Source organism: Hibiscus syriacus, unplaced genomic scaffold (assembly GCF_006381635.1).
Source record: "Hibiscus syriacus cultivar Baekdansim isolate YM2019G1 unplaced genomic scaffold, ASM638163v2 tig00002840_pilon, whole genome shotgun sequence".
Taxonomy (NCBI): domain Eukaryota; kingdom Viridiplantae; phylum Streptophyta; class Magnoliopsida; order Malvales; family Malvaceae; genus Hibiscus; species Hibiscus syriacus.
The window spans coordinates 4,275,542-4,347,630 of NW_024061947.1; the positions used below are offsets into that span (position 1 = coordinate 4,275,542).

The 72,089-nt window shown below is 33.0% G+C and overlaps 1 protein-coding gene and 1 pseudogene across 1 annotated transcript; one reads left to right on the forward strand and one right to left on the reverse strand.

Annotated features, from left to right (window-relative positions):
- Positions 1–20,424: 20,424 nt before the first annotated feature.
- LOC120151742 lies at positions 20,425–20,825 on the reverse strand (annotated as a pseudogene).
- A 25,518-nt stretch (positions 20,826–46,343) lies between these two features.
- Positions 46,344–48,958, forward strand: LOC120155294 (protein trichome birefringence-like). The gene is made up of 5 exons (XM_039166857.1): positions 46,344–47,426; positions 47,612–47,804; positions 47,922–48,115; positions 48,207–48,365; positions 48,526–48,958. The coding sequence occupies exons 1-5, from the start codon at positions 46,468–46,470 to the stop codon at positions 48,890–48,892; spliced, it is 1,872 nt and encodes a 623-aa protein (XP_039022788.1). The 5' UTR covers positions 46,344–46,467; the 3' UTR covers positions 48,893–48,958.
- Positions 48,959–72,089: the final 23,131 nt, after the last annotated feature.

Consider the following 72,089-nt stretch of genomic DNA (forward strand, 5'->3'; position numbering starts at 1 on the left):
ACCTAGTTTGCCATAGGATGCTAATCAACAAATCCATGATGCTTTAAAAATGAAAGCAATATCCAATAACACTGAATCAAGGGAACAATCTATCATTAAAGGCCATTCATTCATGGAAAAATATTCCAACAACAACAATACTGGTATGTTTCTTCCAAAACCAAAAATAGAGCTCTAGTTCTTTGATGGTAGTAATCCTAGGAGTTGGATCAGAAAATGTGAGAAGTATTTTTCTATTTTTGCTATTCCTGAATTTCAGAAGTTAGAAATAGCTGCTATGTACTTCACTGGTAAGGGTGAAGTATGGTTTGATGGGTATATTATGAAAAAGAGTCGATTTACTTGGCATGAATTTGTCTCTGACATGTGTCATCGATTTGCTGATAAGGGATATATTGATGTCATTGATGAGTTTAACAAATTAACTCAATTATCTTCTGTGGAGGATTATGAAGCTCAATTTGAGGAACTTCAACGCTTCCTTCTTCAAATTAATCTTGAATTGGGATAAAGTAAAAGTTTTGGAGCCAAAAACTGTAGCTGAAGCTGCTAGAAAACAAAGCTTTATGAACTATATTTGGAAGTGGAAAACAAAAAATTTAAAAGTATTTCCAGACCAATGGTGCTTGGATCTACTACCAGTTACAGAACATCTAATTCCTCAATGACTTCACCCTTGAAAACTAATCCAGGATTGACTCAAACCAGACAACAGTTACTGGAGTATAGGAGGGAAAATAATTTGTGTTATAAATGTGGTGATAAATTTACTCCTGGTCATCACTACAAATTGAAGCAATTTAATTCCATGGAGGAAGTTGATAAGAAAGAGGAACCAGAAGAATTACAGGCAGCACAAAATTCTTGTGATAGAATGACAATAGAGGAAAAGGATCCTGAAATTTTTGTGAATGCTATAACTGGCAGTTCAAGAGGAAGCACCTTGAGAATCCAAGGATTCATCAAAGGGAAACCACTCAATATTCTGATTGACAGTGGCAGTACTCATAGTTTTGTCACTAACAAGTGGGCTAAATAAGGACTGGAATTAGAGGAAACTAATCCATTAGGCATTACAATTGCTAATGGTGATAAACTTTATAGCACAACAAAGAGTAAACAATTGAGTTGGGAGATGCAAGACTTCACTTTTGTCCATGATTTCAGGTGTTACACCTTGGAGGTAGTGATATGGTCATAGGAATTGACTGGATGAAGAAATACAGTCTAGTTTTGATGGATTTCAACAGCATGACTCTTAGTTTTAAAATGGGTGATCAAGACATTGTATTGAAAGGAAGGTTAAACAATGTTGCAATAAAGAAAATTTCAGGCAACAAAATGCAAAAGTTGATTACCAGAAATCCTGATTTGGTAGGGGAAATGTATATGTTAAATGCAGAAGTTGGTGACAATGCAATTCCTCCTACAATACAAGACGTAATAGCTGACTATAAGGATGTGTTTGAAGTACCTACTGGAATGCCTCCAATAAGAAAGCATGATCATTCTATTACCCTTAAATCAAGTACTAAAATAGTCAATGTCAGACCCTATAAGATTCCTTATCATCAGAAAATATAGGTTGAAAAGCAAGTGGTTGAGATGTTAACTGCCTCAAATATTCAAACTAGCAAAAGCCCTTTTCCTTTACTTTGCATGTTAGTTAAAAAGAAAGATGGAAGCTGGAGAATGTGCATTGATTATAGATAGTTAAATGCATTAACTGTTAAAAACAAGTTTCCTATTCCTGTGGTGCATGATCTCTTGGATGAATTAGCTAGAGCTAAAAAAATTTCTAAACTGGATTTCAGATTTGGATATTGGCAAATCCATATTAAACTTGAAGACATTCCTAAAACAACCTTCAGGACACATCATGGCCATTTTGAATTCAAGGTAATGCCATTTGGTTTAACTAATACACCAGCTACTTTTCAAGCTCTTATGAATTATTTATTCGGAGCATACCTCAGAAAATTTGTTCTAGTTTTCTTTGATGATATTTTAATCTACAGTCCTGATTTGCATAGTCATGTGCAACAATTAAGAATTGTTTTGGAGATTTTAAGGAAAAACCAGCTTTTTTCTAAGAGAAATAAATGTTTTTTGGCCAATCTTAAGTAGAGTATCTTGGTCAAACTATTTCTCAACATGGAGTAGCTACAGATTCCTCAAAAATTCAAGCTATTCAAGAGTGGTCTATTTTAAAGAATCTGAAATCTTTCGAGGGTTTTTGGGCCTCACTGGTTATTATAGAAAGTTTATTCAGGGGTATGGTGAAATTAGTAAACCCCTCACAACAATTTTGAAGAAGGATCAATTTGTTCGGACTGAGGAGGCTAAGAAGGCATTTATCAACCTGAAAAACACTATGTGTACTGCTCCAGTGCTAGCTCTACCAGATTTCACAAAACAGTTTTGTTTGAAAACTGATGCTAGTTCCAAAGGTATAGGGGCAGTCCTATCTTAGGAGGGTAGACCAATTGCTTACCTCAGTAAAGCTTTGGGAACAAAACATCTTGACTTATCTATTTATGAGAAAGAGTATTTAGCTATTTTAATGGCTATTTCTAAATAGAGGCATTATTTTGAAGATAATCCTTTTATAATTAAAACAGATCATGAATCCTTGAAGCATTTGCTAGAACAGAAGCTCACTACTACAATTCAGAAGAAGGTTCTAACAAAATTGTTGGGATTGGATTACTCCATTTAGTTTCGCAAATGAAAACATAATAGAGCTGTTGATGCCTTATCAAGACAGCTTGAAGAAAATTCTGAATTCAAACAGTTATCTGCTACAGTAGTTATTCTTGCTTGGGTAAATGAGGTAGAAAACAGTTATAAAAATGATTCTTTGGCAAATGATTTAATTCCTAAGTTGCTACTTGATAATAATAGCATGACTGATTGATCTTACACTAAAGGTGTTCTACGATACAAAGGAAGAGTGTATATTGGTGACACAGGAGGATTAAGGAATCAAGTACTTTCTACACTTCATGATTTCCCACAAGGTGGCCACTCTGGAATACAAGCTACTTATCATCGACTAAAATTGTATTTTTATTGGAAAGGAATAAAGGCATTGGTTAAGTAGTATATTCAACAGTGTGATGTTTGTCAAAGAATTAAACAGGAACATGTCCTGCAACCTGGGCTACTACAGCCTTTACCTATTCCACAACAAGCTCGGGAGTTTATTACCATGGTTATTGAAGGGTGCCTCATTCTAATAGATACAATTCTATTTTGGTGATAATTGACAAGTTCACTAAATATGGGCATTTTTTTACCTCTGGTTCATCCTTTTACAGCCTCTGATATTTCTAAAGTCTATTTAGTTCAGGTTTACAAACTTCATGGTCAACCTAAGGTTGCTCTTTCTGATCGAGACAAGATTTTTACCAGTATTTTTTTGAAGGAGTTATTGAAATTATTAGGGACTAACACCCTATTTACAATTTCCTATCATCCTTAAATGGATGGTCATACTGAGAGGCTTAACCAATGTCTGGAACAATACCTACGAGGACTTTGTTTTTTAAAGCCTAATTCATGGTCTAAGTGGTTATCTCATGTTGAATGGTGGTATAACACAAGTTTTCATACAACATTGGGTACTACTCCCTTTACTGCCTTATATGGTTATAAACTACAAATAATGACTTGGACAACTGACTCACAGGTGGATGATGTGCAACAATTTATAAAAGACAAAGACAATATCAACGGTCTACTACTTGATCAACTTACTAAAGCACAACATCGAATGAAATATTATGTAGATCAGAAATGCAGTGATAGGGAGTTTATAGAAGGGGATTAGGTTTACCTTAAGCTTCAGCCTTATAAGCATACCTCTTTGGCTTTACGAAGAAACTTGAAGTTATCTACTCATTATTATGGTCCCTACAAAATCAAAAAGTGAATCAGATCAGTGGCATACGAACTGGATTTACTAGATCATTCTCGACTCCATCTTGTATTTCATTTTAGTCTTTTGAAACGAAAAATCGGGGATAACAGTGTTGCTACCAGAGACACACCTGAACTCATTTCTGATGGCCAACTTTGCATTTATCCTGCGATTTTTTTGAATAAACGAGTTATTAAAAGAAACAACAAGGCAATTACTAAACTATTAATCCAATGGTTGAATCTGGGAGTCGAAAATGCAACCTAGGAAGATTTTACAGTACTGCGCTCTCAATTTCCTTATTTCGATCCTTGTGGAAAAGCATCGACTACAGCTTGAGGTATTGTCTTGATCCACGAAGCGAAATTAGAAGCTGATGAGGAGAAAAGGGAAAAACGGTGAAATTAAGGATTTCAAATGAAAAGGGAATTGCAATTGGCAAAGTAGATGATGGGCAGAAGGATTGGGTGAAGAACATACCTGATGGGCAGATGGACCAGGCGTAGGAAATAGTTAATGGAGCAAAGGACCAAATGGATTATGGGCCAGGGAATGAGACAAGCCCAATAGTCTAAAATCACTCAACATAAAATAAAATGGTTAAGGATTCTAAGTTGTTAGAAGAAGAGTACAACTGGCAATTTGTTATGGAGCTATTCTCAATTATATTCAGTTGTAACTAGCAGAGAAAATTATCAATGAAAATTTTATGAATTCCTTTTTCTTCAATCTATTCTCTCTGTTTTCTTAAACCTTTCTTATTTCTTGAACTATCCAATTACAACACGGGCTGATTCGAATAAGTCAGGACGAAGCCTTGGAACCGGGAGGGCAACCAAAAAAAATAAATCTACATATTAAATTAAAATTAATAAATAAAGATATCACCATACCATTATCAATCTTATCAAACTCTTGGATTTCAATCTTGTTAGTCTCATCTTTTATTGATGGATTTCGAATATAATCTTGGATACACACAAGGATTTGTACCATGTTGGAGTTAAAGAACACCTAAATTGATCAAGTATAAATCCTCTAATACTAAATGCAGATTATAAAACTACGGTAGAGAACGGTATAGCTAACACATCTTTGACCATCTTTGAAAGAGTTGGAAATCAAGGATTATTGACTTTTTACCATAATAAAATATCAAATACATCATCATGATTTTCAATAACATCTCCTAAATATTTATCCAATTAAGATGTTTGCTTTTCATTTCAATAATACATCTTTTATGCAAATTCTTAATGCGTCTTTTCACTTTTTTGTTGTGGATCACTTAAAGAAGTAGAATTTCTCTCATTTGATTGGCCACAATCAATAGAAACTCGAGGTTTTTACTCATTTTACAATTCAAACAAAGTATTATTTAACTTTTACATCATTTTAGAAGATATTTCAGAATTATACATTTCATTAAGTGCAAATTCTAGATAATTCAATTTTTTGTCTAGAATCTAAAACACAAACAACAAATATAAGCATATTCATATTATTAATGTCACCCCGATATTATATTTATCTTTCATTTTCATGGCCATAGCACTAAAATCAATATCAACTCTTGATTAAACATCTCCTAATATGAATCCATTTCAGTGTACTCATCAAAAAAATTATTAGATGTAACATAAAAAGTTCATGAAACTCGCACATAAACTTCATAGAAGTATCTCAAAAAATCTCCCAAGTTTCTAAGACTATTCCAATCTTTTGTAGTTAGCCAATTGTCTCTTAACCCAAGTTTAATACTAAATTTTTTATCTTGTTCCTTAAATCTTTTAAAAGCTCTTTCAAAATTCTGAGTGGCGTCTAACATTAAGTATGTTGAGTTTCACCTAATACAAACATTAAGACACAACATTTATTTGTTGTGTATCTTTTTCACCTCAACACACTCAATAAATCTTTTCAATCTAGTTGGAGATTATCTCACACATCTTAGAGCCCCTAACACGTGCAACAAATTTATTCATTTCTTTTAAATCTTCAACAATAATTAAATACATAATATGTGTCATGCATCTCATATGAAGATATTTATAATTTGCAATACAACTCCTTTTAAGGAGTAATTGTTTTCATAAATAATCAATAACAACATCGTTGGAACTTGTATTAATAACAGTGACATTGAATAATTTATCAATCTCTCAATTCAACTAGAAATTCTCAATCATCATTTCAATAATATCCCCTTATGACTAGAAATTGAATAAAAATTTATAATTTTTTATTCAATTCATTGTCAATGAAGTAGACAATAAGACACATATAATTGATTCTTTACAAAGAAGTCCATGTATCATTAGTCAAACAAACTCTAGAACAAGAACTTTTCAAATATTATTTTAGCTTAATCATAAACATCCCTAGTTATAGTAAATCTAGAAGAAATCCAAAACATAGGACATGTAAGAGACATAAATTTTCTAAAACTTTCACTCTCAAGAAACTTGAAAGACAATTCACCAATTACAATCATTTGGACTAAAACATTTCTAATTACTTCTTGATCAAATTTCCATGTTGTAATATGTCTTAATTCCCCTTCAAGACCTTATTAGGTAAACTAATTGGCCTTGATTATTGTTAACAATATTAGTAGGTTTTTTCTTACATTGTTTCATGTGATACTTCAATGATCCAGTTATATTTTTTTTCCATCACAACATAATTGTTTTCACTTTGCATCTACACTTACTTTGACACCTTGTTGCTAACAAATTTAATAAAATGAGATCATACTTCTGATCTTGGAGTGATGGATTTTAGTTTAGCAGCAGTCCTTTTGTTTTGTTGATTTGACTTGAAGCTTTAGCATTATTATTTGAATTTTCAAAACTTGTCAAAGACAGTGAAACATTGCCCTCAATAGATGCTTTTGTACTGGACATCTAATAAAAAAGCTTATATATTTTTATATAATTTTAAATACTAACTTAAAGTAAAGTGTGTACCATGATGATTAGTTAAAACAAAAAACGAACACTAAATAAAGTGTGTATAAATATTAGAAGTAACATAGGTCCTAATTTCAATGACATACGAATATGTAAGTACAATGGTGAAGTAAGGCATTTGTACCTTAACAAATTGATTGTGGATTTAGGAAGGAAGCAAACAACTTACACAAGTGAATGGCTCAAAAGAGATGGTTAAGGTGGTAAACGTATAGGTGAAATAGGTAGGCTATTTAAATAATAAATGATGGAAGCGGAAGATGGTTAATTTGGCTATGGTTATGGCGATGAAACAAAGGGATGGAAGTGAGGATAGTATCTTGAAGAAGTCTCAAAGAAGAACCAATGATATAGAGAGCAAAGACCCAGACTTTATATTGCTTCTTCAAGGGGTGGTGTTAAGTACTTTGACCCACTAGTTATATGAACTAGGAACCAGAAGTATCAAGGTGAAAAAAGGGTTGACACCAAAAGTATAAAATACTTGATAAGTCGATAAAAGTCACCAGGACTTAAGGAAGAGAATAATCTCACTTATATTAATCAAAAAGTCTGATTACAAATGAAATATAATGGCCTATTTATAGTTTTTGAAGGGACTTGGCCGAATAGGTACATGTTGGTTCGGCCAGCCCTTGTACCTTCCTAAAATGACATGATTTTTAATGAAAAAACAAGACTTTAATGAAAATACATACTCTTGGCCGAATGGTTATGTGTTGGTTCGGCCCTAAGGATGATTTGAATGCATTTGGAAGTTATTTGGGAGCCAAAATGAAGAGGAAAGAGTCTTTGGCCGAATAGGAAGCATCCCTCAGTGTTTTGGCACCAATTTGATGTCATATGAGTGTACATGCTTGAATGATGCACATGGCAGCCTATTTGAATGCACATGGGTGATCTAGGGAGCCTTGTGGTGTAGCCTTGTGCATGGGATGATGGCTGGTCATGTGCACCATCTTGGGCGTGCATGTGTCTCCTCCTAGCTAGCTTGAATGTGGAGCTAGCTTAGCAAGCATGGGGCTGCTTGTGAACAAGCTTCCTAGCCGAGTCCTTGTGAGCTCAATAACAGCATGTTCAGCTACATTCAGCTACCATTGATATCATTTTTGACAACTCAGCTCCAAATAGTCCAACTAGCTGAGTTTAGCTAGCCATGAGCTCCTCCAGCTGAATTGAGCTTTCCTTAGTGTTCCATGAGCTTCCATGTTCCTTGTGAGCTGTTTGTGAGCTGCATTTGATGTCCAAAAAATCCAACAAGCTACCCCAACGTGTGCCATGATCCAATGTACCTACATGTGCAAGGAAACAAGGTAAGTCCATGGCATTGAGCTGATATGAGCTAAATACCTTGCTGTCATGCATGAATATGGCAATGTGAGCTATGATTGAAGGTCATGAGCTAAATATATCATCTTATAATATGTATTAACTAATGCATAAAGCCTAAGTGCTAAAATGAATGCATAGGAGCTAATAAAATGAATGATAATTATGCTGCCTTGATGTATATGTGATAATCATGCTTAAATGAATGCAAGACTAATTTATACTAACATTGTGTATATATGTTGTATGCATGAATATCATTTAACATGGTATTCATAATAAATGATAAATGAAAACATGTAATAATAATATCCTAAGAAATGATATGTAATCATAGCATATATTTGAATGATATGAAGGACATGATCAACTAGGCATAGGATGAAATTATTATGATAATTTATACTAACATGTGAATGCATGCTTATGATAGAATAGAATGTATGAATGATATAATATAAGATAGGGTTAGGAAGAACTCCCTTAGAAACAGCAATGAAAAACATCCATGGTGTGATCAAGTCATGGAGAAAGTTGGAGCTAGTTTGGATTGTATCAAATGGATTCAAGTTGAGGTTTTTAATTGTATACTCCATTGATTTTACTTTTGATCCTCAATTAGTATTTAGATAAAAACATTCAAAATTCCTAACTATACATGCAATGCGAGTCTTTATGGACACTTGCAAAATGAAGTTATGTCATGATTTTTTCTCTCCACATATATCTAAATCTATGTACATATTGATAAAGAAACAATCTCAAATTTATGTGTGTATTTATTGAATAAAATATCAAATTAAATCTAGATATATTAGAATGATTAAAATATTTGATTAATAATAAGATTATATCTATTGATTTGATTCTGAAATTAAAATGTGACAACGTGCACTTGCCTTTACCAAAAAGATAGCTACAGAAAATCATCAAACTTGCCCCCCAACACAGACATAGATAGTGAAAGATGAATCACTTTCTCTGTCCACAAATACACTAAGAATTTGGCATTCAATACAATAAAACTGTTCTTCAATGGCATTTTTAGTGCAAACGCCACTAAATTTAAACATATAGCAACATTTACATTCCAAAAGCCACAAAATTGTAACTTTAGTGGCGTTTTTATTCAAACACCGCGACAGAGTTGTAGTTTAGCAGCGTTTGTATAAAAACGTCGCCATAGGGTCATCTATAGTGGCATTTTTTTCAAAACAATGCCGCAAGAGAGTTGTACTTTAGCGGCGTTTTTATACAAAAGCCGCAATAGGTTCATCCATAGTGGTATTTCTCAATAACCGTCGTGACAGAGTATTACTTTAGCGACGTTTATATAAAACAGTCGTAATAGGTTTTGACTATAGTTGTGGTTTTTCAACAAACGCCGCAAAAGTTATTACTTAGCGGTGTTTGTATAAAAATGTCGTAATAGGGTTCATCTATAGTGATGTTTTTTCAACAAACGCCGCAAAAACGCGTATTTTAGTGGCGTTTTTAAAGAAACATCGCAACGAACTCATGCTATAGTGGCGTTTTGTAGATAACCGTCGTAAAAACACGTACTTTAGTGGTTTTTTTGGAGAAACACTGCAATAGGATTAATATATGACAAAGTCTTCCCCGATCCCTAAATTCATTTCAACATCTTTATAACTTCTTCCTCATTTTGGTATACAACATCTTCTCCAACTCGGCGCCTGGTCACCAACGTCGCTCCTCCGCTCACCATCATCGCTCCTCCGATCACCATCGTCTCTCCTCAAGGCTCAATATTCAAGTACTCTTTTAGTGTTGTGTTTCCTTAATCTAACCCCATTTTCCCCCTCATTCATTCAGTATTGTAGAAAATCAACTGAGTTTCCTTTGTAATCCTTGAATGCGAGTTTTCTAACGTTGTCTTTGTATCCGTCGCTAAATTGATGCTGTAATTTTTTATTTGGATTGGGTTTCTATCTATATTTCTGAAAGTTTGAGCATTTTTTTCCTTCCATAATCCCTATATTATCGTCGAGAATAGAGTTCCCCATGAAATACCTTCGATACCTATTTTCTTAAAGAAATAGTTTACCTACATTTGAAATTTCTTGCCTCAAATTGGGTATCCATTCAGTTTGCTTCTACTTCCTCCCAAATCGATTTAGCAATTGAACATTTCCTTAAGATGTGTTTAATGGTTTCGACTTCACTCTGACAAATGCTACAATTTGGGTTCTGTGTCATCTGTTTTTTCTCTCTTATTTCATTTGTGTTTAATCTGTTGAGGAAGCTTAACCACACAAACATTATAATTCTTTCCGTGGTTTTAATTCGCTAAATCTATTCAATCTTCTCCTTTTGCTGATCCACCGAAACATTATTTATGATATCTCTGAAAGCTGACTTGATAGTGAAAGCTTCATCCTTAGAGAATCCCCACTTAATATCATCATCTTATTCCCGTTGTCTTGCCAAACTTAATGAAATGCTAACTGATTGAATATGATGAGGGTTAGTTGAAATGTGTTTAATTTGTAGCTGGGTTAAGTTTGTTTTTAAAAAGCAGATATGAGCTAATTGATTGAATATGATGAGGGTTAGTTGAAATGAATAGCATTTGACAAGCAGATTATTTGCATTCATGATGTAGTGTATTTGAGGATGTTTAGGCAGGTTGTGTGCATGATTCTCATTATACATATTTTGATGGTACTTGATAGTTTTGAAGCTGACCAGTCATTTGGTTGCTTGTGACGTTTTCCTGAAATTTGATTGTACTACTATTTTACTTATGAATTTTTCCTGAAATCTCGAAAGATTACGAGCCAATGCCTGATCACGGATGGAGAATATAGCTATTTTGTATTTTAACTAATGATTTAAGAGGGCTAATCCTCTTTCATGAATTGAAAATTTTAGGAATTGAAGTTGAATTAGTTGTCATTGCCCTCAAAACTGTGGTACTGCACTACTGCTGTTATGTTATCATTTTTTTGTTCCTTGTTTAAATATTGTTTTCCTTTCAATTTTAAGTTGCAATTTTGGCATGTGAAGAGTTATGCTGCTCTCTTTTTAGTTGATTTTGATCATGAAAGATGTATCATTTATGCCATATTGTTGTAGCTTTAGGTTAGTGACTATGTTGGAATTGCCTTGTTAGTCGATGCCACAACTTCTTCATGTAGTTTTAGTTCACACGGTTGGAACTTAGAAAGTGTTACCGAAATATAATATTTTCTCTTTCATTCAAAGCCTTCTTGCTTATGAAGTTCTATATAATCCAATCATCTCGCAACATTCTAATGCAATTATTGTTTTTTTTCCTTGATATGGTGTCCCAGTTGTCTTTACCTTACCTGTTTATTCCTTGAAATTGTGTCCTTGTTGTCTTTCTCTGTTTCTTCCTGAGGTGCTCTAGTGCTGTCAACTTCACATCCTGTATATCACATTTATATTATCTCTATTATATTGCTGCTCAATAGTCTTTAACCCATTTATTCAAGAACTGTTATAATGGTGCTAACTTCCTTAATATGCCTTTTCATTTTTAGTAGATTGTTTCTCGGTTCATTCTTCATATACTCTGTGTTCATGTGAAAGTGTTATTATGCTCTTTGCTCCTTAGGAAGTCACGTGTACTAGTTCTCATGTAATAGATTGAGGACACTCGAACTAGTTTACAAAAAGATAGAGTAAGAGAAATTACCGTCGGAATGTCCACGTGGCGTATTTGCTCTGAAGACGAATCAAATTATCGTTGGGAGACTTTCTGTCCGTTCTTGCCGTCGAAACTCGATGATGACCCAAAAGGAACTCCCATTGCTCCATATCCTTCCATGGCCGATCTCCTACTTCAAGGTAATAATCTCTGAATCTTTCTGCCGCTGAATTTTTATTTTATACTCTCAATTTTCATAGATCGTACACATGCAGGACGTTCGAAGATTATTGAGAACGATGGTAGAGGAGCGGATAAATACCCGATGTTCAGAACTGAATTGGGGAAATCTATGGCGTTGAAAGAATCTTCAATTGCAAAAGCATTATCTATCCTCGATGAAGACAACGCTGCCTCTATTGTTACTCCAAGTAAATGCTTCTATCTTTTATTTTTATTTTTTGTTTAATGTTTGTTCAGTTCCCAAGCCACCTCCAATCAAGTTTCATACTGTAGGTGGAAGGTCGTTATCTGTTTCAAGTGAAGCACTGGAGCGCGCAAGGAGTCTTCTTGGTGAACCGGACCTAGGGGATTTATTTGGTGAAATGGATGAAGAGCTTCTCCATATATAGTTAACACAGAGGAAAAACTTAACGATGCTTCATCAAACAAAGAAAACTGTTTTTTTACTTCCTTTCCCCATTAAGAAGCAATGAAGACTAAATTCTAGTGAACAATATTTTTTTAACTGAAAGTGGAAGAACCTAGAGTAAATTCTAGAGAACAATGTTAAACTACATTACATTTAATTTTAATGTTTATAAATTTTAATTTATTTTGTTGTTAAGTATTTTTCTGCATAATTTGTGTCTTATTTAAAATGTATTTTTGTTGTTAATTAGATAAAGCTACATGATATTAAATTTAGGTGATGTAGAGCATAAATGAAATATGCAAAATCAATTAATCTTAGCTAAAGAAAGGTAATTAGCGGCATTTGTATCTAAAAACGTCGCTATAGATCTGACCTTTTGCGGCATTTGTTCCAAAAACGCCGCTATAGATCTGACGTTTTGCTTCGTTTGTTCCAAAAATGCCTCTATAGATATGACCTTTTGCGGTGTTTGTTCCAAAAACGCCGCTATAGATCTCGACCTTTTGCGGCGTTTGTTCCGAAACACCGCTATAGATATCGACCTTTTTCTGCATTTGTTCTAAAAACGCCACTATAGATATCGACCTTTTGCGTCGTTTGTTCCAAAAACGCCGCTATAGATCTTGACCTATTGCGGCATTTTTTGTTCTCAAACGCCGCTAACTTTAGCGGCATTGGTATGGCCAGCGCTTCTTACGGAGTTTTTCCTATCGCCGCAAGTGATTTTAGCGACGCTTAAAAACGCCACTATATGACTAAAAAACGCCGCTAAGACTTTGTTTTACTGTAGTGTTTTTTAAAAACTTAAACTGAAAACCCAAAGTCAAAACTCAAAGTATATAAAACATGATAATGTGGGTACATTAATATATGCAAAAAATAAAAAAATAAAACTTTTTTTTTGTTTTGAACTACCTTAATAGATCTGTAGTAGTTTTCATCTCTGTTATGACGCTTTGAATGATTGAAGTAGTTCCCCTCGCTTCACCTACAAATTACTACGTCTGAAAAATTTTGGAGGAAATAAATACGTAAAAATTAAATGTAACAAAGGTTTGATAAGTTACCAACACTTCATCTTGGTGGCTCGAAAAGGCACAAGTTTAAAAAATCCAACACCGTAGGATTGAGAAGTGAAAACTGAGAAGAAATCGTAAAATTTTAGACTTTAGAAAAGTAACGGTCGTTTAGGGTTCCTTCTATTAGACAAGTTTTCTGTCTAACTAATTTTAATATTTTATTTATATTTTAGGGGTTTAAGTTAATTGGGTCTTTCTCTTGGTTTAAACAAATTGGGTTCTAAGGCCAATTAGGTTAAAAATATATAGATAATATATATAATATTTAATATCTAATAATTTCAGTTAATTCGTTTAATTAGCCAATTTTAAACCGAATTAATCGATAACTGAAATTTGAAAAAAAACATTAACAATTACCTGGTGGAACCTAAAATTAACATATCAATTAACCAAACAATTTAGTTCGAATGTTTAATCAGTTTTAATCGAAAATTGAACACCCCCGCTAAGAATCTCTAGATCATCCCAAGAACCCTATGATACGTCAAATAAGAAGATTTAATCAAAAAGTATGATTTTTTGTAATCAAGCAAAGTTACTTCGTAATTAATTAAAGGTAATATTTGCTCTCCAAGTATATTTAGCTTTTATGGTTTTCCCTCTACTTTTTATGGACTTTTGTAGTCTATAAGTAGACACTTTTTCTTTGCATTCTTCATCAATTTATAAATTAGTTCCAAAGTCTATTGAGAGAATTTTTTTCTTTAAAATTTTAATTGTGTTCTTACTTCGAAGTACGAAGATCCAATTGTGTTGCTATGTATTGAGGTGTTCTTCTTTACCATCTTAATTTTCAAGAACTAATTATTCTTAAAAGGTTGGACGTCTATCTTTATTAATTCTAAGCCCATGTCTAAGTTACTAAGGTGAAATATTCTTAAGGATGAAGGTTAATCCACCCAATCGTACGTTCTTAATATGAAGTATCATCATATTCAATCCTTTAATTTCTTCTTTCAATTTGTTCTTGATTATTCTATTTGCAAATTTCCATATTCGAGTCGGTGAAAGTTAAGATTTACAGCTTCAACACAGCATCAAAGTCAATCATTTACTTCTTTTTCTTTCTCTTGTTTCTTTCTTTTAAATTCGTGTCTTTTCTTTTATAGAGTCATTTGGGGAAATTTTTGAATTCTAACTTGTGTTTTTATTCAGATCATCATATATATTCAAGCAAGAGTTTAACTAATCTAATCTTTCGAATTTTCAACGAGTTTTCAACGACCCCTAAAAGAACAAGGAATAACATTAATCTTTTAACCAATGAGAACGATTAGTTCCTGTTCTATATATTATTATTAAATTAGTTAAAATGTATATATTATGAATACATTAATTAAATTTTAATATAATATATAAATTTTTAAAATCCATATAATTTTTTTAAAAATTCTAAATCTAATTATAATCCAATCAAGAGAGAAGGAGAAAATGAGATTATATAGGAACGAGATTATATAGGAACATGACAAACACATGATTTTATATAAGGAAAATCCCATGAGGGTGAAAATAAATTTTTAATAAAAAATACATAAAAAATCTAAAATAAAATGTAATTATAAAATTTAAAGCCCACTCCCCCTTGATCCATCCCTGAGAGACAAGGAAGGGGAGTACTCGTAATAGGTCTGGAACCTATAACTAAAGAGAATATAATAAAATAAAGATGAGTGACTGACCAATCATTAAATGTAATTACTAAAAATTCATATAAAATTCTAAATTTGCTACAAATCAATAGATAAATAATTTTATTATTATTTAATAATAATTTTATTATTATTTAATAATAATTTCGTTTATTGTTTAGATTTTAATTGATTTCACTGTCATTGTCATTAATATGATTGGATTCTAATATCCAAACATTTATTAGTTACAATGTACAAATGTCATATTATTTTTTGATCTCATCTTCTTTCCAAACCAACATCAAAACATCAATTTTTTTATTAATCTTAAAAAAATTCAACGTAATATATGTTTAAAGATAATTTTCAAAAATTTGATATTGAGTGCTCACACTCCTGGTATTCTTGGCATTCAAACTCAGGACCTTAAAGAATAACAACAATTTATTTACCACCAAAATCATTTGGTTCGTGCCATCAAAACATCACTCAATATAAATATCACGGGAACAATAATATGAAAAATATTAATCAAACGATGTTTGATTTCTTTTCTAAAAAATATTAAAATTCACAATATAATGTATCAACAAATATTTTAAAAAAAATATTTTATGAAATTCACTGGGGTTTACCAATTATTTCAACATGCTTAAGACACTATTTGTAAATATGAATGAATGAGTTAATTAAGTTATAAATGCATTTTCCCTAAAACCATTAAATGAAAAGAAAAAACCATTTATTATTTAAAAAGAAGTCACATGCATATTATACTATTGACGGATAAATTATGGGTTGCGAAAGTTGTAGGCGATTCACTTTTTCAAGTTTGAAACGAAGAGTTGCATTCGACAATTGTATGATCCAAAGAAGATAAAGAATAGTAGACCGGTTAAGCATATAAGAGGAAGAGAGGTCGGGGAGAGAGAGGAAATTATGAATATTATATAATTATTTATATATTGACCTTCAGTGTTGGTGATAAACTTAGGGGTGATAATTATTTACAAGTTGACAGATTAAATATATTTAATTATCTGATAACATATTTGATTATTACAATTCATGTCAATTTCTCAAATGTGGTATGTCAATTACTCAAAGAACATAAAATTCTAAAAGCTTTTGAAGAATTGAGAAAACTTGAATATTGAAAGATGAAAAAATGACGAAAAAGTAAGTAATTTCCGAGAAAATCGAAGAAATAGAACAAAAATAAAAACGCATAACAATCATTTTCTGTTGAAATCACATGCCCCTATAGGTAAGTTAGGCTTCATTATTAGATAGCCTTTAAGAAGTTGATATTTCCTTAGAATAAGATATCATATAAAAATATAGACATGAATAACCATTTATTGTGAATTTATTAGCTTTATTTTCTAATTTTATTAATTTGATGGGCTTATGAATTTAAATTCAATCACATATTTTATACAACTGAATTCATCGTCTAAAATACATACATAAGACGAAATAACAAGTATTGTAAAATATATGTGTGTGTTTTCTTATAGGTTAATGACACGCGTCGTTATGATGTCAAAATAAAATATCTTTAATCTCAATAAAAGAAAAAGAATAGAATAGTGAGAGTAAGAGTCCATCCACAGGGACTAGGAGTATGATAATCTTCTTGCTTGTGACCTTGCTTGGGACCTGACTTGTGAAGACAATTTAAGGGGGATTTTGGAGAATCGAAACGTAGTGAAAAGAAAAATAAAAATATTGAAAGATGAATTGAAAGAAATTGAAAAGAAAACAAGAAAGAAAAGTGGAAAGTTCAATTGATTGAAACAGATTAAAATGAAAAAAGTAAATTAAGAGAGTGAAATTTAATTGTAAAACTAGCATTGGCTAAAGCTTTTGTATCGATTTTAAAACAGTCCTTGAAAAGGATTTTACCTCAGGGCTCACGACAGTTACAGTCTATAGGGACCAACTCCTATAACTTGTTTTTCTCTCCAATGAATAAAAAATCTATTTTTAGATCTCAACTATTTGTGAGTAAATAGTGTCTATCGCATATAATTCATCACTTTTAAAATCTATAAAAACCTGACTCAGATTCTATCGTCTCAACTGAGAATCTAACTCGATTTCAGTTCCCTATAGCAACTCGCCGCTAAGTTGTTCTCAGGAAGTCGAATGTGCCACATACCTATCCTTCCTCCTAACTATTAATCGAAACTGAAGTTTAATTCCAACATGCACTTTTTGAAACTAAATCGCTTTGATTATAAAAGGATGGTCGATTATCAATCCTTGATTCCCAAAAAACTGAAAATGTAACCCTTGAGGGTATGAAGCGCTTTTCAATTATCACGACTTAGACCGAGTCATTGGTTTAGCCCTTGGCTATAGAAAACTTAGCTAAACATGTAGAAACTATACTTAGCATTTTGAAAGAAAAATAAAGTAACTTGAAAACTAAAAAGAAAGAAAAACTTTTATAAATGTAAAGAAGAAAAGAAACAAGAGAGCTTGAAAATGATTGAATGCTCAAGTGATGAGTTGAATGATGCCTTGAGGTTTACCCCAATGAGTATTTACAGTCCTAAAAAAACCTAGAAAATAATATTCAAAACAAATGATAATTCCTAAAGATAATTCCTAAAAATAACATTAAGATAAATCCTAATTTAGAATTAAAATTCGGCTAAGTCTCTTTCTCCACACCACTGATGACATGATCTTCTAGAAACTGCTGATTGGACGCCATGTCACCTACCACATCAACTTCCATGTCAACTACCATATCATCACCACATCAGCCGCTAACTAAATCTAATATCCATTACTTAGTATGAAATGATTCAACAATCAAGAAGACTTCAAAACGGATTGTAACGGGGCTAAGGTTCAGGTAGGATAAAGGCCAAGAAATAGGGTTTTAAAATTCAAGACAAAGTAGAGACTATTCTGAAAATTTATTCAAATGAAGGTAAAAATGAAAGGAAGGCGAAACAAGAAAAACAAAGCTTTATTTACTTCTTTTTTCTATTTTTTCTATTTTTTTCTTTTTCTTTTTCAAAACATTCTATTTTTTTCTTTCTGTTTTTTCTTTTTTCTTCTCGAACCAAAAAAAATCTACACTTAATTTCTGCACTATTCGAAGCAAACTGAATTGGTTTTTCTATTGTTTGAACAAGATAAATTTCTGGAGTGTTTTGTTCGATTTTGCACTGTATTTTTTGAACAGTTTTTTCTAGTCTTTTTTTCGGAAATAATCTCACCTTGTCTTGAAAAGAGGAAAAATAAAATAGGCTCGAGTTTAAAAATGTGGTGAATCAAAGAAAATGATATAAGGCTCAAAGTGGTTCACTGGGTGAAAATAAAAAGGGCATGTTATTTGTTTAAGAAGGGAAATGGGTTTAATACTAATGCCTCTATCATATCATAGCATCATAATCAAAAGTGTAGTCTCAACAAGCATCGAGTTACATGTTTTATAATGCAATCAATTGGTTCGACACACTCAATCGAAACAAATAGAAAGAATAAAATATATGCTCATTAGGCTCAAAACTCACACGAAAGGCTTATTGAACTAAGTCATGCTCCAATTCAATCAACAAATTCATGAAATTACTAAGAAAAATTTACATCAACTAGTCGTGCCATGTTATCTTGAATCCTAAATTTAATAAGAACATGCTTGAATTCACAAATAAACACAAAGAAATTAAATCAAAATAAAGATCGACAACCAAGATTATCAATGATTCAAATCAAGAAATAACTCAATTTCAATCAAAGAATAAGCAAAGGCTAATTTGATTTCTAATTCCATACCTCACTTAAAATCATATTGCCCCAATATGAATAATAAAAAGTAAAATGCAAAAGAGAGAGGGTGAAAATACACCCCGATCAATGTCGATTGCGGTCGTGGCCACGTATAGAAGGTCCCAAACGAAGGTACGAAAGTATCTCGACAATGTTGGTTTCTATGGAGTCTAGCCGACCATGCATCTCATGGATTTCACTATACACGTTCGATGGTGCATGCTCCTCTGGTGACGTGGGTTGAGTAGTCCTCTAAAGAAATACGCGCTCATTGTATGGTGTAATCGAACCGAGAGGGACAATGTATGGTGCACTGGGAGTTCTGGCAAGCAGTCTGATCGAGTCCAAACACCTAGAATCAAAAGGATCAATTTCAAAAGTATAAGTAAATTGATTAGAATAAAATGTAAACGGAAATAAACGAGATGCAAGGCGAGTAATGTAGGGTATGAGAATTAGTGGGCGATCGAAACACATAACACACTCAAAGGCATGGTGTAATCGAGCCAAGAGGGACAACGTATGTTTCACTGGGAGTTCCGGCGAGCAGTCTGATCGAGTCCAAACACCTAGAATCCAAAGGATCAATTTCAAAAGCATAAGTAAATTGATTAGAATAAAATGTAAACAGAAATAAATGAGATGCAAGGCGAGTAATGTAGGGTATGAGAATTAGTGGGCGATCGGAACGCACAACACGCTCAAAGGCATGCGCGAACCAAAAACCCAAATTTACCTTCACACCGGTTTGCATACACCATAGGAAAAATAATTCAACCTTACTTAGCGAGGATGTAGTGTCATTATGCCCGAAATAATTATATGCAAGGAATCAGTGTATGTAGTAGAGAGCGAGATCGTAAATATACCATCATTTAGTGTTGCGCGCTGTCGGAACCGTCTTTCGGTTGACCCGGAATTGGGTTTCGACTTAGGGAAAATGAATTGGAGCCGCCACTGATCATTTTAAAATATTTAGGTAGATCGGACATCATCTTACCTGATCTATGTTTTACCAAAAATGTGTCGGGTTCGGAAGTCAGTTACAGTCAAGGAAGGATTAGCACCCTTGAACTGCCCTCTCGGTACCATTTAATTTGCCGGTTATCTTAGTTACGAAAATTAAAATTTAAATTAAAATTTAAAACATTCGATTTAAATTACTTACCTCTGATCGATTAAAAAATTCCCCTAAAAAATCAAAAAATGTTAGATAAAAATAATAAATAAATATTAAAAAATCAAATGGAAAAAATAAAAAAATAAAATTTTAAAAGCAATAAAATAAATGAAATAAAAAGAAGAAACCCATTTACTTTACCATTTACCACTAAATCCATTTCCATACAACCTTAACCCAACGATTGTTTCCCTAAGCCCAAAGTGTAACCCGTAACATTAAGGCTACCCAAATGAACTAAACCTTTGCACTGGTTCTCCACCAAGCTCCACCGTAGGTTGTCATATGGATAAACCTTAGGTGCAAATAGAATTTTATAGGCTTTATCATTCCACCAAGCTAATATTCCCAACGATGTAAAGAAGCTCAAACCTCCGCACATCCAAGCCAATGCCTTGTACTTCCCGACAATATCAGCAATTCGATCTATGCAAGGTTCTGGGAAGGTGGTTCCATTGTCCCAAATTAGCTCGTCATTAACAGGAAGAGGCTTTTCGGGCACGATGCGTTTGCCAACAGGGAGACCCATGCCGGAATGAATGCGGAGAGAGGAAGAAGATGAGCGTGAAACGATGTCGTTTCTACCCATGATCTTTGACGCTACGTTACTTAATAGTCTTGTCATTTTTACTCTTCTTCTTCTTTCCCTTTCTTGAAACCAAACAGAAGTTATGAATTTGGTAAATTGATGTGTTGTGAGGTGGAAGCAGGAAACGTTAGGGGTTTTTTAGCTGTTTAGAGGGATGCTTCAGTAGGTTTTAGCCCGTATTCGAGGGCTAGAGAGTGAATTGAGAAGTAAGGGTTAGCTTAGGTTTGCTTTGGGGGTCGTTATCGGCCATCGTTTATGGCGTTGAGTATCGTCGGTGAGGAACATTGGCCTTGGTTCGTTGGAGAGAGCGGCTCCCATGAGAAAGAGGGAGGTTGAGTGGCATTTTATAGCTTTTGTTGATGAAATTGAAAGAGAGAAAAGAGGGTGTGAGGCTGAGAATCGTGGAGATGTGGGTGGTGAGGGAAGAAAGTGTAAGCGAGGTGAAGGAGTTGTCTGTAGTGGTGGATAGTGGGTAGGTAAACATGGGGCCTGAAAAAATATTAAATAATTAATAATAATAATAATAAATAAATAAATATTTTTTAAAATCCGGACAAAAACGGGTGTCTACAATTGCCCCTTTTTGAACATTCTTGTGTTAATAAGGATAGGGCAAAGACGAAAAAAAGACAACTTGTTTTTTTCCGGTTCTCTTTTTTTGATTTGATTTGGGGGACGACACTGCTCATAGGTGATGAAGAGGCATGGTCGTCTATGGGTGATAACACGGTTCCTGTGACACTAAGTCGATCCATTGGGCAAGATATCCTTCTTCGTGAAGTTGAAATCGTTGGTTTCTTGAGCGCGATAACCCTCGTTGTGACATTGAAACCGAGTTTAAAGTATTGGGAAGTAGCTTTTGGATTGTCTTCTAGCCCAATATATTTTGTTGTGAAGCTAAAATTTGACCTGAATGAAACAGGTTTTTCATTGTTGTGTCAGAGATGACTTTTTAGTCGTGAAATTGGATCAATCTTTTGGGTACGATATCCTTCATTAAGAAGTTGAAATCGTAGGTGAATAGTAAAGTGTCTCTTTGTTACCAATCTTGGTCGACCTTGGTCTTCTTCTAGATTTAAGGATCTGGGTGTGAAAATTTGACCGAAAAGTAGTTCATTGTTGATACAACGCGGTTGATATGCCCTCGAGCTGAATGGAATCAAACTCAAAAGTCTTCATTGATAGATAACCCTTCTTGCCTTGAGCTATGTTGTACTAAGCTGAGAGATTGACCCAGATCTTCCTCTTGACTTAAAGACCTTGGTTTAAACTTCAACCGGAAAGTAGTTGCTCGCTACTACCATACGGTTGATATGTCATCAAGCTGAATGGAATCGAACTCGATAGTTTTTGCTAACAGATAGCCTTTCTCGCCTTGAGCTATGATGTAAATTTGATATGCCCTTGAGTTGAATGTAATCGAATTCGAGGGTTTGTTGACATATAACCTATCTCGCCTTTGAGTTATGTTGTACTTGGCTGGAGAATAAATCCCTTTTGCAGATGACTCATTTGCTGTGAAATTAGGTCGAACTGTTGGGCATGATATCCTTCGTCGTGAAGTTGAAATCATGGATGGCTCATTCGTTGTGAAGTTGAGCTTAGAGTTGGATATCCTGCGTCGTGAAGTTAAAATCCAAGGATTGTCTCACCAAATTGGTTTTGAGTTGGATATCCTTCATCGTGAAGTTTAAATCAAATCTTGAGTGAGTTTCACCAAATTGGCTTTGATGTGAATTCCAATCTAGAGATGGATGTTTCTTGTGGGCACGATATCCTTCGTCGTGAAGTTGAAATTGTAGATGGCTCATTCATTGTGAAGTTGAGCTTTTAATTGGATATCATTCGTTGTGAAGTTGAAACCTAATCTAGAGTTATATTTCTGTTTGTGGGCACGATATCCTTCGTCATGAAGTTGAAATCGTGGATGGCCCCTTCGTTGTGAAGTTAAGCCTTGAATTGGATATCCTTCGTTGTGAAGTTGAAATCCAATCTAAAGATGAATGTTACTGGTGGGCACGATATCCTTCTTCGTGAAGTTGAAATCGTGGATGGCCCCTTCGTTGTGAAGTTGAGCCTTGAATTGGATATCCTTCGTCATGAAGTTGAAATCCAATCTAAAGATGAAGGATGATGGTGGGCACAATATCATTCGTTGTGAAGTTGAAATCATGGATAACCCCTTTGTGTTGAAGTTGAGCTTTGAATTGGATATCCTTCATTATGAAGTTGAAATTATGGATGGCCCCTTCGTTACGAAGTTAAGCCTTGAATTGGATATCCTTCATTGTGAAGTTGAAATCCAATCTAAAGATGAATGTTGCTAGTGGACACGATATTCTTCGTCGTAAAGTTGAAATCGTGAATGGCTCGTTCGTTGTGAAGTTGAGCCTTGAATTGGATATCCTTCGTCGTGAAGTTGAAATCCAATCTTGAGTAAATTGCTTGTGTCGCTTCGAGTCCAATATCATTCGTTGTGAAGATGAAATTGAATCTGAATGAAACTAGAAAGTTGTTTGTTGAGTCCAATATCCTTCGCTGTAAAGTTGAAATTAACTCTAAAAGATGCAAAAAATTATGTATGCAAAAAAAATGATGAATGTGATGCTCTTAAGTACGTCTAAGATGCATGCAACATGAATTGGTTATTTTATCTTCGGGATGGAGTCTCATTTTTGTCTGTCAGTCTTGTATTTGAGATCGACCATGCCCCATTTTCTTCTCAGATTGTTGACAATGTCACAAGTTCTATCTGGTCTCTCGAACTGATTGTTTTCAAGAGCATTGTTCGTTCTTTCTTCAATATAGGCAAAATGAGCCTTAACAGTTTCCAGGACCTTTCACATTTGAGATTGTCCTGTTTGAAAATGTTTTTCTCCTTTCTCTTATTTTAGCGGGAAGAGAAAAAAAAAGATATAAAAGTGTAAGAATTCTATAAAACATTGTCCCTTAATCCATGCTCGTAAATGAATCAAATCATAAAATGAGTTCAAAGAATATCAAAATAATCAATAACTCTTTATCACTTTCAGAGTTATAGCTCTTTGACAAATGTCCAAAATTGATGAGTTGGTTTTAGGTTGGCTTCCTATCTTCTAAGGTTTTGGCCACCAAAATGTTGTTTCTTTCTCGATGATTTTGAATATCGCAACATGCCCCTATTTCTTGGCTTGGCATTTTAATCGGATGCGGAAAAAATGACGTAACTAGCATAGTCAATTACTAGACCTTCTATTTCGGTCCTCTAAAATCTTCCATTTGTTCAAGCTTTGTAGACTCCTCTAACAAAGGTAGTGCGAAAATATCGGTCTATAAATGAAATTCCTGAGTGTTCATGTGAAATTAACTATAACAGGTGTTCCTTAACTCCCTTAGTTTGTCATTATCAAATATTTCTTGTTTAGATAAATTTGATTTAATTTGTCATTGTTTGGCTAGCCAAATCCATAAAGTCAGGGCGTTTAACCAATTGCTTTAGAGGGAAAGCTTAATATTATAATCACTTTTATCAGGTTTCCTCTATAACCAATTGCCTTAACATAATAGCTCAGTTTTTACGGATTTAGTTTCTTAAGATTGTCAAGAAGAACCTGTTATAGTCTAGGTGTTTGTTGAAGGTCAAAAATTTCATCTTTAGAGTTCAATTCCCAAGCAACTAACCTAGACTAGATTCACCTACTCGATTATTCCATCTGTAAAGATCATGATCATCATTAAACATCTTAAACAAAAAGTATAGTAATGTCATATGCAAAAGATGCCCCGTGTTGTCCGTACCTATACACACCTAAATACCAAGCCTCTTTTTCATTCCCTTATGAGTGGAGAAGGCTATATTGGTTATTTGCAAGAGAAGGGTATGATGTTTGAGCGTATCTTCTTGGGTAATATCAAAGCCTTGTTTTACCACTTTTAAATCATGATAATTTGTCAAAGATCTATAAATCTAATCATTTACAGAATTTTTAATTCAGTTGATAATCAAAGAATTTCAATTATGCAAATTTGATTCATTGCTCCTCGTCTTTAAAGTAACATAAATTTATATAAATGTTCTTACAAAAACTTGAGAAAATATGGGGAAAAAAACAAATTCAAACAAAATTCCTCAAATGATGAAATGATTTTCCTCACTTTAATGCCCCTAAGTTGTTGAAGTCGATCCAGTTCTTGTTACGCATCTTCTGCACGATTTTCTTGAATGCGTAACAGTTTTCAATAGTGTGCCCTGGGACACCGCCATGATATTCACAATAAGAATTCTCATCATACCACTTGGGGTATGGGGGCTTCATGGGTTCCAATGGGTATGGCAACACTACGTGAGTGTCAAAACGTTATTGGTAAAGTTCCTTGTAAGTCATGGGAATAGGATCAAAATGTTCCCATTTTTTATGAGACATGTGAATGTAACAAAAAAGAAAAAAAATGTGAAATATGCATGAATGCATGATACATGCAATGTTCGAGGCATTGATCCAAAAATGTGTCTATTATTATAAATAATCCTTATTGGGGACAAAAGTGTTATTTCTTAAGAGACAAAAAACATTTTAAAAGTATATTCTTTTAGACCCCGAACATCTTCTGACAGGTTAATTTGTCTTCCGCCTTTTTCTGTCACCGATTGAATACTATATCGAACCGTTCCGGCCTCTCTGAGTTGTTTTTTGTATTTGTCCCAAGAAATCTCGAATGGTTGCATCTCTAGTTTTCACTCTCTGGTGAGTATGCCCTCAATGAAAGCGCCTTTGGAAGCCTCCATTCAAGGGAACTATATGAAACTCACTTGTTTGCTTCTTGAATTCGTTAACAATGGCCTCCAATTTTAGCTATCATTTTACCATCTTGTTCTCGTTGTCTTTGAATGGACTTTCCAGGTCAGCAACCTTTTTCTCATCAGTGGCCTTTTGGTTGTTTAGAGGGTTGTTTCAGTAGGTTTTAGCTCGTATTCGAAGGCTAGAGAGTGAATTGAGAAGCAAGGGCTAGCTTAGGTTTGCTTTGGGTCGTTATCGACCGTCGTTTACGGCGTTGAGTGTCGTCGGTGAGGAACATTAGCCTTGGTTCATTGGAGAGAGTGGCGCCCGTGAGATAGAGGGAGGTTGAGTGGCGTTTTATAGCTTTTGTTGATGGAATTGAAAGAGAGAAAGAGGGGGTGAGGTCGAGAATCATGCAGAGGTGGGTGGTGAGGGAAGAAAGTGTAAGCGAGGTGAAGGAGTTGTCTGTAGTGGTGGATAGTGGGTAGGTAAACATTGGGCCTAAAAAAAATATTAAATAATAATAATAATAATAATAATAAATATTTTTTAAAACCCGGACAAAAACAGGTGTCTACATGCGCATTGTAGGTAGAATCGGGCAAACCGATAAGTCCTTCGTAGGTTACATCCAGGTCGAAGTCCTGCGGAATCTCATGTAAAGTGATTAGAAAATCATGGTCCGTGAAATTCGTCATGAACCCCATAAAAATTAAAATCTGCTAATGATTGAACGAAATGTTATCCAAGTCATCTAAATTAAATCACACCCGGCGTTGTATTAGATGCTATACGATTTGGAAAAAATGTAAAAGTCGTATAAAACTCAAAAACCAATTTGTAATAGGTAGCATATCAAATTTCAAAATAAGAACGCCAATTGCATCAAAATAATTCATGACAGAATCACGCAAATGTAAGGAATCAAAAGTGTGATTAGGAATATAGTTACAAACTTGGAATTTACGGTGTCGGATATTGTCGAATCGCCAAGCCTCTTCATCATCAAAGTTGAGATAACCTTGAAGTACTTCCTCAATCGATACAGAGAAGGTGTGCCCTTTTCAATGACGCTCGCGATAATGGTCATGATCGGGTGCATGATCATCGTGGGTGGGCATATCTTCGTAACTCACGACAAATGATAGTGAATGTTATTACTGGTCGCAGTTTCGACTAGAGGAATACGTCGTCTCGGGGCTTGGTTGTGGTGGCAGACTCAGAAATCTGGAAGTGAAGTCATCTGAAAAACCAAAAATAGGATGTCACGTTAGCAATGATTCGACATTAATAAGAATAGAATTTACCTCGAGTTGTTTGGTTTGTTCAGGTAATGTCGAATGTACTGAATGAGCGACATCCGACATCGAATGAGAATGCGGCATTGAGGACATTGCCATCCTCATAATTTGATGGCGATTGGTTACTAGGGTCGGCTGAATTTCATAAAATGGGGGGGAGAATTTGGGGGGAATGTTGGCGGTAAGGGAACAAGGGTTTGATTGGGTTAAGCTAACATGTGCCATCCTCATAATTTAGGTGCTAATGTGCGTTGATCCCCTCTCTTGCTTTAATGAAATGGCGCGTTCAATGGTTGGGGGATTTTGTTGTTGCCATTCACGATTTTAACTCCATTTTTTCCTTGAATGCGGCCAAATTCAACTTCAATTGAACCAAGTCTTCGCTTCGACTTTGTCCGATCTTCAACTAAAATGTTTAGGGTACCTACAAAATTCAAATCAAGAATTAAAAACATAAAATAAATGAACGAAAATAACAAATGAAAATTGAAAACTAAAAATTGAAAATAAATTAAAAGAAACGAATTAAAAGAAAACGAAATAAGTTGCCTCCCATCAAACGCTATTGTTTAACGTCGTTAGGTCGATAACTCAATTTAAAGCGTTCTTTATTCCAATTCAATCTCCTCGTCTAATCCAACCAGAACATTTTCATAATACAACTTTAACCTTTGGCCATTTAATTTAAATCGGGTTCCCGAATTATCTTTTATTTCTACTGCGCCATGAGGGAAAATTTGAGTTACCGTAAATGGTCTGAGCCATTTCGATCGAAGTTTACATGTAAAAAGATTAAGTTTAGAATTAAATAAAAAAAACCTTTTGATTAACATTAAATGATTTAAAGGATATCCTTCGATCATGGAACTCTCTCGTCTTTTCTTTAAAATTTTGGGTGCTATCGTAAACGTTTCGTCGGATTTCTTTTAACTCTTGAATGTATAGATTACGTGCTTCTTCGATTGATTCTATTTCCATATTGCATTGCCTCATTACCCAATAGGCTCGATGTTCTAGTTCAACCGGCACATGGCACGGTTTACAAAAACCAATGTTGCATGGAGATATCCCAATCGGCCCTTTATAAGCCTTTCGATATGCCCAAAGCGCATTGGGTAACTTTAAGCTTTAATCCTTCTGATCTGGCTTGACAATCTTTTGTAAAATCACCTTTGTTTCGCAATTCGACACTTTCGTTTACCAATTTGTTTGTGGATGATAAGACGTGGCGATTCTTTGTGCCGCGCCAAACTTCTTCATAAGCTCTTCGATAATGCGATTAATGAAATGGGTTCCTCTATCGTTAATAATCGCCCTTGGTGTGCCAAACTTGGAAAAAAATAAAAATTTTCAGAAAATTCACAATTGTTCTCACATCATTATTGCGGGTTGTTTTCGCTTCAACCTATTTCAAAATATAGTCAACATCGAGAATAATATAAGTGTTACCAAAAGACGAAAGAAAAGGACCCATATAATCAAGACCTCATAAGTCAAAACTTTTGCATATATGGATTGGATTTAAAGTCATTTCATTTATACGACTTAGATTACCTGCTCGTTGACACTTTTCACATGATTTGCAATGAAAATAAGCATCTCTAAAAATATTTTGCCAAAATAAACTGCATTCTAAGATCTTGTGAGTAATGTGTTTTAGTCCAAAATAACCGCCACACGAGTATGAATTATAGAAATTAATGATCGAGTTCACCTCTTCTTTGACGTCACAACGACGGATTACATGATCGGAGTAGTGCTTCCAAAGATAAGGGTCATCCCAAATGTAAGATAGGGATTCCCTCTTGATTCTATTAATTTCTGCTCTTTGTAATTGCATAAGAATTTTACCCATGGCTATGTAATTTACCATGTCGGTAAACCATGGAAAATCCTTTTGTTGCGCCAACATTAAGTGTTATTCTGGAAATTCTTCTTTAATTAGTGGGTCGGATGAGATGATATGAATTCGGTTCAAGTGATTGACTACTAAGTTTTCTCGCCCCTTCTTGTCTTTTATTTCCAAGTTGAATTCTTGAAGGAGTATAATCCAACAAATTAGCCTCGGTTTTGCTTCCTTCTTGCTCATCAAGTACCGTAATACTGCATTATCAGGAAAAACGATAATGTTAGTACTAAGTAAATATGATTGAAATTTTTCTAAAGTAAATGCTATGGAAAGAAGTTATTTTTTGGTTGTAGAGTAGTTTATTTGAGTCGAGTCTAAGGTGTGTGACGCATAAGCAATGACGTGTGACTCCTTGCCAATTTTTTGGCTAATAACCGCGCCAACGCTAGTGTCGGAGGCATCGTTCATCATCTCGAATGGATATTCCCAGTTTGGTGGTTGCACAATTGGTACCATTATTAGCTTTTTCTTCAATGTGTTCCACGATTTTTGGTACTCCGGATTAAATTCAAAAGCTTGGTCTTTTGGAGAAGATTACACAACGACTGCGTTACCTTCGAAAAGTCCTTGATAAACCGTCAATAAAATCCTGCATGGCAAAGAAAAAAACATACTTTCCTTACCTTATTGGGGTAAGGGAGCGAGCGAATAACATTGGTCTTGGCTTGTCGATCGCAATATCGTTAGAAGAAATAATGTGTCCTAGAATCAACCCTTTATCGATCATAAAATGGCTTTTTCGTAGTTTAGAATAAGGTTGCATTCTAGACACCGCTTTAAAATATTTGATAAATTAAAAAGACATTAGGAAAAAGTATTACCATATATCATGAAGTCGTCCATGAATACCTATTTACCTTTCTCGACAAAATCAGAAAAAATGTTGAGTATGCAACGTTGAAATGTGGCAGGTGCATTGCACAGTTTGAAGGGCATTTGCCTATAAGCGAACATTCTGAAAAGGCATGTGAATGTTATCTTTTCTTGATCTTCAGGCGCCACTGGGATTTGGAAGAAACCTGAAAATCCATCGAGACAACAATAATGAGTTTTATCGGCTAATCTTTCTATTAATTGATCAATAAAAGGTAAAAGAAAGTGATCTTTACGAGTTAGAGAGTTTAACTTCTTGTAATCTATGTAGACCCACCACCCATATTGTGCTCTAGTTAGAACTAACTCACCTTTCGGGTTTTTTGATTACCGTAACATCGGTATTCTTAGGTACAACATGAACCAAACTTACCCAACTACTATCAAGATCGGATAGATGACATCGGTGTCGAGAAGCTTCTGAATTTCCTTCTTTACCACTTCCATCATCAGTGAATTTAGTCGAAATTGTCCTTCTCATGATGATTTAGCACTTTCTTCGATATTAATCTTGCGTATACAAGTTGAGGGACTCAACCCCTCAATACCGGCTATGGTCCAACCAATAGCTTCTTTATACGCACACAATATCTTTACAAGATCTTCTTCCTCTTCCTTGGTTAATTTATTCAACACAATCACTGGTAAAATATCGGTATCGCCAAAAAATACGTACTTCAAGTGATCTGATAGTTCCTTCAATTCGATCTGAGGAGCCTACAAAACATAAGGTAAAAGTTTAGATTTCAAAGGTGTAGTAATTTCATCAGAACAAATAGAATTAATGGAAAAAGTTTATTCAAACTCCCTAAATTCACCATCAAAGTCATATAATTCCCTGCAAAACTTATTGACAAAGTTAATTTTAATAAATTCATCAACCGCATGCTCAATCACATCAACAAAAGTAATACTTTGAATCTTTTCAAGATACCACGTCACTTTATAAACATTAAATTTAATGATTTCACCATCGAATTCCATTGTGAGAATATCGTTCCTCATGTCGATTTTTGTATTGGTAGTGCTAAGCAAAGGTCGCCCAAGGAAAATATCATATGAAGTATTTGAGCGGTCTTTTTCTATGTCGACGACATAGAAATTTACTGGAAAGATTAGAACATTTACATTTACTAAGGTATTCTCCAAGAGTCATTCTAGGTAGATAACTGGGTGATCCACTAATTGAATGGTAACTATTGTGTCTTTCAATGGTTCAGCTGAAAGAGTGCTGTAAACAGATAAAGGCATCACATTTATTAAGGATCCCAAATCACACATCGCCCTCTTAATACCCACTTTGTCGATTTTACAAGGTATGGCGAACATGCCTTGGTCCTTCAACTTTGATGGAAGCCGTTGGGTCAAAACTGTAGAAACTTGTTCTCCAATGTTTACTTTCTCTTACTCTGTAAGTCTTCTTTTAGTATTACAAAACTCTTTAAGGAAACGACATGCATTGGGACCTTTCGGATTACTAAGAGTGGGATGTTGATCTCAACTTTCCAGAAGACATCTAGGATCTCCTTCTCCTTGGCTTGATTGTCTTTCTTTATGAATCTTGATGGGCAAGGAGATGGTATGAATATGGGGATAGTGCGGATTCAGGTATCGGATTCTTCTTCTTTTGAATTATGATGTCATCCTCCTTTTGGGATTTGGCGTCACTTGCTTCATAGTTCTCCAAGTCAATTGCTTCTTCATCTTTTTCTGAGTTTTGGCGTCAATCTTCTCTCGGATTGGTAGGTCGACAATTGTTCCGATTCTGAGAGTGATTGCGCCCACATTCTCCCGTGGGTTCGCTTCGGTTTGCCAGGAAAACTTGACGTATGATTATAAGTGGGCCACGGTTTGTGCCAATTGACTGATAATTTTTCAATTGCTTGTAAGTGTGACTTCGTGCGATTCTAAAATTTTTCATGGGATTGTGTCAATCATTCCATAAGGGTCTCAAGTGAAGCCTTCGACGGTTGATATGATTGCGGTGGCCTCGGTTAATAAACTTGATTCGACCTCTGGTTTTATGCATAGCTGAAATTAGGATGATCTCGCCACCCTGTACTGTATGTATTGCTATGGGGATTATAGGGCCTTTGGGGAGGTCCCAAAAAATTACCCACGACATTCACTTGTGTGCTCCCTTCTTCTTATAATGTTGGGCAACAATCGGTTGGGCGGTCTAGCATCGTACAAATCCCACATACTCTGGTTGATCATTTCTTTCTTGTAATAAGGGAATTAACAATATTAGTTAATTTATCGATTTTACTTTCAAGTGAAATGGTGCTTAACTCATGAACTCGTCGTGTTAGATTCACTCGATGCGCCAAACTGCTGAGAGTTGGTTGCCATCGTTAAAATTAATTCCCTCTCTTTGTTTGGTGTCATGTTGACAAGAGCTCCTCCACTAGCAGTGTCAATTATTTTCATCTTCATGGTAAGAAAACCTTCATAGAAATGTTGTAGAAGTGTATGTTCAGTTAATCCTTATTACGGACAGCTCGTACATAGCTTCTTGAATTGCTCCTAGTAGTCATAAAGTGACTCCTCATTCTTTTGTTTAATTCTTAAGATGTTTCACCTCAGTTCGCTTTCCTTCACTGCTAGGAAAAACCTTTCAAGAAAAATATGAATTAAATCAGCTCAAGTATTTATTGAATTTGGTGGTAAGTAAAATAACCATTCTTTTGCAATGCCATAAAGAGAAAATGAAAATGCTCGTAATTTAATTTGGTCTTCGGATACTCCCTGAGGTTTCATGCTTGAACAGACCAAATGAAATTTGGCTAAGTCTTGTGCGGCCTTTCGTTAGAAAGGCCGTTAAAGGTCAGAAGTAAATGTATCAAGTCCATCTTGAGTTGAAACGACATATCACCTTGAGGAAAGACAATGCAAAGTGGTTGTTGTATCACATAAGCTACGGCTAGTTTACAGATGGTTTGATCCCCTATTGGTTCTGGATGTTCTGCGTCATATGTCGGATTTGCAAAGGATATGAAATCAGCGTCTATTAGATTGGTGGACTGCATGGAATCTAATGAATCTTCGGTGTTTTTTTCTTTTCGTTTCTTTCTTTTCTCACAAAGTGTTTGACCGTGAATTCGTCTCGCTTGCGCTTTGATTTTTAGATCACATTCTTCTAAAATGCCTGAATTTTTCATGGTCATAAAAACAAGAAAACTAAATCAGTAATTGTCATAGTCCTCAGCAATGACGCCAATTTTGACTTTCTTCGTTATGATGTCAAAATAAAATAGCCTTAATCTCAATGAAAAAAAATAGTAGAATATTGAGAGTAAGTGTCAATCCATAAGGACTATGAGTATAATAATCTTCTAGCTTGTGAAATTTCTTGGGATATGGCTTGTGAAGAGAATTTAAGGGGGCTTTTGGATAATTGAAACGTAGTGAAAAGAAAAATAAAAAGATTGAAAGATGAATTGAAAGAAATTACAAAGAAAACGAGAAATACAAGTAGAAAGTTCAATTGATTGAAACAGATTAAAATGAAGAAAGTAAATTGAGATAGTGAAATTCAATTGTAAAAGCTAGCCTTGGCTAAAGCTTTTGCCTCGATTTTAAATCGATCCTTGAAAAGGATTTTACCTCTGGCCTCACGCCGGTTATAATATATATGGTTCAACCCCTATAACTTGTTTTTCTCTCCAATGAATCAAGAATATAAAATCTATTTTTAGATCTCAACTCTTTGTGAGTTAATAGCGTTTATCGCATATTAATTCAATGTTTTTAAAATCTGGAAAAACCCGACTCGGATTCTATCGTCTCAACTGAGAATCTAACTCGATTTCAGTTCACCATAGCCGATCCTTCCTCCCAACTATTAATCGAAACTGAAGTTTAATTCCAACGTGCACTTTTTGGAACTAAATCACTTTGATTATAAAAGGATGGTTGATTATCGATCCTTGATTCCCAAAAATTGAAAACGTAACCCTTGAGGGTATGAAGCGCTTTTCGATTCTCACGACTTAGAATCGAGCCATTGCTTTAGCCCTTGGCTATAGAAAACTTAGCTAAGCATTGTAGAAACCATACTTAGCATTTTGAAAGAAAAATAAAGTAACTTGAAAAGTAAAAAGAAAGAAAAGCTTTTATAAATGTAAAGGAAAGAAACAAGAGAGTTTGAAAATGATTGAATGCTAAGTAATGAGTTGAATGATGCCTTGAAGCTTACCCCCAATAGGCATTTATAGTCCTAAAAAAACATAGAAAATAATATTCAAAACAAAAGATAATTACTAAAGATAATTCCTAAAAATAAAATTAAGATAAATCTTAATTTAGAATTAAAATTCGGCTAAGTCTCATTCTCCATGCCACTGCTAACTGGATCTTCTAGAAGCTGTTGACTAGGCACCACATCAACTACCACGTCATATTCACGTCAGCTACCATATCATCACCGCATCAACTGCCACATCTGTCGTTGATTATATGTCATGTCGGGTGTGTCATGTCCTAAGTCGTGCTCACTAACCCGATCATAAATCCAAAAAAATAAAAAATTACACAATTTCGTTGTTCTTAGCATAATTTCTGGAATTCAATATCTTACATCGAAAATGAATGAAAATGTCCAAGTTAGCAACTACAATTATCTAATCAATGATTAATTAATCATAAAATAATGTATAATTTAAACACTAATTAGTTAAAAGAGGGAAAAATGGAAAATTGTTACAGAAATCAGACGGATTGATACGCGGAATTTCTAAAGGACGTTCAAAGAAATAACAAGTATGTCTTTGTCATTGCGGTTTTCTGTCAAACATGTAATCATTTCCATTTGTTAAAACAAGAAGAAAAGAAGATGCCATTTTTGTCACTCTATACACCATTTTCTTCCCTACTAGTTTTCTATTAGAGTTGAGATCCATCGATGCTAAAACAATGGAACAGTGTCCCTAAGCAAGCTACTAATGCAACGAGCCTTCTTCACCACCTTAACCCTTTTCTTTTCCCCCTTCTGGTTTCCACTAACAGCAAACGACGTCGTCCCTTCTTCTTCTTCTGCTTCTTCTTCCTCCTCATTTCCGGTGGTGGCGCAGTGGGTATTTCTCGTCCTTTGCATTTCCAAATGGTGATTGCACAAGCTACGGCCTTTGACCCTCATTTTGTTACACCTCCATCCTTTCCCGTTCTCCCTATTGCACCTCTGGTTTTGATTCCTCTCCTCCATTAATGCATCCATCACTACTCTCCTTTTCTTCAATGGCTTTGCCTTTTCTTCCTCGCACCACCGCCCTAATATTCATTTCAAATAAAACCCGTATTTGCAGGAAAATAAGGGTATTATTTTCATTTAAAAGTTGGAATTTTTACATACCATTCAAGGATAGGGAAGACGAAACGGAGCTGCTTGAGGATGATGTCTGTACAAAAACGGTATGCCCAAAACTGTGAAACACGCCAAAAAACAATCCCACCATAACGATTCATATGACAGAAAAGAACCTAAAAAGATAGTATTATTAAATTTTTTTTTACCTATCATTAGTTGACATGGACCAACTATCGATGGTATCTTTGGAATCCGACCCATTGTCAATGGAGGAAAGTCGAGCGTTGATTCGACTGACCATGATATGCTGCGGCGGCTGTTGATCAGAAGGTGGGTTAGATGGCTGAGGAGAGGACGACGGTGGCGGAGGTGAAAGGGAGCGTTGAAGGTGAATTCGACTGTTTCTGATCCTCATATCTTGACTGGGAGTGTTTTTGTAAGAAGACAAAAGGAATGCGGAAAGGGAGGGGGGTTTTTGGTTATAATAATTAATAAATGGGTCAGATTTGTGAAAATGGCACTGAGAGGGATTGGTTTGCAGGCAAAAGGACGCGACACAGGATAAGGCACGCAGCAAGCGTGTACGGTGTAGATTTGGTGTGTGTTTTTTCAGATTCTATTGTGAAGATTAATTTTTTTTAATTTAATTAGAAAATATATATTATGTTTATATTCACATAAGTAGATGGCGTGTTCTACAGAAAACATTTTCACTTGGTAATGTTATCTCGTTAAAATGCTTTTCATAAAATACATTTTCGTCACGTAATAGAAATGAGTGTTCACCCACGAATTAATTAGCAGTGTGTGTTATTTTAATAATTAGTCTTTTTAAATGAAATTTCAGTAAAAAAAAACTCAAAAACTGAAGGGTGAGTTCATTTCCCTAGTCTTTCCCCTATCGCTATTCTCCATTCATTCTATCTTCTCTATTAAAATATGAAGGTTTTGTGTGAGAAAGGACCAAACTTGTTGAGCCTTAACAACCATCCGAAATTGAAAAGGGTAAGAATCATCTCCATCATCTCGAAGGCTTTAAGATAAGTTCATCTCCTTCATATGCAAAGATGTTTCCGTGTGTTGAGAGGATTTAAGTTATGAAAGTTGTTTCATTCTTTATTCATTGTATTTTTATGGTTTTATATTTGTATTTTTACTTCTTTTAGTCTTGGGTTGATTAAAAAAATCGCGTTTATACTTGCTTGATTAGTAAAAGATTTTGGTGAGTTATCTAAAGAAAAAAAAAGGAAAAAATTAGAAGTTAGTAAAGAGATTCCTCGAGTGTTTTGTACTAAGAAAGTAAACCTTTAACTTTGAAATATTTGATGAAAATCATAAATATGCTCCCTTGCATGTACAATGAATGTATTTAACAGTGCTTTGGTTGAAATGCATATTTTGGTGATTTGAGTGACATTTTTTGTTAGAAAATTTTAAAACTGATATATGTGTTATTAGTGCTAGAAACTTTATGAATCATCTAGAATCTTAAACCACGTGGTTGTTACTATTTAAATTGATTTTTGGGGGTTAAAATTGTATTCTCTGTGTCAGTAGTGGGCTTACATCTGAGAGAGGTAATGGATCAGCTAAGTGCTAATGGAGTGGCACATAGCTTAACCCATTGGGTTTTAGTGTGATATTTTTCTGTTTGGTTTGATTTTGAGAACCCATGTTGTATTTTTTTTGGTAGAAAAAAAGTTTATGTTAAGGGTGGTTCTCCCGTTAGATTTAGGGTATAGCTATGATTCAATCGGGATTTACATAGAGATTTATAAATTGTCCATCAAAAGTGATAGTGGTAGGTTTTTAACTTGCCCTTATAAACTCAAACTTCTGAATTTTAACCACTTGTGCCAACACTCATCAACAACACCCATTTTGTATTACAATTGATGTAATGTATTAAATCATGCCGTTCATAGTTGATATATAGAATTATTTATTTCTTAATAAAAGTCAAACATATTCAATAACTTTCTATATAATTTGTTTACTACTCTATCTACGATCGTTATTAAATAAATTTTAAAAAATATATGTTTAATATAAATGTTTTACTCGTATTAATAGATTTTTGAGGCACGTAAATACTTCTTTAGTTATGGTATTTCAAAGCAATTACATATTTTATTGCTTGTGACATCCTATTAAGTTAGATTTCTCCGTCTATCATCGATTGGCTCTATTGATAATTGCTTAGAATATATAATGTCGATATAATTACTCATATTGATTTTGAATTATCCATATAAATATACTTTACTAACTATTAATATATATATATATATATATATATATATTACAAGTCAAAATAAGGAAATTATTGCACTTAAAAAATAATGAAATAAGATTGGTGGGTTTTGTTTAGGGTGTGGAGTACTTTTTACCAATGTTATTCCTTCTTCATATATTTATCCCTATCCTTGCATACAATGACGATGATATATATATATATATATATATATATATATAGTAAGCCAATGCTTGGATCTAGATGAGTTCCTAGAATAATAATAAGAGAAATATTCCAATTCATCTTCCTTTTTATTGTAATTGTTATCAAACAAATGTTAAATAGTATTGGTTCCAATGAAAAAGACAATTGACAAATCATGTATTGCTGGCAGTAAACAAGTCTCATGTGGCAAAACCAGTGTTGTAGATGTAGGTGCAGCCTACAAATCAAAATAAGGGTCTGGAAAATGATTTAGAGAGAAAATCCCACCAAATATTGGGATTTGGGTTTAGATTTTTGAACCCTAGAGGTTAAGGAGAGATAAATCGAAATGTGGAACCATATTTGTGTGGTTGCAGTCTTCAAAAATGTGTGTTAATTGTTATGAGTGTCGGTGGCGAGTTGCATTTCTTTGGTAGTTCAGTTGGATGCTGAGAGAGGATCTAATCACCCTTAGTCCTTATTTGTTATTTTCCTCCTTTTTCCCTCCTTAATTATTTGGGTAAATTATTGGATGGATAGCTTTCCTTTTATATTTGTACACTTTTACTCATCAAATTCAAAACAACTTAAGTTTTGGTCACTTATTTAATTAAGTTTTGATCAATTAGTTAAAAAGGTTAACTTTTTTCCCTCTGAATTTTAGATTGATCATTAGACCTTGACTTTTAGATGAAGTATCCATTTATCATCTAAAATTTAGATAAAAATATCAATTTTACCCTGAATACAATAGCCTCTTGTTACTGTCATCACTTACCATCATCGTTGTCGACCACTACCAGTTGTCATCGATTGTCATCGCCGTTAACTGTTAGACCCCAAGATTTATTGTTCACTCATTTTTTTTTTATATATTTTGAACGTGAATTTGGTATCCTTTTCACCAAAAATGCCTAAAACTCAACAAATCTAACCTCTAACCTATAACCCTTCGACTTCCTTTAAAATTAAATTATAAAAATAGATTTATCATTAATATTCTTTTACAAAAATTACATCAAAAATCTAAATTTATATAATAATTAAATCCATAAATTTTGTTTGTAGTATTGTTATGTTATAATTTTCTATTATATTCATAATATTAATTATAAATTTTAAATATTTATAAATATTAAAGATGTGATATAATAAAAATTTATATATATTAAAGAATTATAATTATTATTATAAACGTAACAAAAGAATAATATAACAATATCATAAATAAATTTTTATATATTTCATTATGATATAGGTTTAGATTTTCAAAAATAAAAATATATTAGTAATAAATTTATTATTATAATTTAATTGTAAAGGAAGTCGAATGGTTATAGGCTAGATTTGTTAAGTTTCAGATATTCTGGTGAAATAGATACAAGATTCGTATTCATAATGTTAGAAATGACACTACTATAAATTTTAGGGTCTAACAGTCAACGATGAAAGTGGTTGTAACCCCCTAGACCCAGCCTATGCGTTTCGACTAAGTCTAGCGGATTACATTAATGATTTTTAAATACATTTTCCAAAAATGTTATTTGATAATTTATATCATATTACAAATGACATTTATAAAAGTATAATAAATAACAATAAAAACTCAACTCGTATAAAACTAAAAGCGATTAGGTAAAATAAGACAGATAATAAATCTGAAGCACAGTAAATCAAATATGAGTATCAAAAGCAGTAAACATCATAAAAAGATAAGTACTTCAAAAATAAGGCACACGTCACCATAATTAAAAGCAGTTCGGAAGATAGAAACATTACAACAAAAAGATTTGTACTAAATATGCCAATCCTCCAAGTGTCTGATACAGAGTGTCTATTCGAGAATATCTGAAATGGGGTAAAACAATTTGAAAAGTGAACTAGAGGCTCAGTGTGTCCCAACAGTGCATAAATATAAACATACAATTATGTTTTTTTAAAATCAGTACATATCACAATAATTAAAACATCATAAGAGTTTTTAATTTTAAAACTCTGAATCGTCCTCCAACCGAACGCCATGTGCAGTTCCCCAGAACTGCATAACCTAAGAGAGTGCCTTGGACGTAGGCTTACCCAGTAATAATCTCGGGGCCGCAGAGCCTACCCAAGGGTTGCCTTAGGTCCATAAAGAATTACCAGTCGGTGCTGAATCTATCCAAGGAATTACCAACAGCGACTGAACCTGCAAGAGTCTTCATACCAGATGCCAGAGTACCGTGTAGAAAATATTTTTCAGACGGTAACCAGTATTAGCAGTAAATCAGAGTTCATACAGATAATCAGTTCAGTAAGACAGTAACCATAAATCATAATTCAGGCAATCATGCTTTACATTTCAGTAAATCAGAAATGAGGTTTCAAAACATGTATTTTATACAGTAGTCAAATCAGATCAAACATTATATTTCAAATCAGAGAAAACATTCATGTGCACATGAGATTTCAAACAGATATTTAAAACATTTATATTGCACACAAGGAACACACCTCGCAAAACGGGTCAGTCCGGAAGATTTATCTAGCACCGACTTTACTAGGCTCTTCGACTGAACATGAACCTAAGCCATATCAGAACAAGGTCATATTCAGAATAATATTATAAATAGAATAACTAACAAGGTTATAGAACTATACGGGTATTCACGGCCTCTCGAGGACGAGCAGATCGGGAGGAACCGAGTTGAGCAGTGAAACGGTCAAGAGATCCCCGAGTACATTTAACACACGATAACATTAATTAATCCTTGACCATTTGATTAAATTAACTGAATAAAAACACTAAAATAAATATGTATTTTTCGAGTTTACGAGTCAATTCGGAGGCTTTCAGGTTTGAATTAGGTAAAATGGACTTTGGAATCGGACATAGGACGTCAAAAAACTTAAATATGACTTTCGAAAAAATTGACTTTTTGAGTCAAAGTCAACTCTGGTCAAAGTCAACGGGTCGGATCGGGTCGGGTCAGGTCGGTGGTTTGGGTCGAGTTGGGCCGGTTCAGGCCGGTCCAGACTGGCTAGACCAATTTATAGAAGAAACTAGAGCTGGAACAAGCCCCACACGCACGCGGCTGTGTGTGGGGGCGTGTGAGACGGAGGCAGGGTCCGGGGTGGACGACTGATTACTCCCAAAGCATCCAAACAACTAAAACAACCCACATCAACTCAACAATCAACCAAAAACTATATTAAACAACCGGAATAACAATAATAGCTTACCCATGCCGACGATAACGAATATGGCGACGGTGGACGACAGCTACAGTCGAGTTTTGGTCGCACGGGGTCGCCAAGTCTTCCTATGGTGGCGGTGAGTCGAACGGATGAACACGGTGGCCGGATTTCACGAAAAACCGAACGACAGGCTAGGGATTTCGACCGAACTTCATCAACTGTTCTATGGAAAATGACGGCTTCTCTCGACAAATTGGCAGAGGGGTCTCGGTCGTCGGCTACTGGACTTTCGTTTGGGCCGGGTTGCGCATGCTACCACCGATCAGAATCTGGGCGGAAGAGCGATAGAATATTCATTTGGCGAGGGGGAGAGAACTGGGTTAAAACACGGGGATGGGTTTTGCAGAAAAAATGGGTAAAACGGGTTGACTAATAAACTTTATAACATATAATTATTAAATTCAAACACAAACAGTGCCCTAGCCTAGTGGCTAGGGCATGGGGGCAGGGGTTCAAATCCCCTTAACCACTAACTTAATCGCTTTTAATTTTTTTTAAGTTGATTAGAAAAAATAGGTTAATTATAGGGTTGGTCCTTGAATTTCCAAAACTTTCAAATTTAGCACAGAGGTTTTTAAAAATTTACAGTTTAGTCTAGAAAACAAATAAATAAATTTCATATAAAATTTTTGGGTATGACAGTGGTCGATGTTGATTGATGGTGACCAACGACAATGGTGAGTGGTGGTACAATAGGAGACTTTGGTCGAATTTAAAGATCAATTTGATATTTTATCTATAGTTTTAGGTCAGAATGATACTCTATCTAAAGTTTAAGGGCAAATTAGTATTCTATCTAAAGTTTATGGATGGGTAAAACTAAACTTTAACACATTTTGACTAATGTATCACATTATTAAACTAGCGGGAGTTAACACCTCAATAACCAAAATGTAACAACCAATAACGTATGTGACCAACACCTAATAAATCGATAATGTAACTTATCAAAATTTAAATTTTTTGAACTTAATGTTCAAAATTGTACAAATATGAAAGGAAAGGGACCAATAGTTTACCCTAATTATTTTGAGGCCGTCATAAAAAATTATGATTTTTACTACAACCTTTTCAATTATTATGGTTAGACCTTATATCATTTATAATAAATTATTATTCAACTAAAAATAATGTAAATATAATATAAATATATGAATATATAAAAAATAATATAAAATAATTTTTTGAATAGATTAAAATAATTATAATGTAGTATTCTTCGATTAAATATGTTCTTAGCTTATTGATAATATATACATTTTATAGATTAATTGTTCGAATTCAAAATTTATAGGAAGAAAAATATTATTTACTAAGGTGTGTATATTATGCGAATTTTATCATTTTAATCTACATCCTTCATAAATACTAATTTAATGTTAGTTAAAACATTACTTAATGAATAGAGCATCAAAACATGAATTAATATTCTGAAAGGAGTAAAATGGATAATTATTTGGTGATTGGAAATAATAAAATCTTAAAACAAAATAGAAAGTATAGCACCCACTCCACGCTCGGATTGTAGCCGAATCCACATTTAATTTACATTTAAAATAAATTAATAATTATGTCATATTAAAAAGCATGATTGAGAACTTAGATTTTAGAATAATTTACTTGTATTGGTATACTATAAACATTACACCGTTCCTCACCGAACTATACTCTCTCCCTTATTTTTTCCCCCAACTTTCAATTTTTCTATTTAGCTCACTGAACTTACGGATTGAATCATTTTGCTCTCTCTCTCGTTTTCTCTTTAATGACTTGATGATATGTCACTTTTATTATTATTTTTAATATAAAATAATTGAGAAAATAAAAAAAACAAAAGGTGGCCGGCCACCGTCGACCGTTGTAGATGACAGTCGTTCAGTCCCAAATTTTATGGGTCGCTTCACCTCGACATCGTGATTTCAAATCCGACCTCCATTTTGTCAGAAGTTTCTCTGAAGTCCACGAATTTGATATTGAAATTGAGGAAGTCGAAACATTTTAGTCGAGATTCACAGGTTTTGGGAATTTTTCGGTGAAATAACCACAATATTCGGACTCAGGTGGTCGAGATGAATCGACCCATGAAATTTGGGATGGTGGCCGGAATGAAAATGACATGGTGGCCGGCGGATAGAAAATGAAGAAGAAAAGGAAAAAGGGTAAGTTGCAAAATTTCTCACTGAAGTTTACTCCCTCTCCTATTTTACTCACCGAACTTTCAATATAGGATTCGAAACGACGTCATTTTGGTGTATATTTGAATTTTTCAAATTGAAGTTGTTTTGATGCTCGTTCCACGTCATAACGCCTTTAAATAGTTAATGGCAGAGTGAGCAAAATGATTCAATGTGCAAAGTTAAGTGAGCAAAATAGAAAAATCGAAAGTTGGGTGAGGAAAATAGGAGATAGTGTATAGTTTAGTGATGGATGGTGTAATTTATCCTTATTTTTTTTCATAAGTACATAATAAGGAGAACGTATTTCTTTAAAAAGATAATCTAAAACTAAAAGATTTGAATTAACATTTTATCATAATTATCTTACCTCAATGGTTAAAAGAATCGTAGTTGTTCCTAGAGGTCACGGATTCGAGCACCAATTACTACAACAGGGTGATTGAACGTTCATTGTCAAATGGTTGAGAGTATTTAAAACACATACTATTTTATAATCACCTTAGTTTAATAAAAAAAACACTCCATCTTAGAAATTTATTCCTTTTATCTCCAAACTCAAATTGAATATATGAAAATTAAAATTCCAAACTCTCAACATCAAGATATCTACTAAAAATGAAATATTTAAACTGTTCGGGCAAGATTGAAATTTTAGCAAATAACTTCAGAATTATGGCGTGTTTTTTAAGATATATTTTTAAAATTTAAAGAATTAAAAAATAGGACAGTTAGGTAAATTTTTGGTAAACTATTTATTTGATGCTTTATATTTTCTCGCATTTATGTTTTAAACGTTCAATTATTATATGTGTTTGTTTAATGATTTGATTTGGTTCAGTAAGAGTAAGAAATAGCAGTAATTTATTAATAATCGATGGGCGATGAAAACAATTCTTTCGTCTGTTTCCTCGCTTCTATTGGTTTTTTCATGTTAAGAGTTGTGTGCACTCTCCCACCAATTGATTCACTTTTCCATTTACCCACGGAGCCACATATTAGTGAGGGTTGATATATGCACACTTAGAAAATTTTTTAATTAATTAATTATTTAATTGATAGTATTTATCTTGAAATTTTACGTATCTAGTAGTTTTTCTTCAATTAGTTACTTATTTTACGTAGGATACTTACTCTGAAATTTTATTTGTATTCATCCTATTTAAAAAATTTATATCGTTAACATATATACCTAAAAAAATATTTTTTGATCCATCACTAAACCTAAACGTTTCATTCATCATCTGTTACACCCTTCACGCATATCCCTGATGGTGGAAGCATTTCATGAGAAGCTTTCACAATTAGGGATGGCAAAAAAACTCGAACCCGACGGAGAAATTTGAAAATCGAATTAAACGGGGATGGGAAAAAATCGTTTATGCTAAACGGGGACGGATTTGATAATCCTCGCCCCGATTACCCAGCCCGATACTCGGCCCGATAAATATAAAAAATAATAATTATTATATATATAATATTAATAAATTTAATTTAAATTAAAAAATATATATAATATTTATATATTTAATTTAAAAATATATATACTCGGCCCGATACCCGGCCCGATACCCGTTTAAATAACTGTTTATGCTAAACGGGAATACCCGTTTCCCTGATTACCCGATGGGGATCCCCGTTTAAATCCCCGCGATTTTTTAAGCGGGGACGAGTATGAATTTTTTAAACGGGGACGGGGGACCAATACCCGGCCCAAACCCGACCCGTTGCCATCCCTATTCACAATTAACATAAAAATAAATAAATAAATCACTTTCATTCAATTCAAATTTAATAATTGCTTAATTGGTTTCAGTGGCTCTGACTTGAAACATATTATTTTATTTAAATCTAATATAAAATTAATTATAATGCATTTGTGATAAATTTGAAATTTGTTTTTCAGGTAGAAGAAAGGCAAATAGGAAAGCTGAGACATAGATCCGGCCGGCTTATCAAATGCAAAAGCGTAAGACACTTGGCTCTAAAACACTTACATCCTTGAAGTTCAACCCCTCAAAACGACAAAGGCGCAGGTGCAAGCACAGCTGGTTTTGGGCGGTGACCATTATTATTTATTTGTAAGACAAAGAGCCTCCTTGTCTGTGACATGGGCCCGCCAATGAAAAACGCGTCACGCCCTCATCTGCTCAGCTTAGCTTCGGCTGTCGGTCCTGCTTTCCATTTCAACACTTTGTACGTATTAATGTTTTTTTCTTATCAAGCGGCCGTACATGTTGACACATACGGTAGAAGACATTATTCTTCTCACTAAATTTTCAACAGAAAAAGGAGCTCTACTCATCTAACTACTGCTGTAATTTTGTTTTAGCTACCCAATTACTAAAATTTTCATTTTACTCACTTTGACGGGAAGATAATTTTCTTAATTGGTATAATAACACATTATGGTCCTCAATATTTTTGCATTATTTTAATCTGGTCTTAATTCTAAATTATTTAATAAATTCAATCTCTTAATATTTATAAATTATATCAATGATTAAATTGTTAGTTTACTCAAAAATAAATGATCTTCAAAAATAACATAAAAGATAAATAAATAAAGGAAAACAGTTATAGTGGGCCCCAATTTGGTGCTTATTTTAAAAAGAACGGATAAGAGTTGGAAAATCGCATTAAAATCGTTTTCTTTTTCCAAAATCGCATTAAATATATTTATATTATTTTGTTTTATGTAAATTTAAATTTAGAATATTTATTTTAAAACATAATATTTTTTATTAAATAAAAAAATATTATTTTTATGGTAAGAGTAAAAGGAGGACATGTTTAGGATTGGACATTGTATCTTACAAGAAAAACAAACTTAAAAGTACGGTGTAAAATTAAAAAAATCGAAAGATTTAAATATTTTTTTATTGTAATCATTCTTTTAAACTATAATAGTTTAAGATGATTAAGTAGCTTAATGAATTTTATTATATTATCATTTAACATCTAATTATTTAATTTTATAATATTATATGATACTAGACTTAGTCAAATATCATTAAATTAAGAAAAATTATGATTAAGAAAAAAATTAAAGAAATATAGATTAAGATAATTATTTAGAAAAATTCAATGAATTTTAAAATAATTTTAAAATCATTAACAAATGAGTATGCTTTTAGTAAATTAATATTTTATTGAAAATTTAAAGATAAAATTAATATTTATTTAAATTTGATGCTTCAAATTAAAAAATTATTCCTTGAATTACCATACCACATAATTAATTTAATGTCATTTAACATCCCACACAGATGTCAAAATATTAATTTTCTAAATTTAATGATAAAAATGAATATTTGTGAAATTAAAGGGACCATTTAAGTAGTTTATCCAAGATAAAAAGATAGGTCATTGACAAAAATAACTTCTTCAATGGCAGAACCGTTAATTGTATGCAAAAACGGAGCCCTTTTAACAATATATTCTTCCTTTTCTTTTAGCTTTTGTTTTTTCATTTTTCTTTTTCTGTGTCTATGGGCTTCCGCTTCTGTCTCTCATAAATGTCCTCTCACTCTCTATATTCACAACTTTCCCTTCCTCCTGAACTGTACAGTGTTTTTCACTTTTGAAAACTCATACCCCATTTCCCACATTTTCTCTCTCCCCAAACACCATTTCCCCCTTCACTTTCCTGAATTTTTCCGTCACGCATTGGCCTTTCAATCCCATGGCGGATATAGCAAAGTACATGCCTATCAATGGCGGAACAACCGTCGCTACAGACTTTAAGAACCTCTTTTCGATCATCAAAACCAGAAGAACCGTGGCTTTCTTCGTGTTTGCCTTCGTCGGTTTCACTGTCTTCTTAGCCTTTTGCCCGTCTTCAAACTCTTCTTCTCCCTGGGTTTCCAGCATCTTTTCTGCTAGTTCATCCACTTCCACAACTGCCAGCTCTCAAAGATCTCAATTCCCTTCCCTCTTTAATTTCTTTTTTCCCAACACTTCTTCTCCACTTCAACAACAAAGCATTAACTTCACCTCTATTAATCGTACCAGATCTTTGAACGAAACCAATCTACTCCCTAGTTCGAGAAGCACAACTTTTTTGCCTCCCAATACAAGTACAAACAAAACCCAAAGTTCAGTTTTGCATGCAAATCAGACCAAAGCTTCTTCTCCAAATGTTAATGGAAATCCACCCATCACAAGCCATCAGACCGAGAAGAAAGAGAATTCCGATGAAGACCAGCAGGTTAATCAGACTACAACAGTCACTGAAACAACTCTGGCGGTAGCGGTATCTAACCTGAGTAGAAATTCTCCGGCCAAATCTGATTCTTCCGACAAGGTTAATCAGACTGCAACAGTGACTGAAAAAACTCCGGTGCTCGCTAATATGAGCCGTAATTCTCCGGCCAAATCTGAGAAAAGTGCAGCTCAAAAAGTAGTGGCATCAAACTACACCGCTTCAGGGCTGTCAGCTAAACAGGGGATTGAAAGTTTGATTGAATCTTTGATGAATTGCGATTTGTTTGATGGAGGATGGGTGAAGGATAATTCGTATCCGCTTTACAAACCAGGGTCTTGTTCGTTTATTGATGAACAGTTTAGTTGTATTATCAATGGAAGGCCTGATAAAGATTATCAGAAACTGAAATGGAAGCCTAAAGGCTGCACCTTGCCAAGGTATTTTTCAACTTCTCTTCAGTTCAACTATTGATTAGATTAATTTATCAATTTCTGGGTATATCTTGATCTTTGAATTTAGCTTATTGGGAATTTACATGCAATTGATCCTGCACTTAGAAGCTACATGGAATTTGTTTACTTTTTTAATTAAGCTAACACAAAAGAACTGGTTGTTTTTGAAGATTGAATGGTGGTCACATGTTGGAGTTATTGAGAGGCAAGCGTCTCGTTTTTGTCGGTGACTCACTGAATAGGAACATGTGGGTATCTCTAGTTTGCATTCTGAGAAATGCAGCGAAAACACCAAAAAATGTTTATGAAGCTCATGGAAGAAGCTACTTTCGAGGGGAAGCTTCGTATTCGTTCATATTCAAAGTAGGTTTTCATATTTCCTATTGATGAAATTCAATAAGATTGCTCAATTCTATCCTTGAAACTTGATGAAACATTACTTATTTACCTTTTCGGGACTGTGGTTTTGATGATTAATAGGATTATAACTGCACTTTGGAGTTCTTTGTATCTCCGTTCTTGGTCCGAGAATGGGAAATGCTGGACAAAAACGGAGCGAAGAAGGAGACATTGCGGCTTGATCTTGTTGGAAAATCGTCTGATCAATATAAATCGGCTGATATCCTCATCTTCAATACTGGGCATTGGTGGACTCATGAGAAAACTTCCAAAGGGTTGGTTGATTATATTTTTTTTTCCTTTTCACTTTTATTGCTGTTATTGTAACCAGTTGGTTTTAACAATTATTTCCGTGATAAACAACAGGAAAGATTATTACCAAGAAGGCAGTCATGTTTATGATGAACTCAATGTTCTAAAGGCGTTTAGGAAAGCGTTAACAACGTGGGCTAGATGGATTGATGCCAGTGTAAATCCAACGAAGACCATGGTGTTCTTCCGTGGTTATTCTGCTTCTCATTTCAGGTAAAAGGGAAAGATTTTGCCGATACTATTTATTCCTTCATATGCCATCCAGTTTTGAGATTGAATAAGCCAGCAGGATAACAAGTTTCTACCTTGTAGCACATTGAGAATTATGCAGGCATTTACTAATTGTTTTATGGTTGCTTGAATCTTTCTTCAGTGGGGGGCAGTGGAATTCAGGAGGAGCATGTGATAGCGAAACCGAGCCGATCAAGAACGAGACATACTTAACGGCATATCCGTTAAAGATGTTGGTGTTAGAGTCGGTGCTGAAGGGGATGAAAACGCACGTCACCTACCTTAACATTACTCGGTTGACTGATTTCCGAAAGGATGGCCACCCTTCAGTTTACCGGAAGCACCCAAAGCAGCAACTGAGTGAGGACGAAAAAAAAGCGCCTCTAAAATACCAGGACTGCAGCCATTGGTGCCTTCCTGGCGTCCCGGATTCCTGGAACGAGCTTCTCTATGCCGAGCTCCTCGTAAAAGAAAACAAGATGCGACAACATCAAAGGAGAGCTAGGTAAAAATTAAATCTTACGAACTTAGGTTATTTTATTTATTGTTTCCCTTCCACTTTGAAATTGTAGAAACAAAGAAAGAGAAGATTAAATTCTGGAAAAAAGGGAAAGATAGTAGATTACACTTAGCTCTTTTCATGGTAATAAATTTTCCTTGTTTATAGTATAATAGAAAATTGAGAATGTGATTTTGATTGGTAAGATTTGGAGATGAACCAAACACTCTCTAAAGCCTCAAAATTTCTTTGAGGATTGTAATTATATCTTCTTTTTTATTTTAGGAAAATAAATATAGTGGATGGATTCTGTTTTTCAGTATAACTCTGGTTTGTATTTGATACACTTATTATATACCATTCCAGTTTATAGAAATAGTTTTAAAACAAATGCAATAATTATAATTTTAGAAATATAATGACTTAATTTATTAAGAAAAATATTTAACCTATAAAATGTAAATTCTTGTAACATTTAAGAACTAAGATTTCAAGTCACTAAGCCTTTTACTCTTTATAATAATTCTTTTTTCTTGTCATTTACTACATTACTTTATTTCCTCTCAATGATAGTATATATTACTGTCATTTTAAAAGTCAAAACAGTCTATATCATTTTGTAGATTATCACTATCATTTTATTCCGATCATTTTATTATATATTACTAATTTTATAGATTTAAGAATTAATCTTATTATACATTAATAATTGTATAGATTAAAAAATTAATATTATTATGTATTCTTAATTTCATAGATTAAAAAAATTAGTCTGATAAACTTTTGAAAAGTAAATTTGTCATCTTTTAGAAAATTCAGATTTTATAAAATACATTAATTTTTTGGGTCATAAATTCAATTTTAACATGTTAGAAATAATTCATATATACTTTAAAACGTTGCGAGTTGAATTTATAAAGAACTAATTTCCAAAACTTTCAAAGATCAATAGAATTAGGATGATTTATTATATAAAAAATATTTTAAGGGTTAAGATTAATTTAGAATCTACTAATAACTTAGATTTGTTTATTTTCTTAAAAATTTAAAATTCAATTTAAAATAAAATCATAATTTAGAGATTTTTATTTAATTATTTTTTATTATATCACAAAACCAGGATATTAAAGTTGAAAAATTAAATTCTAAAATACATTCAACATATTTATGTTTGATAAATGTATAATGTCTTTACGTTTGGAAAAGTAAATTGTTTTAAAATGAAATTTAAATTCAATCACTTCCCTTATCTTAATACATGAATCAAACAATTTTAGTAGTAAAGCGTAAATGAATTGTTATTATTCTTTGAGGTCTCGGGTTCGAATACAAAAAAATTGAGAGTGTGAGCATTGAGTTATCTTTAAACATATATTGTCTTATACTTGTCAATATTTGTTGCGGAAGACGGCTATCGGATAGAGCAAAATCGCAACTGATAATTTGAGAAAATAAAAATGAAGATAAAAGAGATACAAAATTTACGTGGAAAACCCCTAAAATATTTAGGGTAAAAACCACGAGCAACGGTAGAAGAATTTCACTATGAGAAAATAGGAATTACAACCTCTCTCGATCTACCAAGGAGAAAACAATGATAATTCTCTCTAGATAAAAAGGAGAAAACAACTCTCAAGAAACTCTCTAATCTGTCTAGTATTGGAAGAAAGCTAGAATGCTTTGGGATGGTTTTGAAGCTAAATGAGCTAGGATATTTATAGTTGAAACCTAAGGACTAATTTGTAAATACCCTAAAATTTAGTGACTAAATTGAATTATCCCATTTTTTATATTTTCAACAAAAGGGGCCATGCACCTTTCGGTGCATTAATTTAGGCACCTTTCGGTGCTAGTCAACAATCTCCCACTTGAAGATTTGATTGGAACAATCATATCTTCACACCATTCTTTCTACCTTGTACCATCATGTTGCTTACGTTTCTGTCAGGCCACAAGAGGATCGACACCAGCTAAATTTATCAGCGTTGATTGCCTTCGTCATGAAATCTGCTATATTGTCTTTGGTATGGATCTTCTGCATATCTACCGTCCCTTCTTCCACCTTTTCACGAATGAAATGGTATTGAACTCGTATGTGCTTTGTCCTTGAATGAAATGCTGGATTCCTTGCTAGATGCAAGGCACTTTGACTGTCACAAAACAAAGAGACAAACTCTTGATTGTGCCCAAGCTCCTCCAATAGCATTTTCAACCAAATTGCTTCTTTACTGGCTTGTGTAGCTGCTACATATTCTGCCTCTGTTGTTGACGTAGCCACAACTGACTGCAATTTTGAAACCCAGCTTACAGCTCCACCAGCAATTTTGAACACATATCCTGTAGTAGATTTGCTTTTATCCAAATCCCCTGCATAGTCAGAATCTACATACCCATTGATTAGTAAGTTTGATCCTCCGTAACATAATGCAACATTTGAGGTCCCTTTGATGTATCTCAGGATCCTCTTTACTGTATTCCAATGCTCTTTGCCTGGATTCGCCATGTATCGACTAATCACTCCCACTGCTTGTGCAATGTCTGGTCTTGTGCATATCATAGCGAACATTAAACTTCCCACTGCTGATGCATACGGTACTCGAGACATCTCCATCCTCTCTTCTTCACTGCTAGGACTCATACTGGAGGATAATTTGAAGTTAATAGGAAGAGGGGTAGAAATTGGCTTACAATCTTGCATGTTGAATCGTGACAAGATCTTCTTCAAGTAATTCTTTTGTGAAAGCCAAATCTTCCTATTACTTTTGTCTCTGTGAATTTGCATCCCTAGAATCTTGTTTGTTGATCCCAAGTCCTTCATTTCAAATTCCCTAGCCAGTTGTGCCTTCAATTCTTCAATATGATCTTTGTTGGGTCCTACAACCAACTTGTCATCCACATACAACAGCAATATAACAAAATCATTATCACCAGACATCTTAAAATAAGCACAAGGGTCTGCATTAAGTCTGTTGTATCCAAGGCACATAATGAAGGAATCAAATCTCTTATACCAACACCTCGGCGCCTGCTTTAGACCGTACAGAGATTTGTTCAACCTGCAAACCAAGTTCTTCTTTTCTTTTTCTTCAAAACCTTTAGGCTGGAGCATGTAAATCTCTTCTTCAAGATTTCCATGAAGAAAAGCTGTTTTAACATCTAGTTGCTCTAGATGTAAGTTCAATGTAGCACACATTGCCAAAACTACTCGAACTGTTGTTAGTCGAACCACAGGAGAAAATATTTCATTGAAATCAATACCTTCTTTTTGAGCATATCCTTTGACCACCAGTCTTGCACGATACCTCTCAACTTGATCGTCACCATTTCGCTTGATTTTGAAGACCCATTTGTTACCAATTGGCTTCCTTCCTTGTGGTAGTGGCACAAGGTCCCATGTATTATTTTTATGAAGGACTTCGATTTCTTCTTGCATCGCCATCATCCACAATGAAGCATCTGAGCTGTTTATTGCCTCCTGGTATGTTGATGGCTCACCGTCCTCTGTTAAAAGGCAGTATGCAATATTACCTTCTATAACATAATCTGAGTGCCAATTGGGACGCCTTCTCATACGATCTGATTGACGAGTTGTTGGAGCTTCAGAACTCTCTGGTTCTTGTTCATCATGTGCTGGTTCTGCTTCAGAAGAGTCTCCTTGTTCAACCTCCTTTTCCACATGTATCTGTGTAGTCTCTGACTTTTCAGTGCTATCATTGTCTTATTTTCTTTGTAGTTTATCTTCTACAAAGATAACATCCCTGCTGATGATCACTTTGCGGGCAGTGGGATCCCACAAGCGATACCCCTTGACTCCATCAGCATACCCCAAGAATTTGTATTTCCTGGATTTTGGATCCAGCTTTGAGATTTCTTGGGAGTTGTACATCACGTACACAATACTTCCAAATACATGGAGGTTTGAATAATCAGCTGGTTTACCAGTCAACGCCTCCATTGGTGTCTTCAGCTCTATTGCAGTTAATGGAGCTCGATTCACCAAATAACAAGCGGTATTGACTGCTTCTGCCCAGAATGATTTTTCTAGGCCTGCATCCCTCAACATTGCTCGTGTTCTTTCTAACAAGGTTCTGTTCATCCGCTCTTCCACTCCATTTTGTTGAGGAGTGTTCGCCACTGTGAACTGTCTTTTGATGCATTCTCTCTTGCAAAAGTCATCAAATTCTTCGCTTGTGTATTCTCCTCCATTATCTGTTCTGAAAAACTTGATCTTATTTCCAGAATCAAGTTCCACCCGCGCTTTGAAGTTTTTGAAAGTTGCAAACACATCTGACTTCTTCTTAATAGGGTACACCCAACATCTCCTGGAGTAGTCGTCAATAAATGAGACAAAGTATTTTGCTCCGCCTAGGGATGTGACTGGTGCTTGCCATACGTCAGAGTGAACCAATTCTAGAACACTTTTGCCTCTAGAATTTGATGTGTGGAATTTCAACCGGTGCTGCTTACTTGTTATGCAGTGCTCACACAAAGTAAGTGATACCTTTGTTAAGCCTGGAAGTAATTTTTGCTCCACAAGGACTTTCATTCCTTGTTCTGACATGTGTCCAAGTTTCTGATGCCATAGCATTGCAGAATCTGAACTACATGAGGCAACAGAGGCTTCTGCTTCTAGCAAAGTCTCTCCCTTCAATATGTACAAGTTTGCAGCTATCTTTTCGCCTTTCAGCACCACAAGCGCTCCACGGAATACCTTCATGATTCCTTTCTGTGTTTCAATCTTGATTGCATTATTATCCAACAATCCGTAGGATAATAAATTTTTCTTCAGGCCTTTCACGTGCCGCACATCTCGAACAACTTTAATTGTTCCATCATACATCTTCAATTTGATGGTTCCCACGCCAACGATATCTAAGGCATGATCATTGCAACTATAGACAGATCCTCCTGAGACAGGTTCATAATGATGGAACCATTCTCTTCTTGAGGTCATGTGATATGTTGCTCCTGAATCAATGAGCCATATATCTGCAAATCTTTTTCTGCCTTCCACGGTAGTTGACGCTTCACAGCATAGAGCATCTCCATCATCTGAAGTGTTTGCGGTATTGCCTTGTGGATTGGAGTTTTTATTGAGACTCCAACAATCCTTCTTCAAGTGACCCTTCTTTCCACAGTGGTAGCACTTTAAATTCTTTTTGCTTCTGGACTTCGATCTACCATGTTTGTGACTACTGCTTTGGCCATGTTCTGTTGATCTCCCTATCGTCGTTGTCAACGCTTCTGCTTGTTGCAGATTTACTTGTCTGTCTTCCTTGTTCTTACGCCGATTTTCTTCTTGTAGAACAGCAGCTGCAACGTCATCGAAGACTAGACTGGTGACATTACTATTTGTCAAGTTGATGATGAGTTGATCATACGAATCCAGTAGACTTTGAAGTAGAAGTTCAACACGTTCTTGTTCTCCTATTTTACAGCTTAAGGATGTAAGCTGAGAAAATAAGGTGTTCAGTGTATTTAAGTGCTCTGTCACTGAAGTAGATTCTGGCATACGGAGAGTGTACAATTTCATTTTAAGGAAAATTTTATTGTGCAACGATGTGGCCTCGTACAATTTGGTGAGATGATCCCATATCTCCTTAGCTGTCTTCTTCTCCTCGATGCTTGACAATACTTCATCTGCTAATGCTAGATGAAAGTTTGCCATAGCATTTCCGTCCATCTCGTTCCATTTGTTGTCATCTGCGAAATCCACCGGCCTTTCATTGATAGCCGCTAGACACCCGTCTTTCCTCAGGATGGCCTTCATCTTCAATTTCCACAGTGAGAAATTTCTCCCATTGAATTTTTCAATATCAAATTTCGTTGCCATAGTTTCGGATAGCTCCCACTATTTCACTATCGTGAATAGTTCTCTGGAACCTTCAAAGAATGGGTAATAACTTCTTACTTTCTTATGTTGGAGGATCCACCTTTTGGTGGCAACCACAAAGACAATAAGTAGATATTACACACTCTAATCTGGCTCTGATATCAATTGTTGCGGAAGACGGCTATCGGATAGAGCAAAATCGCAACTGATAATTTGAGAAAATAAAAATGAAGATAAAAGAGATACAAAATTTACGTGGAAAACCCCTAAAATATTTAGGGTAAAAACCACGGGCAACGGTAGAAGAATTTCACTATGAGAAAATATGAATTACAACCTCTCTCGATCTACCAAGGAGAAAACAATGATAATTCTCTCTAGATAAAAAGGAGAAAACAACTCTCAAGAAACTCTCTAATCTGTCTAGTATTGGAAGAAAGCTAGAATGCTTTGGGATGGTTTTGAAGCTAAATGAGCTAGGATATTTATAGTTGAAACCTAAGGACTAATTTGTAAATACCCTAAAATTTAGTGACTAAATTGAATTATCTCATTTTTTATATTTTCAACAAAAGGGGCCATGCACCTTTCGGTGCATTAATTTAGGCACCTTTCGGTGCTAGTCAACAATATTAACCCAAAAAAAAACTCTCTTATCTTAATATCTTGTTTTTTAAAATTTTATTTACTTTTATATTTTAAACTTTTTAAACCTTGATTCGATAGGACTATTTAAAATTTAAAATTTCTACCACTTAATTTAATCATAATTTTAATTCAATTTTATATATTTAATTTCTCAATTAAATAGTAATACATGTCATTGATTGAAAGTTATTTTTAAATTAATTAATTAATTTATTTTTATCCAATTAGATGATGACACGTTTGAAAAATAAGTTGAAGAAGAGAAAAGGATAAGAGTACAATTATAGGGATTTCAACCAGGTTAAAGGAAGGACTGAATGCACATAAAACAACTGGGCCAAACACTTTACTGGAAATATTTTGAAACATTATTTACTAAATCCATTGTAACTAACGGGAGAAAAAATTGGAACTACAATGCTTAGGACTAGTTTCGAACCCAAAAAATTAAGGTAAATTTTGCTTAAATTATCCACCAAGCGAAGCAAATATATTATTAAAGTTTATACATTATATAATAATAATTATTATTATTATCATTGGATTGAATCTTTTATAATAAAATTGAGATTAATTTTTATATTTTTAAACTAGATTTATTATTTTATTTTTATAATTTAATATATATATATATATAATTACTAAACCAAATAATTTTAGTTTTCTTAAAATAAAGTGTTCAAACTTAATAATTTATTAAGTTAAAAGGATTTCATTTAATCTTTACTAAAAATAGTTAAATGGTCATTAGTATTTAAAATGAAATCTTCTTTTATAAAATTTATTCAACGTAATTAATTATTAAATTTTAAGATTTTATTTTAATAAAAATTTAAAATTACTAATTAATTAACAATTTTTATTTAATAATTATATATATATATATTAAATTATAATAATAAAAGATAAATCTAGTTTAAAAGTATAAAAAAATAATATCATTCTTATTATAAAAATATTCAATTTAATAATTATGAGTATAATGTATAAACTTGAGCTAATAATCCCTTCAGCTTGTTCGAGCATTCTTTTACAATGCTACTTTTCTTAAGGAAATTTATTTCGATATGATTTTTGACATTCACTCTTTTCTTATGGGTATTGAACTTGAACTTACAACAAAATCTATTACTAAAAATTTAGGCATTCTTTATGATGGTCCTGATAAAAAATAAGTTTATATTCCTTTTAAACCTATTATAGGTGATAATCCCACTACGCTTGAATTTGAAGAACGTCTTTTACACTTTGATATGATCCTGGTTGTATGTTCCGAGCCATATACGCGTTTGCTCGATAGTGATTCTAGTAAGAAACTCCTCAGTGCTTTACTTGAAGTCTAAAATTGCACAACAACATTGTAAGAAAGAAAATGATATAAGTAAGACTAAAAAATGGAAGGTTATGAAATATGTTGAAGTGGTTTAAGGGTGGTGGAAAAAGAGATGATAATTGTGGTTGAATGAAGGAGTAAGATATGGTAAGATAGGAGAAGTGGTGTAGGCGTGGACTTGTAGGTTTGAAGGACTGTGGATTGTAACCCACTAGCTATTGGAGCTAGGAACCAACAATCTAAACATATGGATTTGAAGTGAAAGAGGGTGGAACATGACCTATTAGCTATAGATGAGCTAGGAACCAACGTTATATTCAAGTGGAATGGATAAAGACTGCAAAACAAGTCTTGAAGCCGATAAAGTTCTATAAAGAACAAGAATGAAACCAAAACTCTCAAAGGTTTTCTATATGCAAAAAGTTGTGTTTACAAATGAATATAAGGTGCCTATTTATAATGAGAAAAGGCAACATTTGAAAAGGTTTATAAAAGCATTAAAACAATTATCTAAATGCACTTGATTTCACTTGAATGCTTGGGGTTAATATAGTGTTCTTGGGATGAATTTGGACTTAATTTAGGATGAATGTAGCCTTAATTTTGTCCAAAATGAGGGGCGACTCTTGGGCTGCCTAGCTTTGCTTACAAATGAATGAAAATATGATGAATGAAAACATAGGATGAATGTGGACATCCTAAACATCCAAATCAGCTTGTCTCTTCAAATTTTATGTTGATTTAATCACTTAATTTGGTGATTAAATGAAATAAAACCAGCCTTCATTGCTTGCAAGTGAATAACCTTCAAAGGATGTTAATAAGGCCTTAAATTCATGGTTTTCAATGCATGTTATTTCTTTTCTTCTTGCTAGAACGTGAATAGCCTCCAAAGGATGATAAAATAGCCTTGAATAGGTGAATTATGAAGGCTTGAATGCATTGTTTCAAGAAGAATATGAACAACCCTTGTAATTAGGTGATAATTCAGCCTCGAATAGCCTTGATTATATGAATAAAGATGGTCATCAATTGCTTGTCTCCATGTTAAAGTTGAAAGGTATCTCCCTTAGCTTGAATCTATCCACACTTATGCACTTAGACACACACATAGAATTTATTCAAACTTTAAATGAAATATGTATGTAAACAATTAAAGAGTTAATTAGATTAATGAACTAATTAAATGAATTAACTAGTTTAATTAATAAACTAACTTTATTGAATAAACTAAGGTGCATGAATGAAGTAGCTTACTAAATGAATTAAATTCATAAACGAATTAAATTCATAAATGAACTACTTCCCTAAATGAACTAGAAGCTTAAATGCAATGCATGTTTTAAATGAACAACACACTTATTGAACTAAACATGCTTTAATGAATTGCCGTGCATATTTATTATAATGAATTAAATCAACTACCATGCACAATTAAACATGGAAACTAAGTAATGTTCATGCAAAAGTAGAATCATGCAAATGACAATGAAAATATAGTGCATAGATAATCAAGTAAAAGATGAAGAAAGGAATAACTCCCTTTGTATCAGCCTTGGTGTAAAGGATGAAGAAAGGAAGAATTCCCTTTGTATCAGCCTTGGTGAACTTCAATGATGTGATAAAACAAAAGAGAAAATTTGGGTTAGTTAGGATCACATCACACTTTTTCATTACTTGGTTCCTCCATCATTCAGGTGGTCGCACCACTCGTATGTGTCACTTGAACTATTGGTGGCTTTATCATTTTCGCCCAAATAATTGTCCAAACATTGCCAAAATTATCTTTCTTGACTCAGTGAACACAATCACCAAAGGAACCAATGTTACTCACTTTTTACCTTATGTATGTGTTCTTAGTCACATTTTTTGTACCTATTCTGTTAAGATTTCTTTTGATCCTCTCGTGCCTGTATCTAGTAATTTGATTACACCTCAGTTAACAAAATGGGCTTTAGGTTTGAAAAGAAAATTAGGTAAAAAAACATGATGGCATTGCTCCCGACGATGATCTTGTCGCTCATGGATTTGATGCACCTACTAATGTTTTTCCTATTTGCCCTCCCGTCATTTTAGAGTCTCTTTATGACTATAGGGCAGTCTCTTTGATTAGGTTCTTCATCATGTTGATACCCGCTTTGATGCCATAGGAGCTTGTATTGATGCTTTGGAGACTCGTTTTTCGGGGTTCTCCTTCGGGTCCATATGAGGATTGATCATTTGCATAGTATATTGAACTTTTAGGATGCATTTATACTTTGGATATTTCTATTTTAGATTTTTATCACATTGTTTAGTATTTTATTTTGGATATTTTCTAGGACATTTGATTATTATATTTATGGATCCTTTTGATTATTATTGGTTATTCTTGGATTTATTGTCATCAAGCTCTAATCTTGGCTTCTCTTTTATAGCTAAATGATTTAGGATATTTTAATATTATTTTTTAATTATCATCCTTTTTTTAATAATCATTTTTCCATTTTTAAAATACTAATAAAATGTAATAATTATATTTTTTAAATTAAGTTTTTTAAATTATTCTAATTTAGGATATTTTATTAAGTATTTTTTAATTTCATTTTTTAATTTAGAACCTCGCTTTATGATTTTTTAATTACCATTTTCTAGGATATGTTTATTAATTATCTTTTTTAATTATGATTTTTGTTTAATTTTCATTTTTTTAAATTTAGGACATCACTTTATGTAGAACGCGAGGTCCATATAATAAATTTTGTGATAAATTCAATTAATCGGGTTCTTCGTGTTTTGTAGAACACAAGGTTCTTAATACAAATATTAAATTAGGTTATCTGAAAAGTTATTCCACGTCGAAAGGATCTCGATCTCTATAGAACGCGAGGTCATTAAACGCTTCTTGCAAAACACGAGGTATTCCTACGTGGGCCATTGAAGGTTATTTTTCTAAATAATTCTGGATGTAGTTATTTTTGTAATAAATTAATAATGTTTTTTTAATAAAATTGGCTATTCAATTTTTATAACTTGTGGTTGTTAGAGTGTACATCTAAATATGACGGATAGTGAGCAATAGGAAGATCACAATTATCAATAAATTAATAATGTTTTTTTAATAAAATTGGCTATTCAATTTTTATAACTTGTAGTTATTTTTCATTGGGTGAAGACTTTATACCTGTGTCAATTTATAACGCAGTGGGATCCAGTTCCAATTCTTGACATACTTTGAGTGTAGTATTATCTAGATTCCCATTAGGCAGGCATGGAGCCAAGATTAAATTATGAGGGGGCATACATGAATCTAAATAATGGTTCGTTTTTAAATTAGCGGTCATTATATAGTGGTAAAAATATAATTTGAAATAGTTATTGCGCAATCGTGATACCTTAATAGCATCCGCTATTCTCATAATCGTGATAAACGCGACCCAACCAAATAGATTACCATAACCGTAATTTAAATTCTTGGGATAAGTTGCTTAATTTTAAAATAAATAGGATATTAAAAAATAATTAAATCATGAAAAAATTAAGAGATTGAGGGTTTAATTCTAGTAATTTCAAAATTTAAATGTCTTAAAAAATAATTAAATCATATAAATCTTGGGTCAAGACTTAATTATATTAATTTTAAAACTGATAGTATCCCAAAAATAATTATACTAAGAAATTAGGGGGCAATGACTTAATTGTAATAGTTTTAAAATGTTCAATGGCCAAAAATGTAGTTAGCCCGTCAATGTTAGGGGGGCAACTGCCCCTCCCATCCATAAGGTGGCTCCGTTCCTGCCGTTAGGTCACTCCCTTCTTGGATAGACACAAAGTTGTTCTGTTTCTAGTTGAGTTTGGAATGGTGGTTGAGGAGTTTTTTTTTTGAGATGTTATTTTTGTATGTGTGAAGAATATGGATTTGTGTCAGTAGATTCGAGTTCTTTTACATAGAAATGTGAAGAAGATTGTGCCAAATATGAAATTCATCTAAATTCTCCTCCTGAAATTATATTCGAAGAAAACATATATAAGAGTATACATATCTTGAGTTATGGAATACTAGCATTGGTTGTCCTTCTTAGTAAAGGAGTAAATTAAAAAGACATGTTTTATAGATTCGAGTCCAAGTTTGATTTTAAATTGTTTGTGAACATGATAAAATATTGAACAACCAAGTATTATGAAACGAAGATCAGAAGAAACCGTCTTAAAATAGGAAAATTGATGTTCTGTTGAAAAACCTTAGTATAATATTTTTTTATTTTTTTTAATAAATTTTAAAAAACATGTAAAATAAAATTGTAGGCCTATGAGTTTATTAAAGTATCACTTTTCATTATTGAATTTTTATATTAACGTTAATAAACTGTTCTAAAATTAAAAAACATCAATTGAATCTCTTTAATTTTGGTCTTTCTAAATTCCCACCATAAATTCACCAAATCTCTTTCCCCATTTTTCATGTCAATATGAAAATTTTTATTAACACTATTCTTTTCTCTTCCAAACTCAATGGGAGGAAAAATTCAAGTATTATTAGCATGTTTCTTTGCTCTTTCATATTTCACAATTCCTATGAAAATTATTACTCACTTTTAATTTCTCTTATTTCTCACAAACACAAAGTCACAATTGTAACACCCTAAACCCGATTGGGCCTAAAGTGTCACACTCGGCTATCGAGGCAATCCCTGAATTTCAAAACATATTCCTTTTCTTTTCAAGCGTACTGAATGGTATCATAAATAAAACATAAAAAACAATTATAAAAACATTTTACAAAATCGGAGCTATGTGACACATAATTTAAAACAAAATAATACATCTTAAAGATTACAACTCAAATACATAAGTAAGGTTCTATGAATACACATGTCCACTAAAGCTACAATACATTACTCTGTTGGAGATTCTGGAAGTCCTACAACGATGGTGCTTCACGAACGACTCAAACTAGAAACCTACCAACGGAAAACATCCGAAGGCTGTGCTTACAAAGCCCAGCAGTATAATTGCTAATCTAGAGTTGTATAAGAATTTCATAAACACAAGCATACTGAAGACATGACACTAAGCAGTAGGTGCATGCATGACCTAGATCAAGTGCTACCTACTTAAGGCATTATTGCTCTATCACTGAAGTAGGGGTCTCACGCTTCTCTTAATCCTATGCTAAGGGTCTCGCCATGAGTACACCTCTAAAAGAGTCTCTAACCCTAACGAATGAACATGCTACGCATTATCTAAATGTGATACTGGTAATCATGTGCATTATCTGAAAGCATATATGACATACTGTGCATTATTTGAATGTATACATGACTAGTATCTGGTCTCACATAGCTCTCAGAAACTAGTTACTAAGGGAACCCCGGTGTCCCATAGTATCCGCGTAATTCCCACAAACAAACTAAATGATCTCCTAGTCCTCACATAGCCATCAGGTAGATCACTGAAGGGAACCTAGTGTCACATAGCATCGGTACAATTCCCGCACATACTGAAACATTGGCTCAGTCTCACATAGCCTTCAAGCCAAGCTTTAACATATCTGACATACTGAACTAATGGGACTATACATGCATGACTGACACAAACAGACATGGGATAAGTCTAGTGGTGTGGTCGGAGGAATTTATGTGTATCTCGGAGTAACACCCCAACCTACCTTGAATACGGAATAGCCTAAAGGTAAGAACCATAATTTACTTACATTGAAAGTTTACCCTACCGAGCTAACATAACTAATCATACATATCTAAGGCCCATAGACCACATAATACTGACATTGTTAACCTACTCCTCGGGAGTGTTCGGGTCTCGCACCCTACTTAGCCCCTGAAGTTCCTTGCATAGTGATAATGGCCTACTAGGGCAACTTGTAACACCCATAGCCCTTATACGTCTTAAAATACGAGCTAAAGATGTCACATCAACTTTACAAACATTCATTGATCATAAATGCTTAAAATTTTGTACCATTATAAAACATTCCATTATTAACTTTACAATTATTCCATTAATTGTGTAAAATCATAAAATAATAATCATCATATAAATAAAGCTTAATTTTTAGTAGAAGTTTAGTTGTTCAATAGTAAACAATACTGCTTAAAATGCCCAATTTTAAAATATTTCTTTGTTCTCATAAAATATATTTTTTATCTAAAATATAAAACTTCGATTAATATTTATAACCCTAATAATATATCTTAGACATTTCTTATTCGTATACATGTCATCTAGAAAATTTAAAAAGTAGGATGCCATTACTGATACTTGTAGTTGTTCTTTGTTGATTGACGCCAACTCGACTCCTTACTTCACTTGCCCTTCTTTAACTATGCATGAAAATCATCACATGCTAAGTATTTTTAATACCCCAAATTTTGATTAGTGACTAAAATGTAAGTTTTGAAAGTTTAAGGGCTAAAGTATAAACTTTGTAAGAGTTTAGGGACCAAAAATATAAATTTGAAAAGTTATATATTTTAGCCTTAACTGAACATTTTGGACTAAAATAAGGATTTTTTTGGGAATCAGATTTTTAGTACGGGATTTGTGTTAAAAGATATAAAGAGATAAAGTTCGATATTGAAATTGAATAATCGAATCGAACCAGAATTTTATGAAAATTTGAAGGATTTTAGAAAATGTTTGGAAATATTATTTCCATATTTTAGATCAAAGATATTTGGCTCAGAACAGTGTAATTTTTTAGATTTGGTTGAACAGTGGAATTTTAGTGACTAAAGTGCAATTTTTGAAAATTGCATGGCCAAAGTGAAATTTCAAAGCCAAGTTGATTCATCTTTGACCAAGGAATATTTTAATGGAAGATAATGCAATGGTATTTGGTAATTTACAAGTTTCATTAATGGTATTTTTGGAATTTCTCATTAATTGAATTTTAAATTCAATTAAATTAATTTTATGGCAAGTGTATTAGATATTAAATACTAGAATTATCAAGATTAAGCATCATTTTTCAACTACTTCTTATCCTTAGGCAGAAACTACTCTTGCTTATAGGTAAATATTTTATTTTTTATTTTTAAGCTTATATGATTATTTTTTGATTAAGTTGTGAAATAAAGAATTAATATACATGAAATTATCTATCATTTGGTACCAATATTTTATGGTGAAAATGCTTTTGTTTTTAGATTGAGAATTAAGGTTTATGTAGGGCTTTTGAATTTTGAAGAATTAATGAAAGATTATTATATCGTTGATTTTGGAGATTAATTTTCAAGCATGTATGATGTTTAAAATCAAGTGTAGGATGATTTAAAGTATTTGGCCTAATTAGGGTTTTGGTGATTGATTGGATTTTGGTTCAATTTGATGTTGTGTTGATTAGAATAGCATGAATTTGAAGTAAGGAAATGATTTTGTGTTTAGATTGAGAATTAGGGTTTCTGTAGGGCTTTTGAATTTTGAAGAATTAATGAAAGATTATTATATCATTGATGTTGGAGATAAATTTTCAAGCATGTATGATGTTTAAAATCAAGTGTATGATGATTTAAAGTATTTGACCTAATTAGGGTTTTGGTGATTGATTGGATTTTGGTTCAATTTGATGTTGTGTTGATTAGAATAGCATGAATTTGAAGTAAGGAAGTTGAATTTATGCTTGAAATTGAATGAAAAGCTAGCCATATGACCATAGTTATATTTAGCCATTAGGGAAAAATTAGGGAAAATATTGAAAATATTCCTATGGTCTATAATTGATATTATAATTGTTCTATGTGATTTGGAGACCAATTTAGGTCAATTTGGAGCCTTGAGTTAGAAAAAAGGTTAATATGCAAGTTTTGAGAATTGTGGGATATTATTGCAAGCATGTAATGTTTGGAGGATTCAATGCTGATTTTTTAGTTTAATTCTTAAGTTGAGATTTAATTTCAAGTTTATCAAATTATGTGGTTGAATTTGGAAAGTCTAAGAAAGTTTAGGATGAAATTGCAAGCTTTTGAATGTTTAAGTGTTGATTTGAATATGTTATTGAAGTGCTGGAAATTTTATGTGATTAATGTGTAATGATCATAATGGTGAAGGGCCATTATGGATTAAATAGGAAAGTTAATATGAATTCTAAAAAGAATTCATAATTAGTGGTTGGATTATGAAATTAGTAAAAGTTGAAGAGTTGATAATGAAACTAAACTTTCAGGGAATTTAAGGAATATTTTAAGAAGTTTGAAAATTATAATAGAAGTACAATTTAGTTTTATATCGATTTAAGTATCAATTTTATTTTTATCGAATTTTATATTTAAATTAAATTATGTTAGTTCGATACTAACATATAGCTTGAATATTTTATGATGTTATATGACGTTGTCAGACTACGGTAGATTTAGTGATCTAAGTAAATCTAAAGAGAAGGAAAGGATGCGGAATTTAGAAGATTATTGTGAAGAAGGTTCGATAATGAGGCAAAAGTGAGTGCATTTAATTTGTATTTATGTTATCGAACAAACATTGACTTGCGATGAGTCAGTGTCGGAGTTACGTTAAGAAATGACTCATAATGTAATAGGAAGAGTGATTTGAGCCTACATGTTCATTTAGTAAACTAATAAATTAATGAATAAGTTAAGGATCCAATCTAGTAAAATATGTCTAGAAATTATATTCTGAACAGTAAGTTTAAAAATTAGCAGAAATTCTATGAAAATGATTGAAGGATGAATCTTATATCATTGGATTCATATATCAGTTTAGTTTCGTTTAGAACAAATGGAAATTGATTATGAGGAGTATAAAAAATATATGAAATTTTAATCAGTCATAGGTCAGAAAACATGGCAGCGGATTATGCCCAAAGCAACTTCTGTCAGTCAACTTTGAAAATTTGCTATAAATTGTACAAGTGGAACTAGACAGGGTGCCTTATATGGTTAGATTCATATTCGAGCCTATTTTTCATTGGTGCAAATGGAACAATTTTTCAATATATATATATATATATATATATATATATATATATTAATACAGAATAATATTTCTTTAAAGGTAGTGCAAACTGCCAGAATATAATATTTTGATAAATTGTGTAGTGGAAGCAATTTAAAGTAAAGGATTAAACCTAAAGCTATTTTGATAAGTAAAGTGTTAAAGTTAGTGCAAATTATTTATTTATTTGATTATTATGATCGAGGATGACTTGTGATAGGTCAATCTCATTTTATTTTTCTAATACGATTTATAAGTTCTTATGATGGAATATTTTCATAATATTTTTCATCAAGTTTTATGAATGATTTTGGGTATGAACTGCCCAAGCACGATATTTATGATGATGAATTCTAAATGTTTACAATTATCAGACATTTTATAGTTATCAAACATTTTTTAGTTATGAGATTTAGATTAATAAATGATATTATGATGATAAATATAAGCCCATTGTATGTTGCATTGAGAGCCATAGGTACATTTGGTATGCCATTAAGTTGAGTACTTTTCAGGTTATGATTTTACTAAAGTGCATCATATCTCAGTTTCAGTTCAACTATGGTACATTCGTGTACACTATGATCAGCACCGTTGGTGCACATGTTATGATTACACTGAAGTACATCATATCTCAGTTTCAGTTATGATTCACCACCGTGTTGTACCTAGTGCGCACCTTATACTTGCGTACCTTGTATTCTCTTACATATACACTAGGTTATAATAGTAAATGTTAAAGTTATGATAGTATATGAAAGAAAGGAATATAAAATTGAAAAGAAAGTTCTGAAATATGTTTGAATGAAAAAATAAAAGTTATTTATGATATTTAATGATGACTTACATGATTTTTGACAAAATCATGAGATGATGATTTTTAGGTTTTCATAAAGGAAACTGCTTGACTAGCCCGGTTTGAAGTTTTAATGTTTTTATTTAAATTACAGTTTATTGCCTATATTTTTTTGGAATTTATGTTTTAGCTATATTTTTGCCTCACTACGTTTTACTTAGCGTGTAATGATTTTCATGCATAGGTTCAAATATAGTAGAGGACTTGAAGTGAGGAACTTGCCATCATCTTGTGCAAATCAAACCTACTGAGAGTATCAATAAGACATCCTAGCTTTGGCTTCTTAGTTGCATGTACATTATATTCGTTGGCTTACTTTATCATATTTATATTAAAAGGGGTTTGAAATAGCAATTTTAGAACCGTTTTAATGCTTGGTTAATTTTAGTTATAGTCATATTTATAAATGAATATTTTGACTGGTTTTAAATTGTTTTTAAATTAAACAGCATTTAGGCAGTGATATATATAATTATGAACAGTTCTGAACTTACTGCTTATTGATTGAAATTGGTCTTGTGTTCAGTGATTAAATTTATTTTACAATTTCATACGAATAAGATTAATGTTTTTAAATTGAAACAGAGAAAGTTTAAAAAGGAAATGAGATTTTAAGTCTTTATGCTCAGTAAATGTTTTTCAAGTTTGAGTGACAACTGTGGCTCGTATATCGAGACATATATGGGTCATGGGTGTTACAATTTTCACTTAGTAAGGCATTATAAATAAACTAAGGTGACATAAAATATTAAACAACTTAACAAAATCATAACATTATTTTTCTTTATATAAAACTTAATTTAAAATATCATAACATTCAAAACAGTAAACTTAAATTCAAATAAACTCATTAAATATCCAAATTGATTTATTGAAGCTCTCTTTCCTCATCAGAGACCTGAAAATAATCTTATGATTTTGTAAAAACCAAGATAATCAATAATAAACATAACAATCATGTCATACTCTATTTCATTGAAATACTTTTCCGAACTTTCTTATTTTATTCTCATTTCCCACTTTCATATTCATTCACATATTCATTCACATATTCATTCACATATTCATTTTCATATTCCATGTTCATAATAAATACTTTCACATTTCAAAATTTATTTTCTGAATCAGAACTTATTTCCAGATTCATAACTTATTTTCAGACTCATAGCTTACTGTTATATTCATAGCTTATTTTCAAATTCATAGTTTATTTTTAAATTCATAACCCAATACATATTTATAAGAATGCAAGGTACGTGAGTAGAACATAAGGTGCGCACAGGGCACATCACGGTGCCAATCTTAACTGAAACATATAATGCACTCCAAGTGCAATCATAACATGAGCACCAACTGTGCAGATCATAATGTACACGAATGTACCATAACTTAACTAGAAAGTACTCAACTTAATCTACGACTCTCAATGCAACATACAATGGGAGTTTGCATTAATTATTATATATTATTCAATTATCAAAGATATCAATATATCAACATATTCAACTCTTCATATCATAACATAATGGGTAGTTCATACCATAAACATTTCATTTCCACATAACATTTATATATCATAATCATCGTCAATTATCATTATTTAACATATAAACATTATATTCATCATGTAATAAATATCATAACTATCATAACAAATGTAATAAAGTTGACTTATTTCGAGAATTTATAATAACCTATAACATAGGAGTAACATGAAAACATAATTTATGACAAGTTTTATATGCTAGCAGTGTGCACTACTTGTAAAGAAATATTATTATGTATTAATCTACACACTTAAAAATAATTCTGTTTATAACAATAAACTAGACTTGAATAAGAATCTAACTTTATAAGGCATTTTTTCTAGTTCATCTTATACAATTCATAGTTGATTTTCGAAGTTGACCTACAGAAGCTGTTTTGAGCAGAATCTGATGTCTTGCTTTCTGACCTGTCATCAATTAAAAATTCATATTTTTTGTATACATATCAAAATCAGTATCTGTTTGTTTTAAATGAAACTATATTGGCATACAAATCCAACGGTGTAAAAATCATCCTCTAATCATTTCTATATAATTTATGATGATTTTCTAAATGTACTGTTTAGAACACAAATCTGGGCAGGTTTCACTAACTTATATTTTCAGCTTATTCACTAATTCTATTAGCATATTAACTGAACATATATGTATGAATCACAATTCACATAATAGATAGAAGTTACTTCTTACCATATTAATTCCATCATTGGCTCATCGTAAGTCAATGTTTGCTCAATAACACAAATACAAATTAAATATGCACTCGCCTGGTGTCCTTAGCTTGTAAACCTTCCTAGAACTTCATATTACGTCCATAAGCTTCTCCTTAGCTTTAACATTGCTTGATCTTGATTTCAACCATATCTAAATGAACACCATTTGCATAACATATACATTTCAAATCATATGTTAAAATCTTACAAACATAGGCACACAACAGAAAATAAATTCCTAAACATCTTTCGATGCTCATTTGATACGAATTTCATATCACATCATCATTGTTAACCTTAATACTTCACATTTACCAATAAATACCTTTTTATTGAAATTCACCCGCACTTCACATAACATTTTTCCAACTTTCCATTTTAACTACCATTTATGAATTCTTTTAGAATTCATATCAACTTTCCATTTTATTCCAAATAGTCTTTTTTCTTTTAGCTTTAGTTCAAGTTTCAAACAACTTAATTAAATTTATGGAATCTAATTTTCAGCTCAATACCTCAACAACTCCACTATTACCACTTAAGTCACTAACTTTCTCAATATTTGTCATTTAGTACTCAAACTTTGCCAACTTTCCAAAATAGTCAAATTTCACATTCTAACATCAAATTTAATATTCTAACTTTCAATTCCAGCATAGTACATCATCTTTCTATCATTTGCATATAAACCCCATAATTTTCAATAATTGTAGAATAAGTCACTCAACTTTAATAAAATTACTAAATATCCCAAATAACTTTCTAAAGCTTGTAGAACCTTTCTAACATCATTTCTAAGCCTAGGGAAAATTTTCACAATTTTTCCACAATTAATTCCTTAAGGCCAAATATCATAGTGGTTAGGGTTCTTGACTTTCACTTGATTCAAGCATGGATTCCACCACTAAACAACAATTCAAGGCTTCTATAATCAAAGCCCTAACATAATTTAACCAAATCGTAATTTTCTCAAAAACCCTAGGTCATGGCCAAATGAAATTTCACCCAATTTCAGATAGTTTTAATCATCATACAAGCCTTAGAAATAATCTCCAACATCAAAAAACATAAAAATATTTCATCAAATCCTCAAAATCAACAAATCCTACATAAACCCTAATTTTAAAACTCAACATATAAGCATGATCTCCATGTAATATTTACACCAATTGATAGAGAATTTCAAGGGGATTAACTCTCTATCTAATAGTTTAATCCAAAAATCAATCGAATAAGCTTAAAATAAAAAATAAAATTCTTACCTTGTAGCTATGATGGTGCACATTTTGGGTCTGGAAGAAAATAAAAATTTCTTATTTTTCTTCAATTAAAACATAATACACTTGGCTTAATCTAATATAAATGAATTTAAAATTCATTTAATGTGAAATTATCATTTTTACCCTTAACGAAACATGATAATTTCAACTTTACATTGTATTATCATCCCTTTTAATATTACAAAGTCAAATATGAACAAATAAAAATTCACTTTCCACCTTTGCCCTTGCAAAGTTTCAAAAACTACAATTTAGTCACTAAATTTTCCAATTTCAGCTAAATACGTAAAATCAACTTCAATTCCACTTATCCACATTAAATTTCACTATTATAAAATTTGGAAATAATATTTTCAACCTTTATCTATCATCCTACAAATTTTTGTAAAATTTCGGTTCGATCCGATTGTTTGATTTTCTATCGGACTTTACGGTTTTATAGCTTTTAACACAAACTCCAGATCAAAATTATACTTCCCAAGAAAAAAAACCATTCTTGGGATTGAACTATTCATTTACAATGTCAAAATATCTAACTTTTAAAAATTACCCTTTTAGTCCCTAAACTTTTCCAACTTTCTTCTTTGGCAACTAAACTTTCAAAATTTATGTTTTGGTCACTAACCAAAATTTATGGTATTACAATTCTCCCCCCTTAAGAAAAAATCATCCTTGAATTTTCAATATGTATTGGATGTAAAAAGATGAAGATATTTTTTTGTATCTTATTCTTTTTTTCAATCAGCTTCCTCAACCTTTGATTTCTCTAACGTACTTTAATAAGTATTATCCTTTTTCACAAGTTAAATTCTGATTGAATCTTAATATCCTTCAGTATGATAACATGAGAAGGATTTAATCGATACATTAAGAAATACTTATCATCAACTTGATAAAAGATTTTTTTTTACAAGTCTGAATAAGACTTTTGTCGATCGACAACTATCTTGAAACTAACTTAAATAATATTTACCTATTTCAAAGTCCAATGTAATTCGTTCCAATTCCCACTAAGTGATGGAAACATGTTACAACAATTCATATGGCACTTGATGTTCTAGTTTAACTTGTTGACATGGCAGATATTTAGAAACATACTGTTGAAAACATTTTGATGTTTCGATATAAAAAATTAAATGATATTCAATTTTAAGATTTTCTAATCATTTTCAAATATATATTTGATTAAATTATTCGAATATAAAAAATATTACTCCAAGTTTTCAAATGATAATTTTAACCCTTACTTAAGTATAAAGTTGTGCTTTAATCTTAAAACATTTTTGAAACAAATTTATAAAGTATTTCGGGCCTTAATCGAGCCAAAATCTATTCTTAATAAATCTCAAATCGAAAAAGGCAGATTGCCCAGAGGGTACCGATACCCCCCAGAGGGTACCGATACCCCCTGAGGGTACCGATACCCCTATGTAAGATTTGGCTCCGAGAAATAACAGATTGCTCAGAGGCTACCGATACCCCCCGGAGGTACCGATACCCCCAGTCTTATAACGATCGAATATTTGAATTTTACACTATAGGTACTGATACCCTATGAAGGGGTACCGATACCCCCACGCTCCAAGCTGTTTTATTAATTGTTTTCACACAATAACGACTCTATTGACTCCACCAATGATCCCCAACGTTCAAAATTGATCCAAGGAGTATTTAAACAAGCTTAGAAGCCATTGATCAATAACAATCAACAAGAATTGAGAGAGAATCAAAGAGAAAGCATCAAACCTTAATTTTGAGCATTTTCAAGCCTATTTCATTCAATATTCATTTTTGCTTTCAAGAACACTTATTGTGCTCAATTGTATTATTCTTAAGTGTTCTTTCTTTGTTCTAGAATTGTGCAATCATCTTGCCTTGTGAGGTTTTTCTGTAAGTTTGTGAAATTTGTATTGTTCTCTTTAAGAGAGAGTGTTCTCAAGAATTTGGGGTATAATTCTTGAGAGATTTGTAAGGGTACCCTTTATCCTCAAAAGAAAGACAAATTAGTGAATTTTTAGAAAATCCTTAGTGTGGATAGCTAAGGTAGTGGA

Coding starts and splice junctions, on each gene's coding strand:
- LOC120155294 (XM_039166857.1), top strand. CDS start 46,468: ATGGCGGATATAGCAAAGTACATGCCTATCAATGGCGGAACAACCGTC. Junction 47,805..47,921: donor CGTATTCGTTCATATTCAAA/GTAGGTTTTCAT, acceptor GATGATTAATAG/GATTATAACTGCACTTTGGA. Junction 48,116..48,206: donor CATGAGAAAACTTCCAAAGG/GTTGGTTGATTA, acceptor GATAAACAACAG/GAAAGATTATTACCAAGAAG.